The 72089-nt window shown below is 39.0% G+C and overlaps 2 protein-coding genes and 3 pseudogenes across 2 annotated transcripts; 3 read left to right on the top strand and 2 right to left on the bottom strand.

Annotated features, from left to right (window-relative positions):
* Positions 1–9650: 9650 nt before the first annotated feature.
* On the top strand, positions 9651–10616 carry LOC138813675 (olfactory receptor 7E24-like; the record flags this gene model as incomplete). The annotated part of the gene is made up of 1 exon (XM_070002064.1): positions 9651–10616. A coding segment is annotated over one exon (966 nt), but the record flags the coding sequence as incomplete, so codon positions are not given.
* A 12160-nt stretch (positions 10617–22776) lies between these two features.
* On the bottom strand, positions 22777–23733 carry LOC138813427 (olfactory receptor 7D4-like). The gene has a single exon (XM_070001850.1). It carries the CDS (start codon positions 23731–23733, stop codon positions 22777–22779), a length of 957 nt encoding a protein of 318 aa, XP_069857951.1.
* Positions 23734–36508: 12775 nt separating this feature from the next.
* Positions 36509–44393, top strand: LOC138813674 (olfactory receptor 7D4-like; annotated as a pseudogene).
* Positions 44394–53013: 8620 nt separating this feature from the next.
* LOC138813426 (olfactory receptor 7D4-like) lies at positions 53014–53948 on the top strand (annotated as a pseudogene).
* A 17656-nt stretch (positions 53949–71604) lies between these two features.
* Positions 71605–72089, bottom strand: part of LOC138813673 (olfactory receptor 7E178-like) — a 3601-nt pseudogene continuing 3116 nt past the window's right edge.

Genomic DNA, 72089 nt, shown 5'->3' with positions numbered 1-72089 from the left:
TATAATAATGTGCAATATAATTAACATATTACATACAAATATTATATTTTAATATTTCACACTATATATTAATATAAAATAGCAATGTGCAAAATATGTATTATTTATATTCATATAGTAATACATAAATTACATGTCAACATAATCATATATTAATATAAACTTTATATAAATATATAAATATATATTAATATTTATGTAATAACATATATTAATACATATGTTATATGTTTTATATAATATATAGTATATAGCTATTTTATACTTCATAATTTATATTATTATAATATATGTTTTATATTATATCATATTATATTAGTAATATCACATATAACATAATAATATAATATAATATATAACACATGCATTCTATGATATTACCAATATTATATGAAATATAATATATTATATGTGCAATATATTATATTATAGTATCATATAATGTATATGTATTATACAATATAAAATAATGATATAATAATATCAAATACATTATGTATACATATTATACATGATATTATTTTTACTATATACTAAGAATATTATATATTACTATATAGATGTAAAATATAGTATTATATTATACATATGATCGAATGTAACACAATATATAGCAATGTAATTATAATATTTAATAACTAATAATATAATTTGTAACAATTATAAAACAATATATACAAACATTATATATACATATATACATACAAAATAAAGGGTTCATGATAATGCTGGAAGGCATAGAATATCAACAGCACACAAATCAGTTTTTGGCAATTTCTGTTAGCACTAAATCTCACACACACACCTGTGTATATATGTATATACATACCTATATGTATATATGTATATATGTGTATATATATGTCTATATACATACACATAAAAGACAAAAATACAACTGTGTCAAGCAGCACACATAAATGTTTCTGCTGTGGGTTTGTACAAACACAGTAATTTGGGGGATCATGGTAGAAATGAAAGAGATTTCACCTGAGAATAGATCTACAGATAAGTTTATTCTAGGAGAATTTTATTTCTCCTTCAATCATGAAGGATAGTTTTGGTGTTTAGTTAGTGTCTTCTATATTGGCAGATTTTTTTCCCCATTCTATACCCTCTTTGATTTCAAGATTTTTGCTGAAAAATCTGCTACTGTTCTGATGCATTTGCTCTCTCTTGTAGGAGGCAATATTCTTACTTAGTTTCTGCACTTCATGTTTTAAGTAATTTTCCTTGGGGAGATCCTGTACTGACCTTGTCTGGAATCCTAACAGCTCTTTTCACTGGGTGTGCATCTCTTCCTCAAGTGGTGCCTTATAATTTCCCATAATTGTAATAACTTACAATCTATCTACTTCGAGGATTTTCTTTTTCTTTCTTTCTTTTTTTTTCCATTCCTGGGGCTTGATCTCAGAGCCTGGTGGTCCTGTCCCTGAGCTTTTTCTCTCAATTCTAGCACTCTACTACTTTAAGCCACAGCTTCACTTCTGGTTCTTTGGTGGTTAATTGGAAATAAGCATCTCACACACCTCTTGCCTGGGCTGCCTTTGAACCTTGATCCTCAGATCTCAGCCTCCTGAATAGCTACTATAACAGTGATGAGACACCATTGCCAGCAACTGGAGTCTTGTAAAATTCAAGCAAAAAGGCTGAGTAAATGAAATTTTTCTTGGATGAAAACATTGACAGTTGTACAAAATGTGGCTAATTATTGGCATTAAATTATGCACCTTAGACATGGAAGCTATGTGCACATGATCATATAAAATGATATTACTTTAATGAACTCCAAGAAATGGAAACAAGGTTTTATATTTTACTTTTTTGTATTTGCTTCTTTTTCCTTTTTGTTGCTGTTTTTGATTTCTGTACTTTTTGTCTTCTATGTAAGTTTCTCTCTTTTGGGAAGGGGAAGGGGGAAACATAGAAATGTTAGGATCACTATGTTGAAAATGAAATATACAACTTGCAGGGGAAGTGGGTGAGGAGGGAAAAGCCAGGAAGAAATTAGGGAAGAGATGACACTGTTCAAAAGGAAATGTACCCGGGCGCCGGTAGCTCACGCCTGTAATCGTAGCTACTCAGGAGGCTGAGATCTGAGGATCGCGGTTCAAAGCCAGCCTGGGCAGGAAAGTCCGTGAAACTCTCCAATAAACCACCAGAAAACTGGAAGTGGCACTGTGGCTCAAGTGGTAGAGCGCTCGCCTTGAGCTGAAGAGCTGAGGGACAGGCTCAGGCCCAGAGTTCAAGCCCCACGACGGACCAAAAAAGAAAAAAAAGGAAATGTACCAATTACCTGACTTAAGTAACTGTAACCCCTCTGTATGTCACCTTTACAATAAAAAAGAAATGGTGACAATGATAGATGAATTTTAGTAAACATGGGCTTTAAAATCTCTAAAAGGAAGAAATGAAGAAAATTAATTGTATATTTGACTTGATTCCTGGCTACTCAAAAAGTCATTTTTTCTGTGTGATTACTCATTGTCTGTTCTGTTCCTTCCTCCAGTAATACAGCCTTAGAAAGTGGGATCTTAGGGCTGGGAAGATGACTCAATGGTAGAGTGTTTGCCTTGCATGCATGAAGCCCTGGGTTGATTCCTCAGCACCATATAAAGAGAAAAAGCCGGAAGTGGCGCTGTGCCTCAAGTGTTAGAGCGCTAGCCTTGAGCTGAAGAGCTGAGGGACAGAGCCCAGACCAAGAGTTCAGGCTCCATGGCGGAAGGAAGGAAGGAAGGAAGGAAGGAAGGAAGGAAGGAAGGAAGGAAGGAAGGAAGGAAGGAAGGAAGGAAGGAAGGAAGGAAGGGGAATCTCAGACATCTGGTTAGGTATTTGTGTCTGTCTCTCTCACTATTTGTTTGCGTGTGCACCTGCACGCGTGTGTGTGCATGTGTGCGTGTGTGTGTGTGTGTGTGTGTATATAAGTTCCATTCCTGTTAAAATAAACAACAGACTTCCACACTTTTTTGTGTTCCAGTCCTGGAGCTTGAACTTGGAGCCAGGTCACTGTCCTTGATCTTTGCCACTCAGGGCTCGCACTCTACCACTTGACTAACAGCTCACTTCCAGCTTTTTGGTGGATAATGAAGATAGGAGTCTCATGGACTTTCCTGTTTGGGCTGATATCATTTTTATGACTCCTGTTTCATTGGCAGTGTGGCTTTATCTTTTCTGTTTATCCTGTGCGTGCCCAGAAACTCTGACTATTTTTAAAACAATCCTGGGTCTCAGATATGGGAGGGGGGTTGGATCCATAACACTGGGTTAATAATATTAATGTTGCTATTAATGCTAACAATACTTGGTTATAATACATTGAAGGAGTGTGGGAGATAATAGATGGAGGAAATAATATTGAAAACATCAAAGTTGGGTATGGAGATGGGGCAATGACATAGGCAAAGTTGTAGACCGGGTGGCTGGGACTTCACGGAACGTGTTGTCATCCAATTCCCCAAATTTTTGTCCAAACTTGTGCCACACTTCCACAGTGGTCCCACTTCCCATACCAATCTCATTTATGATAAGAAAAAAGAAAGGTCTGGAAACAGTTTCCTCAAATGTGGAGGATTACAGTGAGGAGAAGTGAAGAAAGAATGGGAAAAAAAATCAAAATTGTATGTCTTACAATTGAGAGATTTCTAAATGCATGGATCTGAGTTGCATTTGTAGAGGGAGGAAAGAAGTCTGAGGGCCTGGGCACTGTCCCTGAGCACTCTACCACTTGAGCCATACCTCCACTTCTGGTTTTTGGGTAGTTAATTGGAGTTAAGTCTCACAGATTTTCCTGCCTGAGCTGGTTTTGAACTGCAATCCTCAGATCTCAGCCTCCAGAGTAGCTAGGATTACAGGCATGAGCAGCCAACACCTGGCTTTTTTATCACAGTATCAAAGATCTGATGGCTTCCATTACACATAGCAAATCCTTTTATCTATGTTCCAAGGAATAGGGATCTTAAAGGGGTTCCATGGAGGTGCTACAGAAGATCAATCTTATTTCAGGACCTGTGACAACCAACGAATTGAAAGATGGAAAAACAACAAAATAAAACATCCATAGCTGTAAATTCTGCCTCTTTGATCGAGTGTGTGTGTGTGTGTGTGTGTGTGTGTGTGTGTGTGTGTGTGTGTGTGTGTGTGTGTGTGTGTTCTATATTTGTTTTTAGTTTGCTTTGTTTTTTGTATGTGGGTCAGTTCTGGGGCTTTTCCTCAGGGCCTGGGTGCTGACCTTTAGCTTTTTCACAAAAGGCTAGCACTCTATCACTTGAATCACAGGTCCAGTTCCATCTTTTGGTGGTTAATTGGAGATAACAGTCTCATGGACCTTTCTGCCCAGCCTCAAGCTGCAATCTACAGATATCAGCCTCCTCACTAGCTGGGATAACAAGTGTAAGATACCACCATCCAGCTGCATAATTATTATTATTTTTTAGTTTTATGGCTGTCATTTATCATTCAATTTCTTAATAGTAGGTAGATGTAGCCAGATTTAGGAGAGAAATGAGATGGAAGTCATTTTTATATGCAGACTTAAGTGTTTCAAGAGGCAAATTTAGTTGAAATGGATACTTTTAAATTCTAGTTTTCATTATCTTTAGGTACTGATACAAAGGAGTTCAACTCAATGTGTGAGTTTTATGAGTATGATGAGTATTGATCAATGTCACCCTTTATATTGTTATCCCCCATGTTCACTGTACAGATAGATTTCTTTTTATTTTATTGGTGCTGGTCCTAGAGCTTGAACTGAAGGCCAGAGCACTGACCCTGAGCTTTTGTGCTCAAGGCTAGTAATCTACCACTTGAGCAACAGTTCAATAGACAGCTTTTTGGTGGTTAATTGGAGATAAGAATCTCATAGACTTTTTTTTTTACCTGAGCTGCATTTGAGCCATGATCCTCAACTCTCAATCTCTTAAGTAGTTATGATGAGCCACCAGCACTAGGTTGAAATGGATATTTTAATGGAGGCCACACATGTCAGTGTATTCAATGCCACAGAAATACATGGTGAAAAATCATACTTTTTAAATTGGAATTTTACCACAATAATTTTATCATGTTAAGTGAATTAAGTGGAAACCAGGAAGACATGTATTTGCTGTTTTCTCTCACATATGAAACTATCAAACAATTGACATAGATAAAGAAGGTGGCTCTTGAGAAACAGGAAGGAGCTGGGTGCCAGTGGCTTAGGCCTGTAATCCCAGCTGCTTAGGAGGTTGAGATCTGAGGATGGCAGTTCAAAGCCAGCCTTGGCAGGAAAGAGTATGAGACTCTTAACTTCAGGTAAACACCAGAAAACTGAAAGTGGAGCTGTGACTCAAGTAGTAGCACACTGGTTATGAGCAGAAAACTCACAGACGGCTCCTAGGCTCTGAGTTCAAGCCCCAGGGCACAGAGAGAAAGAGAGAGAGAGAGAGAGAGAGAGACAGAGACAGAGACAGAGACAGAGACAGAGACAGAGACAGAGACAGAGACAGAGACAGACAGAGAGAGACAGAGAGAGACAGAGAGAGAGACAGAGAGAGAGACAGAGAGAGAGAAAGGAAAGGAAGGAAGGAAGGAGGGAAGAAAGGAAGGAAAGAAGGAAGGAAGGAAGGAAGGAAGGAAAAGGAAGAGGAAGAAACTGAGTGTTTGGTAGGGGGTGAATATGAGTAAATGGGTATTAAACATAATCAGAGCACCATATTCAAAATAAAACTCTTTTATACAATGCATAGATACGAATTTCTGCAAAGGAAAATACAAGGTTTTTTAAAAAAAAATATAATACACACAATTGATTTCTAAGGATAAGAAAAATCACCATAATTCAAATATAAAAAAGTGGAAATTTTCATCACTGAGGACAGATCTTTGTCCTTTATTTGATTCACAAGATTATTGTGGGCATTAATTTGCTCCTGTTTTCCACCCTCTACATTAATGTTAAAAAGTCCTTAGAGAGTGCGATATCCTGAATCAAATCTAGGCAATTATGACCTTTGTGCTTTGAGTATCCAAAGCCATATAATAATCAATAGTCAACCTGTCCCTCTCCCGCTGTTTCTTTGGTTCTACATCTTCTGGAGAATTGACTGCTTAACTGCCTCTTCTTCCTTGAGTAGTCTGAATTCTAAATCCATAGCCAGCCCTGCTTCCATATTAACCCTACTGATGGAAACTAAGGCTTCTTTAGTCTTCGAGATGTAAGTGAATATCAGATTCTCATTCTTTAAACCATAGTCTAAATCAGTCCATGCTGTGAAGCTAAAAATGCAGGACAGACTACGAGAAGTGTTCTTTCCTCTTCATCAAGACACACAGGTCGTTTGCAAAGATAGATGGGAGAAAAATAAGGTATCAGTCGCAGCCAGCATAAGGATTTTAAAAGTTTATGGTTTATTTTTCCTTAGAAAGGCAAAGTCAAAGTTCAGCAAAATAAAACACCATGAGGTTGGTACTTGAAAGGGGTAGGGTCAAAAGGAAAGTGGTAGACAAATTAAGAGGAGAATGGGGAGAATGTAGTCAAGAATCCAATGTATATTGTATAAAATTGAGAAGGGTGAGGGAAGGAGTAGGTAAGGAAGGGACAGGGGAAAATGTTGAAAGGGGTGACATCAATATATTGTATCCATAAACCTCTTTGTTAAATGCCAACTCCTTTTTACAGCTACTTAAAGATAATTTTAACAAGCTAAAAAACAATAAAAATAAACCTATCTAACCACAAAAAATTATGTTTGTTATTTTTTGTTGATGGTGGTCATAGTAGTGGTTAATATGCAAGAAATCTAATTTGAGATTTTATTTTTATTTCCTCCAACTATAGTTCCACTTCCCATACACATTTGATCCAAATAGAAAATAGTTATCACCAGACAGTTTCCTGAGCACCCTCAAAAGGGGTCTATAGATGATGGTGATAGGAGGAAGAAAGAGCAAGGGAAGGATAGGAAGAAAGAGGAAGTTATACCGTGGGGGAGGGACATACAAAGCAACAAAAAAAATCACCTTATAAATATGTTAGAAACAATAGCAAGAAAGAAAAAAACTACTATAACCCCTCTTTTCACTGCATTTGATGTTGGTATAATTTGGGGAGGGGAAGGGGAAAAAATAAATTGTTTAAATAGGGATACTGGTGGACCCATTGCAACAATGAGATGTATAAGATGCTATGTCAAAAAACAAACTTTACAACTTTGGCAGTGGGGGGGTGGGGTGGTGAGTGTAGTTGTAGAGATGGGAGGGCTCAGATGGTAGGGGAAAACAAAGGAGGAGGCAACAATGCTTGATAAGCAATGTACTCATTACCTTGCTCATGTAATTGTAACCCCTCTGTGTGTTATTTTCACAATAAAAAACTTATTAAAAAGACAAAAGAAGAGGAAGGCATCCAGAATCACTTTAGAGTTGGGGTATGAGTTGTGTGTAATGTATAGATTATTTTTAACCCAGATGTTTGTACAAGTTGTAGCTGATGATTTTATATGAAAAAATTCCCAGCACAGCATTGTAATGAAAGAATGCCATGTTTAGATAAAAAATACTAAAGTTAGAATAGAATTGAGCTGTCCAATTAAGGCTACTGAGAAAGACGTTCTTCCAGGTAGTTTTTTTTTTCCCACAATGAATTCAACTACTCATTTCATATCTCTGTTACTGTGGGATGAGAACCCTATCACACAGGTGTGTTTCTGTTTGAAGGAATTCCTGGAAGTTCCACAAAAGTTTTGTGGGTGTCATCTGCTGCAATCATGTCAGAAAGAATGGATGAGTTTTTTTTTGGGGGGTGCACATTTTTGGAGCTAGGTATATGCTCTGCCCATTTTTATTAACAACCCTCTCATTCTCAAAGGACTGGGATCAGACTTTCACCTCCTAATATAGTCACTGAAAATAGTTTTCATATGTCCCAGTAGTGAGTAGAACTGTATTGCTTTTCTGTATCTTATTTTAATTTATATTGTTATTATTATTATTATTATTATTATTATTATTATTAAGTCATTGTACAAAAGGGTTTCAATTTAACATGTCAGTTGGTGAATCGACATATCTGTATCAATGACATTCCTTCCATCATTCTCCCCACCATCTGTCTACATCCTACTGATAATTAGGAAATAATAGAAATAATATCCTCTAGAGATGGTAGTTTTTAAAAAATTGTTTGCCATTGTGTTATTATTTCTATTTTAAAGTTTCTAAACTTCAAAAAGGAGGTACAAGAGAGTACCAATTTAGCATATCTATCTAAGTGTCCAATACTTCCTGTTCAGTCACCCTTTCTCATCTGTCTTTTCCTTTCAATTTGCATTTCCCACTGTCTTTAATCACATGTACATTGAATATTCTTCCTGTATTTGTCCCTTGTTCCATTTGACATTCATCCATTCCCTTGCCCCCACACACACATTATCCCCCTCATTTTGAATCTGTTGGCCAAACTTTTCTATTCAAATAAGAAATGTGGGCAACTGGAAGTTATAGTTACAAATGGGATCATTTGAAGATTACTTCTAAATTTGCTTAACACATACTTTGGAGTAATTGTTAGGCCCCAGTTATGCTTTGTTGTTTTAAACACTTTTTGCATGATGATTGGTGTGTATGTGTGTGTGTGTGTTGCTTTCTTTTTTTTTTATTGTGAGAATACTATATAGAGGAGTTACAATTACATGGACAAGTTAATGAGTACATTTCTTATCAAGCACTGTTGCCTCCTCTTTGTTTCCCCTTCCTATCCCTTCCCATACTCCCCCCCTCCCTCTACCCAATCCAGCCCCCTATCCTTCCCCCCCCACCAAAGTTGAAAATGTGGTATATATACACAATGGAATTCTATGACTCTGTCAGAAAGAATGACATTGCCCCGTTTGTTAGGAAATGGAAAGACTTGGAAAAAATTATATTAAGTGAAGTAAGCCAGGCCCAAAGAAACATAGGTCCCATGGTTTCCCTTATTTGCAATAACTAGTATATGTCTGAGTCAACCAAAAAAGGTCAGGTAAGTTTATGTTAGGGGAATGAACCCTAAGATAAGTATTCAAATGTTTTTTTTTCCTTTTATGCAATTGTTTCTAACATATTTATAAGATGATTTCTATGTTGCTTTTTATGTTGCTTTTTTTTGGGGGGGGTCCGGTCGTAGAGCCTGAACTCTGGGCCTGGGCACTGTCCCTCAGCTCTTCAGCTCAAGGCTAGAACTCTACCACTTGAGCCACAGCGCCAGTTCCGGCTTATTTCTTTTTGCTTATGTGGGCTGAGGAATCAAACCCAGGGCCTTATGCATGCAAGGCAAGCGCTCTACCACTGAGCCACCTTCCCAGCCCCTGTATGTTGCTTTCTTATTCAAGTCTTTTGTCTTCAGAGATCACCAGGAGGATGTTTTCCACAATATTTACTATGTTTAAACAAAGATTGAATTATTTTATTCAGTTATGTACTATTTGATTCCTTGGTGTAATTTTACAGCACAGTTACAATTTTTACGACTTTTACAACTACAATGATAACTCTGTTTTGTACTAAAAGCCAAAATAAGCTAAGTATTTTAAAATGTGGGTGATTCATAGTAAAATGGAGTAGATATCAATTATTGGAAATGAAACAAGTTGATTCACTAATTTCGTTTTTCTTCTTTCTCTATCCTTTTAATTCTGTTTCTGAAAAGGTGTCCAAGCAAGATAGAATCACAGAATGGAACACATGTCTCAGAATTCCATCTCCTTGGCCTCTCTGAGAATCCAGACCTGCAGCCCTGTCTCTTTGGGCTATTCCTGTCCATGTACCTGATCACTGTATTTGGGAACCTGGTCATCATCCTGGCCATCTGCTCTGACCCTCCCCTCCACACTCCCATGTACTTCTTCCTCTCCGTCTTGTCCTTTGTGGATATCTGTTTCATCTCTACCACAGTCCCAAACCTGATTGTGAACATCTGGCTTCACAGCTGGGTCATCACTCATGCAGGTTGCCTGACACAGATGTCCATTTATATCCTTTTCGCAACAATGGATGACATGCTTCTGACCGTCATGGCCTATGATCGCTTTGTGGCCATCTGTCACCCTTTACATTATTCAGTCCTCATGAGCCCTCACCTGTGCAGGTTCTTAGTCTGCACATGTCTGTCTGTCAGCATCGTGAACTCCCAGCTACATACTTTGTTTGTCTTACAATTTACCAACTTTCAAGAGGTCCAAGTCGCCAATTTCTTCTGTGACCCTTCCCATGTGGTGAATCTGGTCTGTTCCAACACCTTCTCTAAGGACATGGTGAAATATTTTGCTGTTGGCATCTTTGGTTTTTTCCCTGTAGTAGCCATTACTTTGTCTTACTATAAAATCATAGCATCCATTCTCAAAATAGCATCCTCAAGTGGGAGGTACAAAGCTTTCTCCACCTGTGGCTCTCACCTGTCAGCTGTTTCCTTATTTTATGGAACAAGCATTGGTGTGTATCTTGGTTCAGGTATAACAGAATCCCCTAGAAAGGTTGTAGTTGCCTCTGTGGTTTACACTGTGATCAACCCCATGCTGAATCCCTTCATTTACAGCCTGAGGAACAGAGATATGAAACAGGCTTTCAATAGAATCCACAGAAGAAAATTCTTCTTTAGGACTTAAAACAATTTGTTTCATTTGTACCAAGGTAAAGCTAGAAAAATAAGTGCCGAGGCTGCTAATTTCAGCTTTTGGGGTCATATTAATTTCTGGTTTAATGGCTTTAATTTCTAACAGTACAGCATAGTAAAAAGTTGGTAGCCAATATTGGCTATGTAAAGAATGGTTAGAGTTGAGATGATTTTTTTCTTTCTTTCAAGAATAGGTAGAAAGTTTAGTTTGGGATAATTAAACATTTTGGAGACGTATCTTATTGATAGATGCACTATAATATGAGTGCTTTAATGTATTAAGTTGCGCATTTGAAAATTATTCATAACAAAAATGTTTCAAAATTTATTTTATTTTTTAAATTTATTATTGTTTTAAAGGGGTTGTATGGAGGGGTTAGTTACATAAGTCATATAAAGAGTGAATTCCTCTTTAAACAACATTACTCCTTCCCTCCCTCTCCCCACCCATAAGTTGTATTGTTTATTTTCCACATAGTGGGTATTACTGCTGCATTTGTTCACCTTTTGTTCCACCATTTTTGTGTCCCCTCCTCCTCTTAATCTCCTAAAGCAAGATAAAGAAACAAACAAGACAAAAGGAAAAGAAAACAAAAACAGTAACAAATTAAAAAAACCCTCTTGTTTCCATTTCCTGGAGTTCATTTCGATAGATATTATTTTATATGATCAGACACACATAGCTATTGTACCTTTGTGATCCTCTCCTAAGAATATTCTCCTTTGTTCTGAGTGAATGCCTAGAAACCTATGTAATTCAAGCATTCTTTTTCTTTTACGATACAGTGTATTTACTTGACAATTTATTGTTGCAAAAATATGAATGGGAGTAAAAGGAGATTTGGAAAAAATACAGGAGACACAGAAATGATTGGTACACACAATAAGGTCCTCCCAAGAAGAGGAATAATTAAGAAACTTTTGTGGGCTTTATTTCCTTTCTTCTCCTCCCTCCAATGAATCTGGGCAGGTCATTCCTGTCTGTAGTTAATTATGAGCTTTGTGTTGCATCTCTGTGGTCCCATGTGGGTTACACAGATGTCAATAATCAGCCTGTACATCCAGTTTGAGTCATATGAAGTCCAGGAGCCACCATATGTGTGTCTCTTTTATTAATGTCTGTGTCGGTAAGCTCCTAGCTAAGACCACATTCATATCAACCCTGAGGACAGAGCCTAAACTTTCACTGGGAACCAGACAGTAGACAGATACACATCAGTTCCCCATTGCTTCTTTGTAAACTTTCAGAGGCACTGTCTACAAGACCTAGTGCTGAAGAATATGAAGATAGAGGAAGAAGATGGAGATGGAGGAGGAGCAATCAAGACCTTTGTATCCTCATTACCACTACAACTATGTGCTTCATGTAGTCAGATGGGAGTGAGTTACTATCAATGCTTGATAAGAAATGTACTCATTATCTTGCCCATGTAATTGTAACCCCTCTGTACAGTATTTTCACAATAAAAATATAAAAATAAATAAATTTAAGTTACAAATATGGTGATGTGAGCCAGTAGATATGTGAGTAATATCCAACCTAGATCAAAACTAGCTGCCCACAGAAAAAATAAATTCTGGAGAGGATAGTGGAATACTCTTACCCACTGTTGATGGGAAGTCAAATAAGACCAATCTTTGTAGAAATCAGTATGGATATTTCTACAAAAATATTAAAAATTAAACATAGTATTTACTATATACCATTTCTGATTATATTTTCCCCCAAATAAAAGTCAATTTTAGCCTGGTGTCTGTGGCTCATGCCTGTAATCCTAGTTACTCTGGAGTCTGAAATGTAAAGATTGAGGTTCAAAGCCACTTTGGTTAGGAAAGTTCATGAGATTCTTATCTCCAATTACCCACCAGGAAACTGGAAGTGGTACTGTGGCTCACGTGGTAGAGTGCTTGCCTCGAGCTGAAGAGCTCAGGGACAGCACCCAGGCCCAGAGTTAAAGCCCCATGACCCAAAAAAGTCACCTTACCATAGAGGCACCCCTATGTACCTGTTTATCATCATGCAATTCAAATGCCAAGGCATGGAACTAGCCTAAGTTTCTGACAAAGGATGAAGAGATGACGGATATATATATCAGAAAATGTGGTGAGGCCTAGATAAGGCCTAGATAATTTTATGTAATTTGTTTTCAAGTCCTTAATAAATATTAAAGAATATGTTGTGTGTTTTTGTGTCTCTGTGTGTGTGTGTGTGTGTGTGTGTGTGTGTATGTGTGTGTGTGTGTGTGTGTGTGCTAGTACCAGGGCTTGAACTCAGAGTCTGGGCACTCTTTGTTATCTTTTTTGTTGAAGGCTAACACTCTCCCACTTGGGCCACACCTCCATTTGTGGCTTTCTGCAGGTTAATTGGAGATAAGGGTATTGTAGACTTTCTTGCTCAGGCTAGCTTTGAATCTTCATCCTCAGCCTCCTGCGTAGTTAGGATTACAGGCATAATCCACCAGCACCCGACTTTTCCCATTATATTGAAGTAACTCTCTTGTAGTTGTTTAGGAAGGAAAGAATGAAGCCATCTCTTCCATGAGCTGATTTTAGACAGTCATGGAAGCTTATTTATGGCCTCTTGCAAACCCAGACAGTCATTTCTTTTCCCTTTCACTCCAGGAGTGGACTCCCTTGCTACAGAGTATCATGAACTACAGCCCATTCTCTTTGGTTGTTGTTGTCCATGTACCTGGCCACTATGTTTAGGAACCTGCTTGTCGACCTGGCAATCAGATCTGACCCCCCCCACACACACACACCACATTCCTATGTACTTCTTCCTCTCCAACCTGTCCTTCATGGACATCTGCTTCATCTCCACCACCATCTCCAAGATGCTGGTGGACATCCAGATCCAGAATAAAGCCAGAGCTGCCTGACTCAGGAATATTTTAAAGGTATATTTATTGGAATGGGTTATTTTCTACTGACTGTTATTGCCTACAATTGCATTGTGGCCACTTGTCATCTGAATTACACTGTGATCATGAGCTCCTTTCTGTGTGACCTCTTGCTTCTGCTATCTTGGCTCATCACGATCTAGGTCTCTCTGACACATATTTTGTTAATGAAGCAGCTGAATTTCTCCAAAAGCACCAAAATCCCCCCATTTCTTCTGTGACCTCTCCCAGACCTCTCACTCAGAATAGGCACAATCTTTTAAGTAATGTCTCCAACCATTTTTCAATGGCTGTTTTTGAGTAAAGGCCTGATGTATTGCCAGGGACTTTGCAAATCCATGATCCTCTTCCTTATGTTTCCCCCATAGCTGTGCTGACAATTGCTTGCCACCATACCCACTCTCTATCATGGGGATGAGTTCACATTCACTTTAGTTTGCTTTTGCCCAGGCTGACCTCACAGGCCCTCTCAATCCTCACTTCCTGAGTAGCTGATATTATAAGTATGAGCACCACATATTTCCCTCATTTATCCCTTGCATTGCATTTCCATATAACTTGAGAATTGTTAGGTAAATGCAATAGGTGGCTGAGGAATGAGAATATCACATGGTATTCAAGCCAGGGAGACAGGTTTATTTTCCAAACTGCTGGCTGACCTGCAGTCAAGTTGGAATCACACATGGTCAGAAAAAAGGGTGGAGCCAACCCCAGGCCAGGACTTATCAAGGCCAGGGCCAGGGAGGGCAGGATATGGATGTGACCTCAGGGAGGGGGGAGGTGGCTATCTCCAGTTGTGCCAGTTACTTAGGTGACACAGGTACTAGGTAGAGATTTAGCCAAGAGGAGGGAGGAGTTTGCTCCACCTTCCCAGGGCCAACCTTACATTCCAACCTTCTAATAATTATGATAAAGGATGCAGATTCTCTCTGATACTTCCTGCTGGCAAGGTGTGTCAACATTAGGTGTAAAAATTGAAATATGCCCCCCACCCAGAAGGCAGCAAGCAGCAGTTGTGCTTTGGTAGATGCAAGTCCTTGAATGGTAGAAGTCTCCTAAGGCAGGGGCTGGACAACAATAAGAGGAAAAATATAACTGAAAAGAAAAACTTGGGTGCCTATGGCTTAGAGATGACAACAGGGATGAGGTAGAGGGGTGTCAGGGATGTGAGACAGCATTACCTTTGTAGGTTCAAGGGGTGGAACAAGTTTACCTCGAAATCAATGATGGTGTAGAAGGGGCAGGAACAGGAGCCCTTTTTATACTTTTTTTTTGGTTGGTCCTGGGACCTGAACTCTGGGCCTGGGCACTGTCCCTCAGCTCTTCAGCTCAAGGATAGAACTCTACTACTTGAGCCACAGCACCACTTCTGCCTTTTTCTGCTTATGTGTTGCTTAGGAATTGAACCCAGAGCCTCATGCATGCAAGGCAAGCGCTCTACCACTGAGCCACCTTCCCAGCCCCCGCTTTTTATTCTTAACAGATGAATCCAGTGGCTGTCCTTGAACTTGACTGCCGTGGGGTGGTCAGCAGAACCTGGTGAGGGCCTGTCCACTTAGAACATAAACCAGACAGATTAAGGGTCTTGAGAAACACTTGAACCCCAGGCAAAATTGGGGGAGTGGGAAAGGGACCTTGATGAGGCTGAGGGAGACATTGGTCAGAATATTGGCATAACATGTGCCTAAGAAAAGTTAGGACAGGAAGGTAGTCTATTGGTGGAGTCTTTGTATTGTTGGTAGGGAAATTACCTAGAAGGAAAGGTCTCCCATGCATTAATTCAAAGGGACTGAGAAAAGTAGGGCTGCGGGGAGAGGCATGTAAGCAGGTGAGGGCCAGAGGTAAAAGTTCTGGCCAGGATAGCTAAAGCTCTAAAGAGCATTTAGTAGGTTGTTTTTTGTAGCTCGCCTCTCAGCTCTTCAGCTCAAGGCAAATACTCTGTCGCTTGAGCCACAGTGCCACTTCCAGTTTTCTGGTGTTTATTGGAGATAAGAGTCTCATGAACTTTCCGGCATGGGCTGGTTTTGAACCACTATCCTTAGATCTCAGACTCTTAAGTAGCTAGAATTACAGGCATGAGCCACTGGCACCCAACGTAAGTTGTGCTTTAAGTAGGGCATTAGCACTTTCAACCTTTCCAGAAGACTGAGGTCTATAAGGAATGTGAAGATTCCACTGGATATTTAAAGAGCCTGCCAACTGTTGTGTCACTTTAGAGATGAAGGCAGGTCCCTTGTCAGATTGAAGTAACTTGGGTAAGCCAAACCTAGAAATAATTTCTTTTATTAAGACAGGGGCAACAGTGTCAGCAGTCTCTGACATTGTGGGACAGGCCTCAATCCATCCTGAAAAGGTATGTCAGCCTTACATCCAGGCATGTGAGTGAAGTCTATTTGCCAGTCTTCCCCCGTGCTTGGTGCATGAGGAATGCAGCCGGTCAGTGACCTCCCTGTGAGGAGGTAAGGGAACAAGTGGGGCAGGCTTGGGTAATAGCCTTTAGTCGGGCTGTTACACTAGAGCAATGGAGTAAAGGTTTGAGAAGATGGAAGAGAGGCTTGTATTTGATGTGCAGTGTCTGGTACACCTGGAAAAGAAAGCTGCCTGCTTGTATCTCTGGAAGAATGACTTGTCCTCCTAGGGGCTGTCATCCCTGTGCTTCCTGGGAGGCTGCCTGGTGGGAAAGTTCCTCGAACTCCTGTATAAGAGGGTTAAATTGAAGGCAATACCAGAAGCAAGGGAACTGGAAGTTGTTTCTGGCTGCTAGCTTGGCCTCCTGGTCTGCTTTTGAATTGCCAACCATGATGGCATCCAGTCCCATCTGGTGTCCCTGGCAGTGAATGATGGCTGCCTGTTGGGGAAGGGAAGCCACTTCTAGGAGCTTAAGAATAAATGAGGTATTAGTAGTGGGGGTCCTTTTCGTGGACAGGTAGCCATGCTGCTTCCAGATGGCAGCATGTGAGTGGAGAATAGGATTGTTGTAATTTGGGGAGGGAAAGGGGTATAGCAGAATGCTCAAATGGGGATGCAGGTTGACCCATTGTGATGACGAGATGTACATGACACTATGTTGAAAACAAACTACAATGACATGGGTGGGAGGGGGCAAGAGGAGTTGGGGAGATGGGAAGGTTAATGATGGTAGGGAAAAACAAAGGAGGAGGTAACAGTGGTAGATATGAAGAAATGTATTCATTACCCTACTCATGTAACTGTAACTCCTCTGTACAATATTGTTACATATATATATATATATATATATATATATATATATATATATATATATATATATATATAAAGCTATAAGTTCTGTGTTTTGTTAGGTAATGCCAGGGAGCAGAGGGCTTCCATTGATGTACCAGATGTCTTCTGGGTCAGGTGTGAATTCCTGGTCTCTCCTCCAAGGTCTCTGTATAGGAGGGGGAAAGAGTGGTAGAACTAGATGGAAGCAAAGTAGCTGGACTGGGAGGCTAGCAGTCAGGGAAAAGTCAGGGTTTTTAATAAAAGTATCATGAAGTAGCTGTAGGCCAAAAGGGGAAAGGGAAGACAGGGCTTTGTTAGATAAAAAGGTCCTTAAATCTATGGGGAGAGCAAAGGATGACTATTTCCAGGTGTGCCAGTTGCCTAGGTGACATAGGTACTGGGTAGAGGCTTAGCTAAGAGGAGGAAGGAGTCTACTCTGCCTTTCTAGGGTATACATTACAAGAATCATCTGCAGTTAATAAATCTTCTGTTGAAGAAATGCCTTACCTGTCTTGGTGCATTTTAGAATTCATGTAGATTTTGCTTATATTACTAACTTGTTAAAAGCTATGATGTATTATGTAATGTTGAACTTTTTCGGATCTGTTTTGCAAATCATTCCCCATTCTCTGTGATATTTTTCATTTTCCTCTAGTCTACCATTTTTATTATTTTATTTATTTTTATTGGAAAGGTGATACACAGAGGGGTTACAGTTACACAAGTCAGATATTGAGTATATTCCTTTTTGAGCAAGGTCACCTCTTCCCTTGTTTTCTCCCAGTCTTTTCCCTCCTGACTTCCTTCCCCATATGTAATTTAGTTCATTTTCAACATAATATCTATTGATATCGCTACTAAATTTGTTGACCCTTTGTCTCACCATTTTTGTGCTTCCCTTTACCCTTCACCAAACAGATAAACTTATATACAAGACAAAAAGTACAGACATCAAAAACAGTGACTAAAGTGGAAAACAAAACAAAAACACAAAAAGTAAAATTAAAAGCCTTTTGTTTCCATTTCTTGGAGTTCATCTTTATACAGATCATTTTATATGATCATATGCTATTGAACCTTCATGATCCTCTCCTAAAAATATTCTCCTTTGGTCTTACTGTGTGAATGTTTATGGTCCCGTTTATTTATCACGTCTAATTGTAATATTTTTGTCTTTTGCCATCCATTGTGTTTATTTGTAGATTTATAGGCACATTCTAATTATTACAAATGAGGAGAACCATGCAACCTATGTTTCTTTGGGTCTGGCTTACTTTGCTTAATATAATTTTTTCTCAAGTCTTTACATGGAGTAATCCCATTCTTCCTGATGGATGCATAGAATTCCATTGTGTATATACACCATATTTTCATGATCCATTCATCCACTGAGAGAAATCTTGGTTTATTCCATAGCTTGGGTATGAAAAGCGGTGCTGGTAGCTTTAGTGTGGTCTTCTTTGTAGTTTATTAGATAAATGCCTGGGAATGAGATTGCTGGATCATAGAGAAGCTCTAATTTTAGTTTTTTGAGGAGCCTCCATATCAGAGTAGTTGAACAAGTCTGCATTCCCAACAGTGTAGTAGCATTCTCCTTTGGACACATCTCCACCAGCATCTGTTATTGCTAGTTTTCTTGATAATTGCCATTCTAACTAGAGTATGGTGGAATCTCAATGTTGTTTTATTCACATTTCTTTTTTAGCCAGAGATTTTGAACATCTCTTCATGTGTCTATTCTTACTTCATGTGCCAATCTTATGGCTTCTTCTGATATGTCTACTTTTAAGTCTGTAGCCTATTTATTAATTGGGTTGTTGGTTCTTTGAAGGTTTGTGTTTGAGTGTGTATGAGGCTCTTGTCTGTTGCATAGCTAGTAAAGGTCTTTTTCCATTTTGTAGGCTTTCTATTGGTCTTGCTAGCTATGTCCTTTGCCATGCAGAAACTCTTCAGTTTGATGCAATCCCATATATCCAAACTTTCTTTGATTCATTGTGATTCTGGATCTTTATTTAGGAAAATTTGGCCCATGCATCTATTGTGGTGATCATGTAGTTCTTGGCCTTGCTTCTCTTGGTGTGTTTTTATTAACTGTATCTGTCATGACCTACAGGAGTCTTCTTAAATTCACTCAAGTCAAGATGAGTTTCTAAAGTCTCTAACTAATATCTACATGGTATTCTTCCTAGCATCTTCTGTTGGTACCTGATATATTCTCTTTCTTTGAATTTTACAACATTTAGATCCATGCATCTGTTGAGATACTGCCATTTTTCTCATGCCTAGCTTGTTTCACTTAATATAATGTCATTCAAGTTGATCTCTATCACAGCAAAATTCAAGATCATAATAATTGTTATACCTGAATACAGTCTTATTTTGTATAAGTACCACATTTCTCTACCTGTTTACATGATTCTTAATATTCATTGATTATTTCCATAAACTTATTATTGGAACTAATTCACTAATTCATCATGGACAATGGGAATGTACATAAATTTCACCTTAGCAATTTCCTGCCTTTTGGGTAGACATGAAGTAATGGATAGCTTGAAGATACAGTAGCTCTATTTTCATTTTTATTTTCCCCCAAACATCAAAGTCCCACAATAACTGCACTAGTAAAAATAATGAACAATACCATTATATTATCTAAACTTATATTTTTCTTTATTGGTCTAAGCCTGGGACTTGAACTCTATAGCTGATGATTTTGCTCATTGGCTGGCACACTTCTAACTGAGCCATGTCTCCAATTCCCGTCTAATTTTTTTCCTATATCATTAGTGGCTTTTATTATCTTCCAATTTTTTAACTTTTAGGGTTTTTCTTGCTGTTGTCACCTTTTGAAAATACATATTTGTTATCTTAGTTAATTGAGCAAAGGATTTACCACTCAACAAATAACTTTTCAAATACAATGCATCTTGACTGATGTCATCCCTTTCTTGAATATCTCCCAGACCTCCAACACAAACTTTCTTCTCAAGTTTCCTCATTTCATAGAATATGCACTGAATATTATGAGTGAAGTTCCCCCCTAACTCCTCTCTTCATTTGTCTATACTCGTCCTTTGACCTTCCTTTAACACACACCATTTAATATCATGTTGTTATTCCTGGTATTAATTTTTCTGGGGAATCACACCAAATTCTGCAAATACAATACTTGGAAAATATATTTATGAATATTTGCATAGAATGCTGTATGTGTTTACTTATGCATGTATAAATTAGTATAACTCCTTCCAAGGTATGTTTGCCTCAATTTAAGTAGGGACCCTAGACTAGTGGTGAATTCATGACTTTCCGACCCCAGTCTCTTGGAACTCTGGAATTACAGGTATATGACACCACACCTATCTTCCCTTGTGTTTGTGTGTGTGTGTGTGTGTGTGTGATAGCTCATCTACCAATTGTGAAGGCACACATCTTATTCATTTTCATTATTATTATTATTATTATTATTGTGGAAATAGCATACAGAGGGGTTACAATTACATGGGCAAGACAGTGAGTACATTTCTTATCAAGCATTGTTACCTCCTCCTTTGTTTCCCCATACCATCCCTTCCCCTCTCCACACCCCTCTACCACCACCCCACCACCATCCCCATCCTCCATCCCGCCAAAGTTGTAAAGTTCGTTTTTCGACATAACATCTTGTATATCTCATTGTTGTAATGGGTCCACCTGTAACCCTATTTAAACAGTTTGTTTTTTCCCTTCCCCTTCACAAATTATATCAACATCAAATACAATGAAAGCAGGGATAATACCCTGGGGAGGTACATACAAAGCAACAAAGAAATCATCTTATAAATATGTTGGAAACAATTGCAAGAAACAAAAAAAATTTGAATCCTTATCTTGGGGTTCATTTTGCCTAACATCAACTTGTCTGACAGTTTCTGTTTGTCTCAGACATATACTAGTTTTTGCAAATAAGCGAAACCATGGGATCTATATTTCTTTGGGCCTGGCTTACTTCACTTAATATAATTTTTTCCAAGTCTTTCCATTTCCTAACAATGTCATTCTTTCTGATGGAGGCATAGAATACCATTGTGTATATATACAACATTTTCTTGATCCATTCATCTACTGAGGGGCATCTGGGTTGGTTCCATATCTTAGATATGGTAAATAATGCTGTAATAAATATAGTTGTGCTGGTAGCTGTAGTATGTTCTTGTTTGTGATCATTCGGGTAAATGCCCAAAAGTGGGATTGCTGGTTCATAGGGCAGTTCTATGTGGAGTCTTTTGAGGAACCTCCATACTACTTTCCAAAGTGGTTGAACAAGTTTACACTCCCACCAACAATGCAGTAAGGTTCCTTTCTGTCCACATCCCCTCCAGCATCTGTTGTTATTAGAGTTCTTGATTATAGCCATTCTGACTGGGGTGAGGTGGTATCTCAATGTTGTTTTGATTTGCATTTCTTTTATGCCTAGGGAGTTTGAGCATTTCTTCATGTGTCTATTGGTCATCCTTCTTTCCTTTTCAGAGAAGTTTCTCATTATAAATAAAATACCGGGCTGGGAAGGTAGCTCAGTGGTAGAGCACTTGCCTTGCATGCCTGAGGCCCTGGGTTCGATTCCTCAGCACCACATAAACAAAAAGAAAAAAAACCTGGAAGTGGCGCTGTGGCTCAAGTGGTATAGCGCTAGCCTTGAGCTGAAGAGCTGAGGGACAGCGCCCAGGCCCAGAGTTCAGGCCCCATGACTGGACCCCCCCCCCAAAAAGAAATTAAAATGAAATTGGATGCAGGTAGTTCATACTTGTAATCCTAGATAATCAGGAATCTGAGATTTGAAGATCTAAATTCAAAGTTAGTCTGGGCTAGAAAGTCTGTAAGACTCTTATTTCCAATAAATTACCAAAAATCCTGAAATGGAGCCATGGGTCAATGGTAGAGTACTAGTTAGAGTACAAAAACTCAGAAATGATGTCCAAACTCAGTTCAAACTCCAGCATTGGCACACACACAAAAATATTGTCATTCCATTTCCTAGCAAATGGGGCTATGTCATTCTTTCTGATGGAAGCCCCATTTGTTAGAAAATGGAAAGACTTGGAAAAATCATACTAAGTGAAGTATGCCAGACACAAAGAAATATAGGTCCCATGCAATAATTAGTATGTCTAGGATAATCTTATCAGATGAGTAAAAAAGCTCAAAAGCTATATACATAAGACCATATAAAATGATAATAAGCAAAATGAACTCCAAGATATAGACACAAGAGGTTTTTCTTTGCTGTTGTTGTTTTTAACGTACTATGAGATTATTTTTGCTTCTTCTGTATGTTCTTCCCCCTATGGTATATATCCCCTGTTGTCAATGTATCTGATATTGGTACCCTGCATCTTGTATATACATTTATCTAATTTGGGGAGGGAAAGGGGAATAACAAAATGCTGAAACAACGACACAGGATGACCCATTGCAACAATGATACAAAACATTATATTGGAAATGAACTTTACAAATTTGGGGAGAAGGAGTTGGGGAGGTGGGAGAGGGAAGGGATATCAGGAGACAAACAAAGGAGAGGGTAACAATGCTTGACAAGAAATGTACTCATTACCTTACTCGTGTAACTGTAACCCTACTGTATAGCATCTTTATAATAAAATAACATTTAAAATATATATTGTCAAAAGGTGTGGAAATATAAACTACAAATAAAAATGGTGTACTATTCTATATAACTAATAGAAGTTAATGTCCACAAGGAGTCCACAAATAATTTGGCAATTCCTTAACTCTTACATAGTTAAATATTTGAAAGAAATAGAGTTAGGGATGGCTCCATGATGAATGCTGATGTTTTCTTGTAAAGTTTTCATAATATCATTATGTCTGGTAGAACACAGTTGAATGGATTTACCAAACTAAGGGGACACATGATTGCCAAGAAATAGCTTTTTTATTGGGGAAAAAGAAGAACATGTAGAAATTTACAAAATGTGTTTTAGGGCCCCCAATTTCCACTCCATTCTAAAGATCACAGATACAGGAAGGAAAGGAGATGGCTCTGCTGAGGAGTCTCCCCAGGGCCCCTTTCACATCCTTGTTTCTCAGGCTGTAGATGAAGGGGTTCAGCATGGGGGTGACCACTGTGTACATCACTGAGGCCATCATGCTTCTATCAGCAGAATAGGAAACAGCAGAACTGAGATAAACCCCCAGTCCTGTCCCATAGAACAAGCAGACAACACAGAGGTGAGAACCACAGGTGGAGAAAGCTTTGTGCTTGCTAGTGGTGGAGGACATCTTCATTAAAGAGGAGAGAATCTGATAGTAAGAGAACAGGATCCCTGTGGCAGGAAAAACCCCAAATAAAGCAGCTGACAGGTACAAGCAGATTGTATTGACCAGAGTGTCAGAACTGGCTGCCTTGAGAAGTTGAACTAATTCACAGAAGAAATGGGGAATCTTGGTGCCCACGGAGAATGTCAGTAGCTTTATCAGCAGGACATGGAGCATGGCAACACAGAACATGATAATCCAAGACACAAGGACCAGGAGACTACAGAAATGAGTGTTCATAGTAACTGAGTAGTTTAATGGATGACAGATGGCCACAAATCTATCAAAGGCCATGACTGTCAATAGGAAATTATCCATTCCACCAAAAATCATGAAGAAATACAACTGAGTGAGGCACTCTGAGTAGGAGAAGTCCTTCCTCTGTGTCTGGATATTCACCAGCATCTTGGGAATGGTGGTGGAGGTGAAGCATATGTCCACAAAAGAGAGTTTGGAGAGGAAGAAATACATAGGGGTATGGAGATGGGGGTCAGAGGTGATGGCCAATATGATGAGAAGATTTCCAAGCACAGTGATCAGGTACATGGACAGGAACAGCCCAAAGAGGATGGGTTGCAGGCTTGGGTCCTCTGAGAAGCCAATGAGGATGAATTGTGCCATGGATGTGTGATTTTCCCCTTCCATGTCACTAGCATTCTCTTTCAGAGATAAGCAAACACTCAAAGTCATCTGCCTGCAATTCAGACCACTATTTAACATTACCAGCCCAGGGTTAGTATCTGTGTATGTGTGTGCATGTGTGTGTTTGTGTGTCTATGTGTACATCTGTGTCAGTATCTGTGTTTGTATGTATGTATGTGTGTGTGTATGCCACTCCAAGTTCTTAAACTCAGGGACTGAATTCTCTCATTTTGCTTTTGTACCCAAGGCTATCACTCCACCACTTGAACACCACCTGCATCCTGCCTAGGCTGGCTTTGAACTGTGATCTTGAGATCTCAGCTTCCTGAGTAGCTAGCATTATATGCATAAATAACCTGCACCATGGCTATTTTTTTTATACCATGTCATCTTACACTGAATTCTTTTCATTGAAGTATGCCTGCTGCATCTTTTGAATGCCTGTATCATTTCTTATCAAGTGACTCAGAAAAAAAATGCTTTCTGGGTGAATTCCTTCCAATACAAACCAAAATAATGGCAGGCACACAGATAAGAGAACAAATGAATTCCCAATCATCTGTAAAAGTAACCACATGGATGGTCTGGGAAGGTGGCTCAGTGGTAGAGCACTTGCCTTGCATTCATGACGCCCTGGGTTTGATTCCTCAGCACCACATAAGCAGAAAAAAAGCCAGAAGTGGCACTGTGGCTCAAGCGGTAGAGTTCAAGCCTTGAGCTGAAGAGCTGAGGCACAGCACCCAGGCCCAGAGTTCAGGCCCACGACTGGATCCCCCCCCCAAAAAAAAGTAACCACATGGAATAGGTTTGTCAATGTTCTTCAGCTGCTATGGACTGAGTAAGTTTCACAGAGTTCATGGATAAAAGATATATTTGATGAAATTAATTAATATTTGGAGGTAGAAGCTCATGCCTATAATCCTAGATATTCAGGAGAAAAAGATTGGGAAAATTGAATTTATAAGCCAGAGTGGTGAAAAACAAATAATAATAAATAAATCAGTGATAACCCTATGTCAATTAAAATAAGCTGGGAGTGGTGGCGTTGCTCCTATAATCACAGCCAAATGAAAGTTATAACTAGGAGGTTCATGGTCTGAGACTGGACTGGGTGAAAAATATAGGAAAGAGCCTATCTGAATAATAACCTAAAGACTAAAGGGTTGGAAATGTGCCCTGAATGCTTAAGTGCTTCCCTAGCAAGCACAGAACTAAGAGTTTAAACTCCAGCCAATCAAATAACAAAAAAGTCAAGGCTTGTATGAACTCCAAATCATCTTAAAGTATTAAAAAGTGGAGAGTCCATGTGGAAAGAAGCAATGTCATATACATACACTTGACCACACACACACACACACACACACACACACACACACACACACACACACACACACACAAAACAATAAGAAATCATGTTATTTTTCAGGACAATGGATGGACCTGAATGTCCTTGGGTGAGTTGAAACATACAGCCTCAAAAAGAAAGCTATCACATGTGTAATCTAGAAGACTGTGCAACAAATAAACAAATTTATAGAATTGGGAGAGCTGTTGGAGGAAAAGCAGGTGACTAGTGGGAGGGTTACATATGAATAAAGCTCCTGCTATGCATCTATGAAAATATGACATAATCAAGCTTAAAGAAGACACAAATGTAAGTTTGTAAGTTACGTTTACAATGACAGTGATTCAAGGAAGTCAAGGTTCTCGATGTCTGTTGAGTGGAAATTAAGGAAATAGACTAATGACTCATGCCCTGCCAAGTACATGAGAAAGGGACTAGGAGTTGGTCCTCTAGGCAAGAAATGGTTGTGCTCTGAATGCAAAGATGGGTCACCTGTGGTCCCTCCTAGCACCAAGAGGCATTCCAAATGCAGGAAACAGACTCTTCAGCTGGTAGATGGATGGGGAGGTGAACCCCCAGAAGGATTTGAAAAGATGGTGTGATGGGGAGTAGAGGCTGAGGGCTGGGAGAGATCAAATCTAAGCCCATACAGTAAAATTTCTGGCAGTCTACCCCGATGTTCCTCTTACACTGGAAAAACCAGGTTCATGTGTGAATCTGAGATTTTGTGTTGCTTTCATCTTTTGCTTTTTTTCAGTGACTATAGGAATCCCATTACCTGGTAAGCAGTGACAAATATAAATGTCAGCAGAATCTAGAGGTTTGGAGGCTGTGATGCTGGTTACTAATCCTTGTAATTCTAGATATTTGGGTGGCCAGTCCAAGCAGGAAAGCCTATGAGACTCTTCTCTTCAAGTATTCAGAAAAAAAAGTCCAGCTTAAGTGGTGAAGAACTAGCCTTGAGCTCAAAGAGGTCAAGGCTAGTGCATAAGCCCCAGTGCTGGCAGACAGACAGACAGACAGACACACACACACACACACCTGTTACACCTCTATCCTGAAAGCTAACATTATGATAATACAAGTTTATCTTGTTTTTCTTTATTATAGGGAGAAGAAAGTGTCATTATATAGATAATAGTACAACACCTGAAATGCATCCTTATTTCACTGTATCACCCCTCTTATGTGTGTGTATGGTGTGTGTGTGTGTGTGTGTGTGTGTGTGTGTGTGTGTGTGTGTGTGTGTGTGTGTGTGATTCTTAGAACTTGAATGCAGGGATGGGGTGTTTTCCCTGAGCTTTTTCGCTCAAAGCTTGTACTCTGCCACTTGAGCTACAGCTCCACCTATAGTTAATTTCTGATTATTTGGAGTTAAGAATGTCATGGACTTTTCTACCTAGTCTGGCTTCAAATTGTGATCCTCTGGTCTCAGCATCCTGAGTAACTAGGCTTACAAGCATGAACTACAAGCACCTAGCCATGTAATTTTTTTCTACAAAATTATAGGAATTATTATCAAAACAAAAGGAAACAGCAATTAATCTAGTTCATAAACAGACAATTGACAACAGGAAATACAAAGAAAGATAACAATGTATAAGCAAGAGTGAAGATTTGTAGACTCGGCAGAACATACCTTGTGGTTAAAGGCAATCTAGATTTCACAGCATGATGAAGGAAGCAAAATAAAAAGCTGAAGAGGATGCAAAGTAATAGATTTGTTCATGTTAATAATGATAAATGTTACTGGAAGTCTGTTTTTGTGAAATCTGTCCTGAGGAACTCTTCTGGGGTTTTAAAGGACCCTTGAAACAGACAATTCCAGGGGATGGTCAACAGGGACCTGGTTAATGTTTATAGTGTTAATGGTTGCATCATCAGAACTTCTCATTAAATAAATTGTTCAATTATGTTTCCATTCTCCAAATATTGTAGCTCTCTTGAGGTCTCAAGAGGATTACAGTATGGAAAAAGTTCAGGCAAATTCATGTCAGTTAAGACAGCAATAGAAACTAACAAGTTAATTTCATTCCAAGGGCATGTAAATCTTTTATTTTGTTTGATTCAAAAGTCACAAGAAGGGGACCAAGATGGCGATGGGGCAGTAGGGAAACCACAGCTCTCTCCAACCAAAAGGAGAGTTCGAATTCCAATGCTCAATTTCTCCAGGAGACCACCAACAACAAAAAGAGAAACACCCAGAGAAAAACAAGTGGCGGAAAAAGACAAAAAAAAAAAAAAAGAAAGAAAAGGAAGAATTTCAGAACAGATAAGTGCAAAGACCCCTCTCCCAAACTTTACTGGCTGCGAGGCAACATGCCAAGCCATGGCCATCCTGGCTCGGTGGGGGCTGCTGGAGCCCCCAGAGACACAGGGGGTCATCTGCAGATCACCCACGCAGAAGACACCTGTGGTACCAGTGTAGGACCCACTGATTGTGGTGAACAGAGAAACATCCGAGCCAGGAGCCTGCACAAAGAGCCCTCCCTAACCCCTCAATCTCCAAGAAGAGGGGCTCAGAACCCTAGAACTACACAGGTCACCCACAGAACACCAGAGCAGAAGCCCTGGAAGGTACTGGTGCTGATCCGAAGAGCACAGAGACAAACCTCAGCACTCAGTACCTGCATGGAAACCCCTGCCCTACCCATCGGACAGAGGCTGGCACGCAGCCCACCCAAGGCACAGCCCATCCCACTGTGCCAACCCGAACAGCATCAACAGAGGAAAAGACAGGAGGAGAAACATGCAGAGCCACCACTGCCCAGGCAAGCCCACAAGGATCTCAACTGAACACTGACTGCAGCAGCAACCAGTGACCTACATTGCACAGAAACAACAACTAGCTCCAGGGTGAGTACCCCTCAGGGACAGTGTATCCCTCCTTAAGGGAGATCAGAGCTGGCAGGAACCCCCAAATCTTGACCCAGACCCCCTACCCCAACACCTGGACCACAGGACCCACTAAAACTAGGCACTGTGAGAGTGTTCCAACAGCCCATGGAGCATATCCAGCTGGCCAGGCTAGATCAAGAGCACCCCTGGAAGGGACCTTCAACACCCAAGCCAGGAACAGCACCCATGGGTCACAACAGTGAAGTGGAAGAAACCTGAACAGTGTACTCCAGGCTGCATAACCCAGATGGGATATACAGCAGCACAGGTCCAACTGGCATGCCCTAGGCTGGGAGAGTACACCCAGCACACCAGATCCTGCCAAGAGCACCTGTAGGAGTAAACAGGAGCAGTCTAGGCTGCTGAGTCCTTCTAAAGGCAGGAACTGCAAGTAATCTACAGCAGACAGCCGAGAGCCCTACAGGGTCACACCAGTAGCTGGAGGTTGGCTCCCAACAGAATTGAGACCAGGTACAGACTCTCTATGCCAACCCAGAAACAACAACCAAGCAAAGACAGACACCTATTGACCAAAACAAAATTTCAGATTAGTCTCCAATAATATCTGAATCTCCATGAAAAAAATCACAGAGAAAAATTACAAGGTTTATCAACACCCAGGATAGCAAGCTACCCTCAAAAGCCAGCAGCCACCCAGGGAAGAGCTCCAATGGAAGCAAAGCAGGAATGGAAGACAAAAGCTACATCCAAGAGATGCTGGGGGCAATGACTCAAGAATTAAAGTGAGAAATAGATCAGAAATTTAAAGAACAAAGGAACAAACTATCAAAAGAGATGCAGGAGTTCAAACAGGAGATGCACACAAAGATAGAGGCAGTACACACCCCACTAAGAGGTGAGATTGGTACTTTGAGAACCAACATCAAATCCATAAATGAGTCAATTTCCTCCATGCAAACTACAATGGAAGCAATAGTTAACAGAGTGAACGAAATGGAATTTAGAGTATTAGATACAGAAGAGAGAGTGCACCAACTGGACCAAAAAGTAACAGATATGGAAAAATCACTTAAATTATGCCAAAGAGAAATCCAAGAGCAAGCAGGTAGTGCCAAGAAATTTAACCTTCGTATAATTGGAGTGGACAAAGGTGAGGAATATAAAAGCAAGGGAATGCAACACCTATTCAACAAGATTATCAATGAAAATTTCCCCCATCTTAAAAGAGAACATCTTACCTACATAACAGAAGCATATAGAACACCTAACAAGCAGGATCCCAGGAGAAACACTTCTAGGCACATTACAGTAAAAATGATAGATCTGAATAATAAGAAAACAATCTTGCATGCAGCAAAAATGAAGAAGGAGCTATACTACAATGGGGGAAAAATTAGAATAACTGAAGATCTCCCCACACAGACATTGAATACAAGACAGGCCTGGGAAAGTACAATCAGAGCCCTGAGAACCAATAACTGCCAGTGCAGACATAAATCCAGCAAAGCTAGCATTCACATTCGATGGAGAAACTAAAATTTTAATAGTAAAGAAAAACTAAACAAATCCATAAACAATAAGCCAGCATTACAAAAAATACTAAGAGGGGGAACACAACCTGAAGAAAGTAACCAGGAACAGGGACCCACACCAGACTGGAATTACTAGAAGTCTAACAGTAAGCACAGGAGGAAAGGAAAGAAAACTTAGGAAAACAGGAAATGACAGTAACCACAATGCATCTCTCTATAATAACGTTATATTAATGGACTTAATTCACCAATCAAAAGAAAAAGAACTGCAGATTGGATAAGAAAACATGACCCATCCATCTGTTGCCTTCAGGAGACCCACCTCTCAGCCAAACATGCAAACAAACTCAGAGTGAAGGGTTGGAAAAAGAATCTGCCAATCAAGTGCCCCAAGTAAGAAAGCAGGAGTAGCTATCCCGATATTTGACAAAATAAGCTTTTCATTAAAATCAATACAAAAAGACAAGGAAGGACACTACATATTAATACAGAGAAAAATCCAAGTGGAGCACATTATCATTATCAACTTATTCTCCCCAAACATTGGAGCACCCAAATATGTTAAGCAAATACTCTCAAACTTACAGAATAAAATAGATCCAAATATGATACTACTAGGAGACTTTAATACCTGACTCTCACCAACCAGAGGATTAGCAAAGAAGCTACTAAATTATGTGAGGCCATACTTCAAGCAGAACTAATTGACATCTACCAAGTATTTCACCCTAAAATGACACAGTACACATTCTCAGTAGTTCATGGACTTTCTCCAAAATAGACCATATCATAGTTCATGCAAGGAACTTAAGCAAATACAAGGGGATTGATATAATCTCCAGTATCCTATCTGACCACAGTGGAATCAAGCTAGTTCTCAATAACAAAGCATACCGCAGAAATTACTCAAATACATGAAAATTGAACATCACACTTCTAAGCAACATCTGGGTAACAGAAGAAATTAAAAAAGAAATTAATTAAGAAGTTCCTACAATTCAATGAAAATGAATACATATCACAAAGAAACTTGTGGGACACAGAAAAATCAGTCCTGAGGGGCAAATTTATCACCCTTAGTGTCCATGTCAAGAAAATGGAGACAGACCAAGTTAATAATCTCATGTTGCAATTAAAACAGCTAGAAAAACATGAAAAAATGGAACCTAAAGTTACTAGATGGAGCCAGATAATCAAATTAAGAGAGGAAATGAATGAGATAGAGAATAGGAAACTTATAAATAAAATTAATAAAACAAAAAGATTGTTCTTTGAAAAAATAAATAAAATTGATGACCTTTGGCAAGATTAATTAAGAAAAGAAGAGAGGAAACCCAAATTAACAAAATCAGGGATGCCATGGGAAAAATCACAACAAATACCCAAGACATCCAAACAATTATAAAGAACTATTCTCAAAACTTATACTCTCTAAAGAAAGAAAACCTAGCAGAAATGGATGCTTTTTTAGAGAAATACAAGTTACCCAAAGGGAGCAAACTAGAAATAAATCAATTAAATAAACTAATGTCTTACAACAATACAGGAAATAATCAGAATTCTTCCAACAAGGAAAAGCCCAGAACCAGATGGATTCACAACGGAATTCTATAAGACCTCTAAAGAAGAACTAATACCCGTACTTTTCAAGCTCTTCAGAGCAGTAGAAAAAGAGGGAGCTATCCCAAACTCATTCTATGATGCCAATATCACACTCATCTCCAAACCAGGCAAAGAACCAACAAAAAAAGAGAACTACAGACCCATATTCTTGAGAAACACAGATGCAAAGATCCTTAACAAAATTCTAGCTAACCGAATTCAGAAACACATAAAAAAAATCATACACAACCACCAGGTAGGCTTCATTCCAGAGATGTAGGAATGTTTAACATAAGTAAATCAATAAATCTAATCCACACATCAACAGATCCAAGGTCAAGAACCACATGATTATCTCCATTGATGTAGATTTGCCCCATGAAAGTTACAATATGTTTATGCCTTTAACTAAGCATCACTATCCCACAATACCGTGAAATTTGGCAAATTATGTAATCACTTAATCACAATAAAGAATTTGAAAAAATATCACAAGAAATGTCAGTAAGGAATACTTATTTCTAGAAGAGACAAAAATCTAGGTATCATTTGTTTATAATAAATGTCTCTAGAGGAATCTCTGGAGATATAGAGAATTATTTGTCATCCTCCTAAATATAATAAAGAGGAAATTTATTTTGAATTTTTGTTGGAAAGGTGATATACAGAGGGGATACAGTTAAATAAGTCAGGTATTGAGTGCATTTATTTTTTGAACAGTGTCATTTCTTTGCTCATTTTCTCCCTGTTTTTGTCCCCTCCTGACCCCTTCTACCACAGTTGTTTAGTTTATTTACAATATACTATCTAGTAAGTAGCACTGTTGAATAAGTTCACCCTTTGACCCACTATTGCTGTGTTTTCCCGTAAACTCCCCAAATCACATAAACTTACATAAAAGTCCATAGGTACAGAAAACAAAAACAGCAACAGAAGACAAAAGAGGAAAGAAGACCACAAAAAGTAAAAAGACTCTTTTTCCATTTCTAGAAACTCATCTCATTAGGTATAATTTTGTATCATCATATATACTATTAATCCCTTGTGATCTTCTGCTAAGACTATTCTCCTTTGGTCTCACTGTTTTACTAACCATTGTGTTTACTTGTAGATTTACTGGCACATTCTGATTACTACAAATAAGGGAAAGCATGCAACCTCTGCTTCTTTGGATCTGGCTTAATTTGCTTACTATAATTTTTTCCATGCCTTTCCATTTCCTTACAAATGAGGCCAATGTCATTATTTCTCATGGAAGCATTGAATTGCATTGTGTATATATACCACATTTTCTTGATCCATCCCTCCACTGTGGGGAAACTGGGCTGATTCTGTATCTTGGTTATGGTAAGCAATGCTGAAATTAACATGGTTGTGCTGGTAGCTTTAGTGTGGTCTTCTTTGTGGGCTATTGAATAAATGCCTAGGAGTGGGTTTCGCTGTATCATAGGGAGCTCTATGTTTAGTCTTTTGAGGACTCTCCATAGTGCTTTCCAAAGAGGTTGAACAAGTTTCCCTTCCTACCAACAGTGTAGTAGCATTTCCTTTTAGTCACCTCCTCACCAGCATTGGTTATTGTTAGTTTTCTTGATAATGGACATTCTACTGGGGTGAAGTAGAATCTCAATGTTGTTTGATTTGCATATTTTTTGGCCAAGGATGTAGAATATTTTTCATGTTTCCATTGGCCATTCTTATTTCTTCTTCTGCTAAGATACTTTTAAGTCTACACCATTTAACGATTGGGCTGATGTTTCTTTGAGGATTTCTTTGTTGGGGATGTAATTTATTGACTCTGTATGAGGCCCATGTTTGTTGTATAGCTAGTAAAAGTATTCTCCCATTCTGTGTAATTACTTTTTTAATTATTTTTCTTATTGTGAAAATACCATACAGAGGGGTTAGAATAACATGGGGAAGGTAATGAGTAAATTTTTTATCAAGCATTGTTGCCTCCTCCTTTGTTTCCCCTTCCCACTTTTCCCATCTCCCCCCCTTTAACCCCACCCCCATCCCTGCCAAAGTTTTAAAGTTCGTTTTTCAACATAACATCTTGTACATCTCATTGTTGCAATGGGTCCACATGTATCCCTATTTAAACAATTTGTTTTTTCCCTTCACCTCCACAAATTATAAGAACATCATATACAGTGAAAACAGGGGTTATACCGTCGGGGAGGAACATACAAACCAACAAAAAAATCACCTTATAAATATGTTAGAAACAATAGCAGGACTTGAGTTCTAATCTTGGGGTTCATTTCACCTAGCATCAACTTAGCTGACCATTTCTGCTTGTCTCAGACATACACTAGTTATTGCAAATAAGGGAAACCATGGGACATATGGCTCTTTGGGTCTGGCTTACTGCACTTAATATAATTTTTTCCAAGTCTTTCCATTTCCTAACAAATGGGGCAATGCTATTCTTTCTGATGGAGGCATAGAATTCCATTGTGTATATCTACCACATTTTCTTGATCCATTTATCTAGTGAGGGCATCTGGGTTGGTTCCATATCTTAGCTATGGTAAATAAGGCTGCAATAAACATAGTCGTGCTGGTAGCTTTTGTGTGGTCTTGTTTGTGAACATTTGGGTAAATGTCCAAAAGTGGGGTTGCTGGGTCATAGGGGAGCTCTATGTGGAGTCTATTGAGGAACCTCCATACTACTTTGCAAAGTGGTTGAACAAGTTTACACTCCCACCAACAATGCAGTAAGGTTCCCTTCTGTCCATATAACCTCCATCATTTGTTGTTATTAGAGCTATTGATTATAGCCATTCTTACTGTTGTGAGATAGTATCTCAGTGTAGTTTTGCTTTGCATTTCTTTTATGGCTAGAGAGGTTGAGCATTTCCTCATATGTCTATTGGGCATTCTTATTTCCTCTTCAGAGAAATTTCTCTATAATACTTTAGCCCACTTATTTACCAGGCAGTTGTTTCTTTGAGGATTTGTTATTGGGGGATTTAATATTTTGAGTTCCAGGTATATTTTAGATATGAGACCCTTGTCCATTGTATGGCTAGTGAAGATGTTCTCCCAATCTGCAGGCTTTCTATTGACCTCCCTAGCTATGTCCTTTGCCAAGCAGAAGCTTTGCAGTTTCATGCAATCCCATTTGTCCAACCTTTCTTGGGTTTGTTATGTTTCTGGGTCTCTATTAAGAGATCCTTCAGATCTCAACCAAGAGCTAGGCTTTTGGGTGTGATCCACCAGTGCCTGGAAATATATATATATATCATTTTGATAATGTTAAGGCTACTATGGAAACATATTTAATTTGTACACCACTTAATGTCATTTAAGTTAATGATGATTGGCTATATTGTTATATAAGATTATATTACAAGTCATATCCAAACTGAAATTACTAAAAATATGAGCTATTTTGCCCACACAGCAATGAAATCTGCTGTCATTGCCTTTTTCACAAGAAAGTACTATCTTGCCAGGTGCCAGAGGCTCATGCTTGTAATCCTAGCTATTCAGAAGGCTAAGATCTGAGATTTCTAGTTGAAAGATAGTCTGGGCACAAAAGCCCTCAAGACTCTTATCTCCAATTAATCACCAAAAATGCTGGATGAGGGGCTGTGGCTTAAATGGTAGAGCACCAGCTTTGAACAAAAAAAAAAAATCAGGGACAATGCCCGGATCCAGAGTTCAAGCCCCAAGACCAGCACCCAAAAAAAAGACAGTACTGTCATTAAACACTGCTTGCCTGATTATATTCATTATATTCATCATTCATATGTATGCATATAAATGAAATTGATGGGTTATTCCTTATCTATTTAATTGTTTCAGGAAAAGCCATCTATTTTTTCCAGAGTCACTTTCCCATTATACATCCTATTACATGAAGATACATAAATTCTCTCAAATTGATTCTTTTCATTTTAACAAACATAAAACCTGCCATTGGATAGAAGTTTGTGTCCCTTGGGCTTCTGGTTTGCATTCTTGACTAATGTATGCTCTTTTATAACTTACATATTTTCTAGGGATAATAATCTTGCACATTTCGCCTATTTTGTCATTCTATGGCTTGTCCTTCATTCACGGGCTATGAAAGAATGTCTATATTCTCTATATATGTTTTGCAAATATTTTCCCCATCTTTGCACTTTAAAGTGTGAAATTTATTGTTTTTACCTATGCTTATACCTCAGTTCAAGAGATCTCTTGAAGTTATCCTGTCTACTGGCATTTTAGGTTCTATGAAAAGCCTGTGCTCCACCAAGCATCTCTTCTGTGCCTCATTTTATTCTCTTTTAATGATTATTATTGGTTTATTCAGTCATTGTAACTATTTTATATTGTACCTACATGTGGATGGGACATTTGCTTTTCTACACCTGCCCCATGGCTCTTAGTTGAATGGCATAGAGCTTACTTCACATTCCTTTTCTTTGTTATGGCTGAGTCATTTTCTACTGTCTGTGTGCTCTGTTGTTTTAATTTTGCACTTTATGATAAAGAAGTTGATAAGTTGTTTGATTCCTATGTTTTGTGACTAATGCTGACATAAAGATAGGGAAGCTCATATATCTATGTCATATTCTTTCTATAAAAGAAAAAAGTGTCAGTGCCAAATTGTTACACACATAAATTTTGACTTATTTGTCCAACTATTTTTGTGAAGTGAGTTCTCATTACATTGAATCATACTGTGACATTTGACTGGGTGAGGAGATGGAAGAATTGGGAGTTTTGGAAATGAGTGCAAATTTAAAGTTTGGAAAGTTGAATAAATTCTGGGGATCATGGGCAATGATATTTGTCATCTATATTTCAGAACTGTGCACATAAGAAGTATGAAATTGCTTATATGTACTTTCCCCAAATACCCAGTGTTCAGTGGTAATGTTCAATGTACATCTGTGAACATGAAGTGGATAACTTGCAGACAGGGGTAGAATAGACAGAGACAGGGTCAAGAAATGATAGAAGGAGGGACATTCCTTGAGATGATGCATTGTACTCAGAAATAGACAAATTGAATTGAAATCCCTGTATATAACTACTGGAAGATAACTTTTTAAGCACCGATGAGAATTTTAAATATGTGAAGCAAATCAAGTAATGGCTCCAGAGCCTTCTGCCACAGAGGAAGAGACTTGAAAACTTTAGAGGACACTCACATCATCTTTTCTTTTCCTTAGTAATTCTCAGAAGTCATAAGAGACTGGGATGATAATGAACCAATCAAGCTAATTATGAGCTCTGGGTGTTAACCCTGTAAACTCCTCTAATAGTCGTCAATAACCAAATTATGTTCCCAGCCTTCTGGTTGGGTAATGCACTCCACTCATGTTTGTGCTCTCCTTGTGCTTTTCTTCCACCAGGAAGATCTTCTCTGACACTGCTACTAAGTATATCAGAGACAGAGACAGAGAAGGAGTGAGAAGACTGCTTTCCATCAGAGGCCTTGGCCATGTCACAGCAACGAAGAAACCTCACCCAGTAAGTACTGGGGTTGGGGGACCATGGACAGATGGAGGACCCAGCAGGAGTAGTGTTTTCTCATCATGGGGAATAACAAGACAAGTTGCATAGCGATATAGGAAGCTTTCAGTTAGAAAGACTGTAATTGTGTGCTTGTGGTTGTGATGAGGGTATGAGAAATCTTGTTCAGATGGAAGCTTTTCTTGCCCAAGGCTTCAGTTTCCAATAGACCAATTCAGGCATGTTGGAAAGATGGAGACACTCACTCAAAACTCATTTTTTTTGTTGGTTGTGGGACTTGAACTCTGGGCCTGGGCATAGTCCCTGAGCTCTTCAGCTCAAGGCAAATTTTCTACCACTTGACCTACAGCACCACTTCTGGCTTTTTCTGCTTATATGGTGCTGAAGAATCAAACCCAGGGCCTCATGCATGCAAGGCAAGCACTGTACCACTGAGCCACCTTCCCCACTGCCTAATGCCTCCATGCTCATTTTAACTAGTAGCCAAGTAAAGATGAAGGAAAAATAATGTACTCCTGTGTGTGCTGTGAAAGAAAAACAATGTGGGCCTTGATAATTAGAGGAAGGCTATGGGGATGTGTGAGTAAACTGCTTAAAACACAGACCTCACAGCATGATCTTGAGCACCAGATTGCTTGAGTTCGAAGCTCACTTTTGCCATATACCCAGCTCTTCAGTCTTAGAACACTTAACCACTGGGCATCATGACTTGAGAGGAGTGAGGCCACCTGTGTTATAGAAGTGCTTTGAGTGCAATCATGTGTTGTTGCAAGATGGTGTGGTCCAGAGTTTGCACTGGATGATTGTTAGCTCTTAATATTATTCGTTCCTACAGGAAGATTGTATATTGTCAATTTCTTACTTGGAAAGTATGTTTTATGGAGTAAATTACTCTCTCAGTGACTTTCACTGTTTAAATTTAAAGCTGACAATCCATCCCCACTCAGCTAGTCTGCCTCACTTGCTACCTGCCCTTGGAAGAATAAGTGAGTATTTACTCAATCTCTTCCCTGAGCAGGGACATGGACAAGAGTGATTATAACTTACTGCATTTATGTGACAGGATTGACTTCACTCATTGTTTATTGGATTGAGTTAGTATTTCTAAATAATTACAGTCTATCATTAAATGCATGTACAATAAATAATTGATCACGTTTGAAAAAACACCCAGAAACTAAAAATAAAGCACAGCACTCAGCACCTGTGATTTAGGAAGCCTTGAATAGCCCTTCATGATACAATTTACTGGGTTATATTTCCTCTTTCTAGGCCATGCTCCAATTCTTAAAATTTACTTGTCTGAGCTAGACATCAGTGGCTCAGACTTGTATCCTTGCTACTCAGAAGGCTGACATTATGAGGATTGGGATTAAAACTCAGCCTGGGAATGAAGTCCATGAGACTCTTATCTTCAAAGAACCACCAAAAAGCCAGAAGTGGAACAACTATGCAAGTGGTACAGTGTTAGCCTGGAGTGAAAGAATCTGCCCAGGCTCTGAGTTCAAGCCCCAATACCAGCACACATGCACACACACATACACACACACACACACACACACACACACACACACACACACACACACACACACACACAAACACAGAGTTCTTGTCTGTAAAGTAGATTTGGAATTTGTCAGAATATTTACATTATTTCTGATTATTCATTTCAACCATTATTTTCCCTAACTAATACAAAGGTCTAGCTGACAAAATAAGGAACCTATCAATTGCTGGTAACTGCAGAGAATTGTAGTTGATGTGTCAGTGAAAATGACAGGAATCAGAACCTACTAAACAGGCACAAGAATGTTGACACTCAAAATATATTTTAGAGCCAGGCACTGATGACTCACACCTATAATCCTAGCTGCTCAGGAGTTTGAGATCCAAAGGATGATGGTTCAAAGTCAGCCCTAACAGGAAAGTCTATGAGATTCAATCTCCAAAATAACCCAAAGACAAGCTGAAGGGAAGGCTCAAGAGGTTAAATGCCAGCTAAGCAATCACATAGCAAAGGACAATGAGTTTGTCACCCATGACAATGAAAATCAAAAGTATGTTTGGTGATACTCTTTATGGCTAAAGTTCTCTAGGTTAAATAACTTTTACATTAATAAAAACATGAAGATTATTAGTGGTTTGTAATGAATAGCCCATTATAGAATACAGAGTGAAATGGAGAAGAGAAAAGAACTGGCTGTACCTGATGATAATTAGTAATATTTAGTTGTTTTCATACAAATTAGTCCCAACAAAACAGACAAAACTAATTCTTGCCTATTTTTTGTGCAATATTAGGGCTAGAACTCAGGACTCTCCCTTACCCTTTTAGCATACGGTTAGCTCTCTACAACTTGAGCCAAACCTCGACTTCAGGGGGTTTTTTTTGGTTGGTTCATTGGAAATAAGTCTCAGAGACTTTCCAGCCTAGACTTATTTAGAACCTTGATCCTCAGATCTCAGCTTTCTGCATACTAGGATTACAGGTATGAGACAACCAGCATATAGAAAATTGAAACATTGGGCTGGGAAGGTGGCTCAATGGTAGAGCGCTTGCCTTCCATACATGAGGCCCTGGGTTCAATTCCCCAGCACCACATAAGCAAAAAGAAAAAAAGCCGACAGTGGTGCTGTGGCTCAAGTGGTAGAGTGCTAGCCTTGAGCTGAAGAGCTGAGGGACAGCCCCAGTCCCAGAGTTCAGGTCCCACGACTGGACGCCCTCCCAAAAAAAAGAAAACTGAAACATTTTTGTACAAGCAATTAAAGATATTTTTTTGCAAACGACTTTGTTTGGACTTTCAAAATTATAGAGACCTGCTCCATACTATTTTGTTTTTTCAAACTTTTGTTTTCCATTTAAACAGTTGTCCAAGCCGTATAGAAGCACAAATCCTAACATGTGTCACTAAATTCCATCTCCTGGGCCTCTTGGAGGACCCAGACTTACAGCCCATCCTTTTTGGTCTGTTCCTGTCCCTGTACCTGGTCTCCATGCTTGGAAATCTGCTCATCATCCTGGTCATCACCTCTAACCCCCACCTCCACATCCCCATATACTTCTTCCTCTCCATCCTCTCCTTGGCTGACATTGGCTTCCCCTCCACCACCATCCCCAAGATGCTGGTGGACATCCAGACTCACCACAGAGCCATCTCTTACACAGGCTACCTCACACAGTTGTCCTTTTTTTAATTTTTTGCCATTTTTGCATGCATGGGTGACATGCTTCTGAATGTGATGGCTTATGACCGGTGTGTGGCCATTTGTGACCCCCTGAAATACACAGTCATCATGAATGCCCATGTCTGTGGAGTATTACTTAGTCTTATAGAAAACTAGCATTATCTCATTTCTAGAGAAAAATAGATTTAACTATAGACCACTAGGTTAAATGAAATAATTCAGGTTCAGAAAAATAAATACCATATGTCTTCCCTCCTATGGATGAAATCTAGATTTATAGAAAAATGGAGCTCATTATTTTTACAGTGAATAAAAAAAAGAATTGCTTCTTTCCTCCATAGAATTTAGGATGACAAATAATTTTCTCTTGTTTTTTAGAAATAATTAGTCCTCAATGAGATTTTTTTTGATTTTAAAATTTAAAAATATATAAATTCCCTTTGGACACAATAAATCTATTAATTCCTATTGTTTCCTAAACTGACATTAATTTGGCTAAATTTTTCCATACTCCAATGCTCTTGGTACCCAAAGAGAACTGAAGTATTTGGAGAATGGAAAACACCTGAACAATTTATTTAATGAGAAATTCTGATAATGCAACCATTAACACACTAGAAACAGTAAACAAGTCCCTGTTGACTATACCTTGGAATTGTCTAATTTAAGGTTCCTTTGAAATCCCAGCAGGATTTCTGAGGACAGATTTCATGAAAACAAAGTTTCAGTTACTCTTATCAGAGAAATCAGGGATATCTTGATGAAAAAATCAAGTGGATAAAAGGGAAAAGCAAAAAAAAGTGAGATCTTGATTTTAGTTCTGAAACAGTAAGAATGGGAATGAATTAAGTTTATGTAGTATTTGAACATGAAGTCTTTTTCTTTAGGAAAAAAAAAGAGTTCCAATTTCACAAAATCTATTCTTTTCCCCTCAGCTTTTAATTTTGTTTTCTTCCTCATGCTCTGGAATCTAGATGGGCTTTCCCCATGAGGTATGTTCTGCAGAGTTTTCAACTCATATTCACTCTGTCTTATACATTGTCGTCTTCATTTGTATTTCTTATCATCAATGATCTGTTTTTTAATTATACTCATTGCAATTTCCTTGATCTTGTTAACACAGCATCCGGCTATGAGTTCAAGTACCAGGACTTCCATAAAAATAAATAAATAAATAAACAAACAAATAAATAAATAAATAAAAGAATTACATGGTTAGAGTTAAAAGAGACTGCACTGATGTGTCACCTGCTACATTTCTTCTCCCCTTTGTTCCTCTCTCCCAATACAAGTATTCTAGTGATTTAATTATCCGTTCTTCTTGACTGCAGTTTTCAAACACCCTTTTTTTTATTTGTTTAGGATGTTGTCATAGTTAACTCACAGACTCAGATCTAGCAGCTAGCCACAGGAGGATTGTAAATAAACTTCAAACGTTTTTTCTATTGTGATCATGTTTACAATGTATATTTGTTGACTTAACATTGGTGATGAATGAGGTTAAAAAAATCCTCATGTTTATTGGCCTTCTGTTCTCAGAAAATAGAAAGGATGGCATTTAAAAATTTTTTTCCCTGTCAGCTTTGTGTCTGGCTCCAGGAAAACAGTATAGATAGTATTTTTTTTTGTTCTATCATTGCTCTTTTGGTCTCAATCATGTGTGTGTGTGCATGTGTGTGTGTGGTGGGGAGGGGGTTGCTTAAAGCTATAGCACTCTACCACTTGAGCCGCAGCTCCCCATCTATCTACCAGCTGCAGGTTTTACTCTCTGAATTTGGAATGCCTTAGGTGTTAGGAGAGACCACAGGTGACCCATCTTTGCTCTCAGAGCACAAGCATTCCTTACTCAGAGAACCATCTCCCATTCCCTTCTCATCCACTTGGCAGGCCATGAGTCTCTAATCTATTTCCTTAATTTCCACTCAACAGACATTAAGAATTTTGACTTGCTTGAATCACAGTCATAGTAAACACATACAAACTTCCATCTGTGTCCTCTTTAATATAGATTACTCATCTATATTAATCGTGCCTAGTAACAAATTTCATTGTCACATTTTTAAAGTTGCATAATTATTCACATTCAGCCCTCCCACTGGTTGCCTGCTTCTTCCTCAAAATGTCCTCCTAATTCTGCATTTTTGTTTGGTGTCTGTTTATTGCACAATCTTCTAGCTTACATGTGTGATCACTTCCTGTCTTTGGCTATCTGTTTCAACTCACCTAAGGATTTCCAAGCCCATCCATTGTCCTGAAGAACAACGTGATTTCTTGGAATTTTGTCTCTGTATGTCTCATCAAGTGTTTGTCCATCTGTATAATACATCATCATACATGTATACCACAGCGTATTGATCTGCATGGACTTTCTGTAAGCATTATGCCCATTTTTGGTCCTCAACTCCATCCAGATCTGAGCTCCTCCCAGCCCTGGAGTTCCCATACAGCTAGCCACTCCCTCTCTCCATCCAGACCCACCTGAGCACCCACCTACCTCACTTCCTGCCGGCGACCCTCCTGTTACCTGAATAGGGAAAGACACCATGTGCTCTCTCTCCCCCATGGAAATATGACTCCTCTAATAAACCTTGTAATCTTTCTCCTGTGCCGGCCTGCCTCCACATGGTCCCCTGGGATGGATGTAAAGCCTTCCTTTCATTTTCTTTTTTTTATTTTTTAGCACTTTAAGACAATTAGGGGTTTATAGAAACCTTGAAATTTGTAACTTTTGATCGACTGGGGTTTGAACTCTTAGCCCATTGTTGTTAGGCAAGTGCTTAAGCATTCCCAGCACATCTGCAAGCTTTTTGGCATTACTCTATTATTTAGAAAGGGCTGGTCAGACCATGAATCTCCTAGCTGTGATTATGGGAGCACTTGTCACCACTTCCAGCTTATTAATTGATGTAGGGTTTTATTTATTTATTTATTTATTTATTTATTTATTTATTTATTTATTTATTGCTGCCCAAGATCAACTGAAACTTCAATTATCCCAATCTCATCCTCCTGAATGTTTGTCATTTATAGAAATGAGCTACTGCACCATGTAAGCATTCAATACTTTAATTGATTCTTTCCTATATGTGCTTTTTCCATGAACTCTGCTGATACTCAGTCCTAAGCCACTGGAAAAAACTGAAACATGAGCAGTAAGTCCCACATATATTCCTTGCAATTGCTTTTAGAGATGGTTTGGAATTGGCGCTTTCTCTTATCTGTGTGCCTGTCATTATTTTGCCTCATATTGGAAAGAATTTACCTGAATTGCATTTTTTTCTGAAAGATTCATCTGATGAGAAACGGTACAGTTGGTAAAAAGATGTAATGGACATGTTTGAATGAGGAGAATTCTATCTTGGTCAGCTGCCCAGTATAAGATGACATGGTTAAAAAATAACCTTTTAAGGTTGATGCAAAGGACTTCTACCTGCGATCCTGGATACTCAGGAGGCTGAAATCTGAGGATCACAGTCCATAGCCCAACTGGGCAGAAAAATCTATGAGACTCTTATCTCCAAGAAACCACCAAAAGAGCCAGAAATGTAGGTGTGGCTCCAGAGATGGAGAACTAGCCTTGAGCACACAAGCTCAGGGACTTCCAGGTCAGTTCAAGCCCCAGGGCTAGAGACTAAACCAGGTATGAGAATGTAAAATAACTGACTTCCAGGTGAATGAGGTTGAATGTGTATTCATCTTTGAAAGAATAAAGCTAGCAACATGGTAGGGGAAAATGATACATCAATACCACAGTTTCTCCTCTTGGGCCTCTCAGAGGATCCAGAATTGCAATTTCTCCTCTTGGGCCTCTCAGAGGATCCAGAATTGCAATTTGTCCTCTTTGGGCTGTTCCTGCTCATATATCTGATCACTGAGTTTATAAATCTGCTCATCATCCTGGTCTCCACCTCTGACCCTTACCTCTATACCCCCCCCATGTACTTCTTCCTCTCCAGCCTCTCCTTCATGGATATCTGTTTTGTCTCTAACACCATCCTCAAGGTGCTGGTGAACATCCAGACACAGAAAAAAGACATCTCCTACACAGGCTGCCTCACTCAGATGTATTTATCATTTTTGCTGGAATGGATATTTTGACCGCTTTGCGGCTGTCACCCATTAAACTACCTGGTCATCATGAACCTTCATTTCTGTGGTCCCCTGGTCCTTGTGTGTTGGCTTCTCATTTTCTGCATTGCACTATTCAGTATTCTACTGATGAAGCAATTAACCTTCTCTGCGGGCACTGAGATCTCCCATTTTGCGAACTAGCTCAGGTCTCAAGGTGGCCAGCTCTGATGCCCTCATCAACACCATCTGCTTATACATATCAACTGCTTTGGTGGGGGTCTTTCCTGTCATGGGGATCCTGTTCTCTTACTCTCAGATTGTTTCCACTTTAATGAAGATGTCCTCTACCACTAGCAAGCACAGAACTTTCTCTACCTGTGGTTCTCACCTCTGTGTGGTCTCCTTGTTCTATAGGACAGGACTTGGGGTATACCTGAGTGCTGCCGTGTCCTGATATTCTTACAAAAGTATGATGTCCTCAGTGATGTACACATGTCACCCCTATGTTGAACCCCTTCATCTACAGCCTGAGAAACAAGGATGTGAAGGGGGCTCTGGTGAGACTTCTCAGCAGAGCCGTCTCCTTTCCTTCTTAGATTCCTAATCTAAGAATTAAATAGTACTTGTGGCCCTTAAAGAACATTTTGTAAATATCTACATGCTCATTATTTTCTCAAATAAAAGGATATACTTTTCCTTTTTTTAATTCTGAAAATATCCTTGAATTTGCATATATGTGTGTATGTGTGTGGGCTTATATTTGTTTTTCTTCAACCTCTCCTTTTCTCTCCTTTCCCAATTTTCCTTCCCTATATATGATCCTTAATGATTTATGTACAGTAAAGCATTTTTAATGTTTTTACTTTGTGTGTAATCCTGGGGCTTGAACTCAGAGCCTGGGTGCAGTCACAGAGCATTTTTTTTTTACTTAAGACTAGTGCCCTTCCATTTGAGCCACAGATCCACTTCCAGCTTTTTGGTGATGAATTGGAGATAAGAGTCTCACTAAATTTCTGCTGGGTCTGACTTTAAACCATGATCCTCAGGACTAGATGTCTGCTACCACCACCTGCTGAAATCACCTTTCAGTAGTTGTTCAAAGAGGCTTCATTTCAATAGGTCTGTTTATGTGTACAATGCTTCTTGATCAGTGTCACCCCTCCCATCCTTTTCCATCTCTCCCATCCCCACCACCGCTTCAATTTTCCTATATGTACATTGAGTATTATGCGTCTCCATCTGTCTGGCCCCCTTCCCTTAATCTCCCCTACAATAACTTGTACATGTGTTCTGATATCTCTGATTGGAAATTCACAGCACAAATCACATCAAATGCTCCCAGGAACTGCTCAAAACTTATCCTGTTGAATCTTAAACATTTTTTTTCTTCAGGATAAGATGGGTTAGCTTCATGTTTTTACAGAGAGAACAGGAATGAAATTAAGCATTAAATAGTGAACAAAAATTTTTTTCTCTCAAATTCAGATTCTACTGACTCTCTTAAATGTATGTTTTTATTGTGTGGTGAGAACTTTTTATTGCAATTATTTCTCTTATTCACAGGTTTCTGAAAAGGAGAGATTGTAAGGAAACTGAGTCATGGTTGTATCGGGATAAAAAAAGGGCAGAAAGTGAACTCAACACACCAACAGGTTTTATTCAGGAATGAAACCTGGGAAGAACAACTAAGTCTCCTTTAGGATGTCTGAAGGCAAAATGGCATTTCTCTCCACCCCCTTACATCTAGGGCATTTTAAAGATGAGGCAGAAAGAATAAAGTCAGGTAGAGAGATGGCAATGAGATGAGATGGAGGCAGCATGGGTGAGCAATGTTATTTTGACTGAGTTTCAAGGTTTCAAAAACATTCATCAGGGGGCATTGTCATTAGATGTGGCCTTGGTCTCAGTCTCTCTTTCAAGACTGCTGGTGCATTTGTTCAAAGGGAAAGGGAAGGGAAATGATTCTACGTGGTCTGCAGCTGAAATAAGGATACTGGGTCTAAATAACAATGTCTTGTCCCCACTGCCATCCTGGCATTTTAGTTGGAAGCTGGGGGCATTTCATCCAGTTCTGAATTTCAGATGCCTTGTGTTGTTTGGTCCCAAGAAATTGTGGCTCCAGAGAATATGCAAATGTGTCATGCTGTTTAGCCCCAAGGACAGTTTTGGTGCTGAGATTGTTCCCCTAAATGGTTTGCTTTGCTTACCCCTGATTGTTCTCCACACCGATCAGGTGGCTATTACCTTTATAAGCTTTGTGCTAGTTACACTCAGTGCTGCAGGTCTTTGGGACAGGAGGCCACCTTCAGTCTCCGGCTTTCTCATAAAGACTCCCAATGTGACCCCCTCAAAATGTGCCTTCTCTGTATTTTGCGATTCAATTCCCATATAGCATAAAGAGGACAGTCCTAAGATATGGCTGGTTGGTGGTGGGGGAGATGAGTTCTTAAGGTTAAATCATCCTTCATTAGAGATTTGGATTCAGATTCAGAATTGTCTGGCCCTTGGTACTGAACACAAGCTTTGAAAATCCCATGTAGATTTGCAAATGAAGTCAAGAGCCCCATTGCACCTCATGACAACAGTAAATGAAGATATATTGACTTCCTGAAAGATATTGATCTGGTGTGATATGTATTTATACATAATTATGTAACATATAATATATTATATATAATATGTGTACATAATATATAAGATAATATATATTATATGTAGAATATATTATATATTACATATGTAGTGTATAATATAATCATTATATATAGTATATAATCATTATATAATATGTAATAATATAATATATACAACTGGGATGGCAGGGCAGACTCCTCCCTCCTCTTGGCTTTCTGCCCAGTACCTGCATTACCTAGGTAACTGGCACACCTGGAAGCAGATACCTCCCCCTCCTTCAAGGTTATATCCTAGACCACCCCTGGTCAAGCCTCCCATTGGATCGGGGGAGGGTCCCAGGCTCTGAGGTTACATCTGGATAGAGTGTGTCCACACCTTTCCCCAACCAGGCCAGACCTCTTCCTGTCCCTGGCCTAGATAAGTCCTACCCTGAGAGTAGCTTAGCTCTTTCTGCCTTGTGCAACATCCATCATGTAGGACAGGCAGTTCAGAAATAGAACTTCTCTTCCTACCTGAATACTGCATGGTGTCTTTTTATCTGCAACCTAATTAAACCTATTTAATTTACCTTACAGATATAACTTGAGAATAAAAGCTCAAAATACTCTGAAAATGGACCTGGGAGGGGGAATTCAATGGGAACTTGGTGGCAGGAGCAAATCTGTTCAAAGTGCACTGTGTACATGTATGGAAATATCACAGTATCACCACTGCATATTAAAAAGGTAAGAAGACTGAAAAATAAAAAGTAGAAATTTTTTTTAAGTTTGTGTGACTCTTGTTCCAGTTAACCATCACAAGGCTGCAAGTAGAGCTGTGTCTCATGTGGTAGAGTGCTAGACTTGAGGCAAAAAGCTCAGGAACAAGTACCTAGGCACTGAGTTCAAGCCAGAGGGCCCTCATACAAAAACAAAATTAAACTATCACTTCATTATGATACAGAATTTCCTGGGTGAAGATTCCAAGGATTTTAATTTTTAATATAAAAACCCAATGCATATACTCATGTTTATTGTGACAATGTTAGCAATAGCCAACTTGTAGAAAAAATTCAGATGTCTGTTAACAGATGCACACATAAAACCATGTGATATTATACACAATGAATTATTATTTATTCCAACAGAAAATAACATTGTGTCATGTATAGAAAACATGGATTGAATTATAGACCCTCAGATTAAGAGAAACAATACAGGTTCAGAAGGATTAACATAGGATGTCATCCCTCTTATGAGAAAACCTAGGTTTATACAAAAATGATAGCTCTTTTTTTTTTTTTTTTTTTTTGTCGGTCGTGGGGCTTGAACTCTGGGCCTGGGCGTTGTCCCTCAGCTCTTCAGCTCAAGGTGAGCGCTCTACCACTTGAGCTACAGCGCCACTTCTGGTTTTCTGGTGGTTTATTGGAGATAGGAGTCTTACAGTCTCTCCCGCCCGGGCTGGCTTTGAACCACGATCTTCAGATCTCAGCCTCCTGAGTAGCTAGAATTACAGGGGTGAGCCACCAGCGCCCGGCTTGAGAGCTCATTTTTTTGCAATGAATTAAAAAGAGAATTTCTTCTCTCCTCCATAACATTTAGGATGATGAATAGTTCTCTATATTTCCAAAGATTCTTCAGAAGACTTGCCATGGATCAATGAAAGCTGGATTTTATCTCTTTGAGAAACAATTATGCCTTCATGAGATTTCTTGTGAATAAAGAAAAAAGAACTAAATTCTCTTTTGACAGAATAATCTATTAATTCCTATTTCTGTTTAAATTAATCGGAATTTGGTTAATTTTTTTCCATTCTGAAATCTTCCTTTTAACTCCAGAGATAAAAAATATTTGGAGAATAGATAAACAATTGTATAATTAATTTAATGAAGAACTCTAGTAATCCAATCATTAACACACTAGAAACATTTAACAAGTCCTTGCGGACCACACTCTGTAATTGTCTGATTCAAGGTTTCTTTAAAATCCCAGCAGGGTTTCTGAGGAGAGATTTCACAAAAACAGAGTTTCAGTTACATTTATCAGAGAGATCTGGGATATCTTTGACAAACACAAGATCAAGTAAATTAAAAAAATAAAGGAAAAAAATGAATTCTTGGCTTCAGTTCTGAAACAGAGAGAATGGGAACGAATCTAGTTTATATAGATTTTAATGTGTAGTCACTTTCTTTCTTTTTTTTTTTTTTGCCAGTCATGGTGCCTGAACTCTGGGCCTGGGCACTGTCCCTCAGCTCTTCAGCTCAAGGCTAGTGCTCTACCACTTCAGTCACAGCACCACTTCCAGCTTTTTCTGCTTATGTGGTGCTGAAGAATCAAACCCATGGCCTCATGCATGCAAGGCAAGCACTCTACCACTGAGCCACCTTCCCAGCCCCTGTAGTCACTTTCTTTAGAATAAAAAGTATTAATTTTACAAATCTGTGTGTTTTTTCTTCTCAGCCTTTTGTTTTGCTTTAATCATCACACTCTGGAATCTAGACCAGCTTTCCTCACATGGTATATTCTGTACTCTTCAAATCTAATTCACTTTTTCTTATACATTGACATTTTCCTTTGTTTCCTGTTTTCAATTATCTTCTTAACTATACACATTGCTATTTCCTTTTCTTCTTGTTAGCAGCCCTTATAAATTTTCTGGACCAAAAAAAGAAAATCACATGGCCATGTACCTGTGGCTCATACCTATAATCCTAGCTACTTAGTAGACTGTTATCTAAGGATCACAGTTAACCACCTAAAAGACAGAGACAGAACTGTGGCTCAAGTGGTAGAGCACTAGCCTTCAGTGAAAACTTTCAAGGACAACACCTAGGTCCTGAGTTGAGGCCCAAGACTAGCAGAAAATATAATCATCAACATCACATAATTTTTAGAGGAGACTGAATTGATCTGCTTATGAAATTTACCTTATTTGTGTATATTAACTTCTACAAAATGAGGGGTTTGGTCCTGAGCCTTCTTTTTTGGTCAGTTGTGGGGCTTGAGCTGTGGGCCTGCACATTCTCCCTGAACTCTTCAGCTCAAGGCTAGAGTTCTACCACTTGAGCCACAGCACCACTTCCAGTTTTCTGGTGGTTAATTGGAGATCAAAGGCTCACAGACTTTCCTGCCTCAGTTGGTGGCTTCAAATTTAGACCCTCAGATCTAAGCCTCCTACCAGCACCCTGCTGTCCTGACTTTTCTATATATAGATTTTAATGTATACACCTTACTCCTATTCATATCTGCAACCCTTTCTGCTCCTCCTTTCTCTCTCCTAACACAAATACTGTAGTGATTTGATTCATCTATACTGTAGATTTGGGTTTCAAGCACCTATTCTTTATTTGTTTAGGGTATTTTCATTGTTAACTCACAAGCTCAGATAGAGCTGCTAACTACAGGATTGTTAATACCCTCTTTCAACTATTTTCCTATTGTGATCATGTTTCTAATTCCTATATATTGATTTAACATTGGTGGTAAATGAGGTTAATATCCTAATGTTATTTGTCTGCTGTTTCCAGAAAGAACAGAAGAATGAATTTTATTTAACTTACCCCAGTCAGTTTTGTGTCTTCAATCAGTAAACATGATGTTTGAATTTTTTGTTATATCATTGGCCACTTAGTCTCAATCTTCTGTGTGTGTGTGTGTGTGTGTGTGTGTGTGTGTGTGTGTGCACCAACACTGGGGCTTGAACTCTGGGCCTCTAGCTCTTGTTTGGCTTTTTAGTTGAAGGCTAGTGCTCTACCACTTGAGCCACAGCTGCACATCTGGCTATTTAGTGGTGACTTTGAGGTCCGAATCTCGTGAACATTACTGCCTGGGCTTGCTTTGCAACTCAAGTCTTAGATCTCAGCCTCCTGAATAACTAGGATTGCAGGCATTAGCCACCAATGCCCCCATTTTTAATCCTTTTGATACTACTGACATTTGTATTTTTCACCTCTTACCAGGTGATAGGACTCAGGTGAGTCACTGATGAAAGCAAAAGATGAGAGAAACACAAAATCTCAGACCCACACATGAGTTCAGCTTTTCTAGTTCAAGAGGCATATCCAGGTAGTGTGCCAGAAGTTTTACTGTAGGGGTTTAGATTCCATCCCTCTGGCCGTGAGCTTCTACTCCCCATCACACCATTGTTTCAAAACCCTTCTGGAATCCAGCTCCCCATCTGTCAGCCAGCAGCCAATTCTGATCTCTCTTCACTTGGAATGTCTCTGGGTGCTAGGTGGGCCCACAAGTGACCCTTCTTTGCTCTCATAGCACAAGCATTCCTCGCCTAGAGAACCATCTCCCATTCCCTTTCTCACCTACTTGATTACCTCTCAACAAACATTAAGACTCTTAACTTGCTTCAATCACGGCCAGTGTAAACACATAGCTTATGATCTTGCATTTGTGTCTTTTTAACTTGCTTATCAATGTATATTAATTGTGCTTAATAATAGTTTTCATTGTCACATTTTCACAGATGCCTAGTCCTTATTTTATTCATATTCAACCCTGACTAGTTGTTATTTTATTCATATTCAGCCCTCCCACTAGTTATCTGCTTCTTCCTCCTAATTCTGCATTTTTATTTTTATTATCCATTGGTTGCACAATCTTCTAGCTCACACATGTGATCACTTACTTTCTGTGACTATAGACTTCAACTCACATAAGGATCTCCAGACCCATCCATTGTCTTGAAGAACGACATGATTTCTTGTCATTTGGTGCTGCCTTGTCAGGTTTGTATCTGCCTGCAACATCAGGTATATATACCACATTTTATCAATTCACATGGACGTTCATTTTTTAATAATGTAAGATGATTTGAGATTTATAGAAGCCTTGAAATTTTTTTCATACTTTGTCTTAGTATAATGTAATAAAGTAACACCTTATTTCCAATAGATAGAGCAAAATTAATATAGTTCATTGGGCAGTTATATAGTGATAGGGGGTGTTACATCCATTTTTCATCATTCTGCTCTTCCATGATATTTTCTATTTGAGCACTGAATTTAGGTGTGACTTCTCACACATAATAAAAACAAGACCCTTGACTTTATAAATATCAGTCAACCCTTCAAGTCTTCTAATTGAAGTTGGAACAGAAGAGACATTACCATTCCTTCTAAAAATTGTGCAGTTCAGGACAATAAGCATATTTTGAACTCTTTCTCTGTGAGTCCTTGTGTTAAATATTGTCATTTGATTGGACTATCTGTATTACTTATATCCCTCACATTCAACTGCTGGTATTTTGACAATAATCAAACAATGGTCACAGTTCTAATCCCTTCCATACAGGCCTGAGACATATGCAAGGTGTTCAAAAAATAATTGTTGGTCATTTGCTCATTTCTTTGTTGTAAGTTGGAGCTTTTTCAGAGCTGTGCAAGAAGGGCTAACTTCAGACTGCAGCTGACCTCAGACTTCCTCCCATGTGCGGTCATCGAACTCATTTTTCTGAAGAACAGAACAAAAAAAGACAGATTACAATAGAAGGTAAAGGAAGAGAAAGTCAGGTGAATAAAAATGCTCACTCAAAGAATAGACTTTGATTTCTGAATTTGGAGATCAATCAATACATATTAAAATCTAAAGATAAATTCCTAATACTAAAAAAATCCTAAAAATGACCAATATTAAGCCTTGGAATTTTTAGTCTAGGGTTTGAACTCTTACTTCATTCTTGCTAGGCAAGTGTGTAAGCATTCAAGGCACATATCCAAACCTTTTGCTTTTAGGTTACTATTCAACTAAGGACTTGCACTTTACCTCCAGGCTAGCCTCACACCATGAACCTCCTAGCTATAACACCACTCCCAGCTTATTAATTGAGAGGGTCTCACTATGTGTGTATTTATTTATTTATTTATTTATTTATTTATTTATTTATTTATTCCCAGGCTGGCCTAGAGCTTCAATTTCCCCTACTTCTTTCTCCTGAATATCAGAGATAATAGGCATGAGCTAACTCATCAAGTAAGCCTTTGATGCTTAAATTGATTCTATCAAACATATCTTTTATCCACAAACCCTGCTGATTTAACTCAGTTCATAGACACTGAAGAACACTGACAAATGAGCATAAGTCTCACATACATTCTCTGTGATTGCTTTTAGGAATGTTTGGGAATTGGTTCTATCTCTTATCAGTGTGCTTGTTATTATTTTAGATCCTATTAGTAGGAATTCACCAGGATGACATTTTCCTGAAAAATTCATCTGATGAGAAATGGTGCAGTTGTTTGAAAGATGTTTGAATGAGGCGAGTTCTATCTTGGATAAGTGCTAGTGTAAGATGACACAGTTAAAAAACAACATTTTAAGCAAGTCACAACGGACCCAGGCCTGTAATACTATATACTCAAGAGGCTGATATCTGAGGAGAGCAATCCAAAGCCCACCTGGAAAGGAAGTCTGTTAGACTCTCATCTCCAAGTAACCACCAAAAGAGCCAAAAAAATCTCAGGATCAGCACCCAGTCTCTGAGGTCAAGCCCCAGAAGCAATGCACGCACACAGATACTAACCCAGGGGTAAGAATGTGAAATTCTTGTCTGAGTAGCTGGAGATTGAGTCACAATGTGTGTTTGTCTCTCTGAAGAAGAAAAGCCAGTGCCATGGAAGAAGAAAATCACACATCAGTAGTACAATTCCTGTTTATGGGCTTCTCAAATGACCCTAAACTACAGCCAGTCCTCTTTGGGCTGTTCCTGTCCATGTACCTGGTTACTGTGCTTGGAAATCTGCTCATCATCCTGGCCATCAGCTCTGACCCACACCTCCACACCCCTATGTACTTCTTCCTCTCCATCCTCTCCTTAGCTGACATTGGCTTCACCTCCACCACTATCCCCAAGTTGCTGGTGAATATCCAGACACAGAAAAAAGACATCTCCTACTCAGGTTGCCTTACTCAGATGTATTTCTATATGATTTTTGGTGGGATGGATAATTTCTTATTAGCAGTGATGGCCTTTGACCTTTTTGTGTCCATCTGTCACCCGTTAAACTACCAGGTCATCATGAACCCTCACTTCTATGGCCTCCTGGTCCTCATGTCTTTGATCATCATGTTCCATGTCCATGTTCCATGTCCTACTGATGAATCGACTGACCTTCTCCATAGGCACCATCACCCCCCATTTCTTCTGTGAATTAGCTCAGGTTCTCAAGTTGGCCAGCTCTGCTAACCTCATTGACACCATCTGTATGTATCTGACAGCTGCTTTAGTCAGGGGGCCTTTTGTAATTGGGATTATCTTCTCTTACTGTCAGATTCTCTCTTTAATGAGGGTGTCCTCTGCTGCTAGCACCATGGCTCTCACCTCTGTGTGGTCTCCTTGTTCTACAGGACAGGGTTTGGGGTGTACCTCAGTTCTGCTGTGTCTCATTCATCTCAACAAAGATCTGTGGTCTTGTAATGTACATGGTGATCATTCCCATGCTGAACCCCTTCATATACAGCCTGAGGAACAAGAATGTGAAAGGGGCCCTGAAGAGACTCCTCAGCAGATCCGTTTCTTGTCCTTTCTAGACTCCTGATTTCAGAATTCAGTGGAAATTGGGCCCTTAATTCACATTTGGAAATTACTCTAAGTTTTCTCTTTTGTGTCAAGAAGGGCATACGTCTGCATTTTTTCCTACTCTAAAAACACCTTTGAATTTGTTTATATATGTAATTCTGTTTCTCTTCAGTCTCTCTTCCTCTCTCCTTCTTTCTCTATTTTTCTTTCCTGTCCATAGCACTGGATGTTTTATGGGCGGTGAGGTATTTTAAAAAACTTTTTAAATTATCTTTTTGTGTATGTGCCATCCTTGAGCTTTAATTCAGGGCTTCAGTGGTGTACCTGAGTTCTTTTTGCTCAAGGCTCTAACACTGGAGCCACAGCTCCAGTTCCAGCTTTTGGTGATTCACTAGAGATAAGAGTCTCACAGGCATTCCTGCTTGGGCTGGATTTGAACCATGATTTTCAGATCTCAACCCCACCAATTAGCTAGTTTGACAGATGTGAGGCACAGTGGAGAAATGTCTCATCATCCTTTTATGCAATTTGTTTACTTACTGAGTTTTTCAGCTTCCATATATTCTAGATATGCACCAATCATCCTATGTATACTACTCTGGTATATTGCTTATTCTGTTGTATGGTGCCTCTTTCTGTACTGGTGCCTTCTTTCTGTACATTTTTTTGGCCAATAAAATCATATCTCAAATGAATATCATGATGTTTTCTCCTGTTTCTTTCTTTCTCTCTCTCTCTCTGTGTGTGTGTGTGTGTGTGTGTGTGTGTGTGTGTGTGTGTGTGTGTGTGTGTGTGTGTGTCCTGAGCTTCTTTTGTTTCAAGGTAGTGCTCTACTACTTGAGCCACAGCTCCACTTCTGGCTTTTTTTGGTAACTTATTGAAGATAACAGTCTCACAGATGTTCCTTTCCTCAAATCTCAGCCTCCTGAGTAGTTAGGATTACAGGCATGAGCCATGTGCCTGTCTTCCTTCTACTATTTTACAAGGTTAGAACTTACATTTAAGTTTTTAAAGGTCAACTTTGAGCTGATGTATGTGTATGGTGTGAAATAAAGATCTAGTTCCATTCTTCAGATGTAGATAAGTATTCTTACAGTGCTATTTTGTGAAACAGTTGCATTTTAATTGTGCTAATTTTTTGGCATCTTTATCAAAACTCAATTGGACAAAAAAAACACTGCAAAATGAAGAGCCATGAAACTAGAAGAAGGAAATGTAGAGGGGGAACCAATCCCTAGAGGAAAGGGAACAAGGAGAGTGACAGAGGGGTGAAATTGATGGGAATGTAGTGGAAACATGAAATCAAGTGTTGCTAAATCTTCTGGGATTGAAATTTGGGAATCAAAATTCCAGTTAATTGATTCCACAGGCAAAATGATTGTGTCCACTGAACTCTGCTGGCCATCACAGCATCCTGGGAGCCATCACCCTCTGTGTTCACTGCTGACATGATCATCCCTTGCTTTTCACTCTTAGCTTTTCCCTCACATCAACTTCAAGCACAACTCTCTATGATCTGTCATGTCATGTCTAGGGCCTGTCATCTGTGGATGTACCTGACTTCATATCTCAGGAATCCCATTCAAAATTCTCAGAAAAGAGAACCTCATTGGCCCTAATGGGTCTTTGGTATTTGATCGGTAGATTGGCTGATGGGTATTAAAACTGCAGGTGTCCAGGCACCAGTAGCTCATGCCTGTAATCCTATCTACTCAGAGGCTGAGATAGGAAGACTGTAAACCTGGGTAGAAAAGTCTGTGAGATTCTTATGTCCAATGAACGAACAAAAAAGCCAAACGTGGAGCTGTAGCCTAAATGGTAGAACACCAGCCATGAGCAAATTGAAGCTCTGGGACAGCACACAGGCCCTGAGTTCCATTCTCCTCCTCCCCCCAAAAAATGCAATCATATACCGCTTGATAAAATGTAAAATAACTATTGAAGGAATCTCAGAAAATGTCCAAAAAAATTGGAGAGAAGGCCAGGCACAGAGGCTTATGCCTGCACTATCTATATCTCTTGTTAATTAATGATACCTCTGGAGAGCATTTTTAGTTCATTAGATTCATTCCCATATATTTCATAAAAAATGACCTACCTCATAACCCTGTACTTCCTTCCTGATAAATCCCAGTTTTAAAAGAGTTGACCTAAACTTGATATTTTTTGTTCATACAAGGAATTTCTGCTTTTACTGCAATATTCCCCCTTCAAACTGCAAAGAGTTTATTCATACCCAAACTGTTTTTTTTTATGTTTTTAAAAAATGTTTTTATTGTAAAAATAGTGTACAGAGGGGTTACAGTTACATAAGCAAGGTAATGAGTACATTTCTTATCAAGCATGGTTACCTCCTCCTTTGTTTTTCCCCTACCATCCCTTCCCTCCCCACTTCCCCACCTCCCCAACTCCCCCCCCACCGCCTGCCTGCCTGCTTTCCTTCTTTCCTTCCTTCCTTCTTTCCTTCCTTCCTTCCTTCCTTCCTTCCTTCCTTCCTTCCTTCCTTCCTTCCTTCCTTCCTTCCTTCCTTCTTTCCTCTCTCTGTCTCTCTCTGTCTCTCTGTCTCTCTCCCTCTCTCCCTCTCCCCCTCTCTCCCTCTCTCCTTCTCTCCCTCTCTCTCACTCTCCCTCTCTCCCTCTCTCCCTCTCTCCCTCTCTTTCTTTTACCAGTACTGGGTGCTATCCCTGAGCTTCTTTGTGCTCAAGGCTAGCGAGCTATCCCTTGAGCCATAACGCTACTTGTAGCCTTTTCTGAGTAGTTTATTGGAGATGAAAGTCTCACTGACTTTTCTGCCCAGAAAAGTCAGTGAGACTTTGAACTGTGATCCTTAGAACTCAGCCTCCTGAGTAGCTTGGATTACAGGTGTGAGTTCAGAGTTTTTCTTAAAAGATTGTTGCATATTGAGTCTATCATGTGGTTGGTTCTCTGTTCCAGAAGCATGATGAATTAATTTGATAATTTTTTATACTTTGAACCAATCAAATATTCTTGGTATAAATCTTACTTGTTCATAATATATAATTCTTTTTATACATTTCTGGATTTGGTTTGTTAGTATATTAAAGGAATTTTGTGCTGGTATTAACAAATGATACTGGTATATAGCTTTCTTCTCTGGTTATATCTTACCTGTTTTGATATCCTGGTAATACTGGCCTTCTATACTTATACTGGCTTTCTTTTTTTTTTTTTAAATATTATTTTATTTTATTTGAGAACATACTGTACAGAGGGGCTACAATTACATGGGCAGGATAATGCATACATTTCTTACCAAGCATTGCAGCCTCCTCCTTTGTTTACCCTTCACCTGCCTTCCCAGCCTCCCCCCTCCCCCCCACCCAATCACACCCCCCTCCTCCCCCACACCGGCATTGTAAAGCTGGTTTTGACATGACATTTTGTACTTCTCATTGTTGCAACAGGTCCACCTGAATCCTTAAACGACTTGTTTGCCCCCATCTCCTCCACATGTTATACTGACATCAAATATAGTGAAAGCGGGGGTTACACTGTGGGGGAGGGACATACAAAGCAACAAAGAAATAATCTTATAAATGCGTTAGAAACATATGCATGAAAGAAACGAAAACATTAAAATACATATTTAAGGGTTCATTTTCCTAACATCTGTCCTTTTCTGCTTGACTCATGCCTATACAAGATATTGCAAATAAGGGAAACCATGGGACCTATGTTTCTTTGGGCCTGGCTTACTTCACTTAATATAATTTTTTCCAAGCCTTTCCATTTCCTAACAAATGGGGAAATGTCATTCTTTCTGATGGAGGCATAGAATTCCATTGTGTATATATACCACATTTTCTTGATCCATTCATCTACTGAGGGGCATCTGGGTTGGTTCCATATCTTGGCTATGGTAAATAATGCTGCAATAAACATAGTTGTGCTGGTAGCTTTAGTGTGGTCTTGTTTGTAAACATTTGGGTAAATGCCCAAAAGTGGGATTGCTGGATCATAGGGGAGATCTATGTGAAGACTTTTGAGGAACCTCCATACTGCTTTCCAAAGTGGTTGAACAAGTTTACATTCCCACCAACAATGAAGTAAGGTTCCTTTCTGTCCACATCCCCTCCAGCATCTGTTGTTGTTAGAGTTCTTGATTTTTGCTGTTCTAACTGGAGTGAGGTGATATCTCAATGTTGTTTTGATTTGCATTTCTTTTATGGCTAGGGATGTTGAACATTTCTTCATGTGTCTATTGGCCATCCTTCTTTTTTCTTCAGAGAAGCTTCTCTTTAAGTCTTTCGCCCACTTATTTATTGGGCAGTTGTTTCTTTGAGGATTTGTTGTTGGGTGGTTTAATTTTTTGAGTTCCAAGTATATTTTAGATATGAGACCCTTGTCCGTTGTATGGCTAGTAAAGATCTTCTCCCAATCGGTGGGCTTTCTATTGATCTTGCTAGCTATGTCATTTGCCCTGCAGAAGCTCTGCAACCTTATGCAATCCCATTTGTCCAACCTTTCTTTGATTTGTTGTGCTTCCGGGTCTCTATTCAGAAAATTTCGACCTGAGCCAAGGAGACCTAAGGTTTCTCCTATTCCATCCTGTAATGTTTTCAGAGTGTCTGCTTTGAGTTCAAGGTCTTTGATCTATTTGGAGTTGATTCTGGTGCAGGGTGATATATAAGGATCTAGCTTTAGTTTTCTACATGTAGTTAACCAATTTTGCCAGCACCATTTACTGAAGAGGCTGTCTTTCTTCCATTCTATTGTTTTAGCTTCCTTATCGAAGATTAGATGGCTATAGGTCTGTAGGTTCATTTCTGGGTTTTCAATTCTATTGCATTGGTCCTGAGGTCTGTTCTTATGCCAATACCAAGCTCTTTTGATTACTATGCCTTTATAGTAGAGTTTGAAATTTGGTATTGATATTCCTCCAGCAGTGTTCTTTCCGTTAAGGCGCGTTTTTGCTATTCGGGGTCTTTTATTGTTCCATATGAATTTTTGGATTGCCTCCTCTATTTCCTTGAAGAATGAGGTTGGAATTTTGATAGGTATCGCGTTGAATTTGTAGATAGCCTTGGGAAGTATTGCCATTTTCACGATGTTAATCTTGCCAATCCAGGAGCATGGGAGGTTTTGCCATTTTTTAAGTTCTGTGTTGATTTCCTTTTTCAAGATTTTAAAGTTTTCATCATAGAGGTCCTTCACTTCTTTAGTTAAGTTAATTCCTAGGTATTTTATATTTTGTGGGGCTATTACAAATGGAGTTGCTTTCCTAATGTCAGCTACACTTTTCTCATTGTTGGCATATAGAAAAGCCATTGATTTTTGGGGGTTAATTTTATAACCTGCTACTTTGCCAAAGTTTTGAATCATCTTGAGTAATTTGGGAGTAGAGTCCATGGGATTCTTTAAATACAAGATCATGTCATCTGCAAAGAGGGAGAGTTTTATTTCTTCTTTCCCTATTTGGATCCCCTTTATGTCTGCATCTTGTCTTATTGCTGTAGCTAGGCATTCTAATACTAGATTGAAGAGAAGTGGAGAGAGTGGGCATCCTTGTCTCATTCCTGAGTTAAGAGGAAATGGCTTTAGTTTTTCACCATTGAGTATAATGCTGGTTGTAGGTTTGTCATATACAGCCTTTATTGTATTGAGGAATGTTCCATGGATTCCTAATTTTTCCAGAACCTTCATCATAAAGGGGTGTTGGATCTTGTCAAATCTTTTTCTGCATCTATTGAGATAACCATGTGGTTCTTATTCTTGCTCCTGTTGATGTGATGAATAATATTAATTGATTTGCGTATATTGAACCAGCTTTGCATCCCTGAGATGAATCCTGTTTGATCATGGTGTATGATTTCTTGGATGAATTGTTGAAGTCGATTGGCCAAAATTTTGTTGAGAAGTTTTGCATCAATGTTCATCAAAGAAATGGGTCTATAGTTCTCTTTCTTTGATGAGTCCTTGCCTGGTTTTGGGATGAGGGTTATGATGGCTTCATAGAATGTGTTCGGTAGTGAGCTTTCTCTTTCAATTTCATTGAAGAGTTGGAGGAATATTGGTGTGAGCTCTGCTTTGAAGGCCTTGTAAAATTCCTCTGTAAAACCATCTGGTCCTGGACTTTTCTTAGCTGGGAGGTCTCTTATTGCTGTTTCTATTTCAATGCTTGATATGGACCTGTTAAGCTGGTTTAACTCATCTTGGTTTAGTTTTGGCATGTCAATATTTGCTAGGAAAAGGTCCATTTCTGTCAAGTTCTCAAACTTATTAGCATAAAGTTTTGAGAAGTATTCCCTTATAATGTTCTGAATCTTGGTTGTTTCTGTGGTGATGTTTCCATTCTCATCTCTGAGTTTATTAATTTGGGTGTGTTCTCTCCTTTTTCTGATTAGATTTGCTAAGGGTCTGTCAATTTTGTTAAGTTTTTCGAAGAACCAACTCTTTGTTTTGTTGATTCTTTCTCTTGTTTTTTTGGATTCTAATTCATTTAATTCTGATTTAATTTTGATTATTTCTTTCCGTCTACTGGATTGGGGTTTATCTTGCTGCTCTTTTTCTAGGAGGTTTAGATGTGTCATTAAATAGTTAATTTCAGATCTCTCCAATTTGTTGATGTAGGAGCTCAGAGCTATAAACTTGCCTCTGAGTACTGCCTTTGCTGTGTCCCAGAGGAGCTGGTAATTTGTGTGTTCATTTTTGTTGAATAGCATGAACATTTGAATTTCCTTTCTAATCTCTTCCCTGACCCACTCATGATTCAGCAGTGTGTTGTTCAGCCTCCATTTGATACCGGACTTTCTTTGGTGGCTTTTGGTGTTGAGTTCTAATTTTATTCCCTTGTGGTCAGAGAGAATGCAAGGTATAACTTCAATGTTTCTGAATTTAGACAAGTTTGCTTTGTGGCCTAAAATGTGGTCTATTTTAGAAAACGTTCCATGTGCTGCTGAGAAGAACGTGTATTCTGATGCTGCTGGGTGAAATGTTCGGTAGATATCTGTTAAGTCTAGTTGATCTATGCAGCTGTTTAGATCTGCGGTTTCTCTGTTGAGTTTTTGCCGAGTTGAACTATCTAGTGGGGAGAGTGGTGTGTTAAAATCCCCAACAATTAATGTCTTTGGATCTATATGGGATTTGAGGGAAACTAGTGTTTCTTTGATAAATTTGGGTGCTCCATTGTTTGGCGAATAGATATTTAGAATTGTAATATCCTCCTGAAGGAGAGATCCTTTAATTAGTATGTAGCAACCTTCTTTATCTCTTCTCACGAATTTTAGTTTGAAGTCTATTTTATCTGATATTAGGATTGCAACTCCCGCCTGTTTATGAGGGCCGTTTGCTTGGTAGATTTTGTTCCAGCCTTTAACATTGAAAATGTGTTTGTTTTTACGGGCAAGATGTGACTCCTGCAGGCAGCAGATAGAAGGGTCTTGTTTTTTAATCCAACTAGACAGTCTATGTCGCTTAATTGGAGAGTTCAGTCCGTTAACGTTAAGAGATAGTACTGAGAGATATTTGGGAGTTCCTGCCATGTTATCCACCTTCTTGGGGGCTGCGAAAACTGGGTTCTTTCTAAGGTTCTTGGATTCTCATTTTGGGTGCAGTTTCTTGGCCTTTGTTGCGTTCTTGTTGGTTTTCTATGTGTAGGACATCTTTAAGAATCTTTTGTAGGGCTGGTTTGGTGGAGATGTATTGTTTCAATTTTTCTTTGCTATGGAAGGTTTTTATTTGGCCTTCAGTTATGAAGGAGAGTTTAGCTGGGTACAGTATTCTTGGTTGATAATTATTTGTTTTTAGGGCATGGCATACGTCATTCCAGGCTCTTCTTGCTTTGATTGTCTCTGCTGAGAAATCTGAGGTAATTCTAATTGGTTTCCCTTTGTAGGTGATTACCCTTTTCTCCCTGACAGCTTTAAGGATCTTTTCCTTGGTCTGGGTTGATCCTGTGTGGATTATAATGTGACGGTGGGATGTCCTATTCTGGTCTGGTCTATTTGGGGTTCTAAAAGCTTCTTGTATCTGAATAGGCCTATCTTTTTGTATGTTTGGGAAGTTCTCTGCTAGGATCCTGTTAAACAAATTTCCTAGACCATTAACTTCTGTTTCTAGGTGCTCCTCTACACCCATTATCCTTAGATTGGGCCTTCTGATGGTGTCTTCCAGGTGTTGGATAGACCTATCATATTTCTTGGACTTGTCTTGGATGGTTGTATGTTCTTTCTCTATAATATCTAGGCTGTCTTCAATCCCTGAGATTCGATCTTCTGCATGGTCTAACCTGCTGTCAAGACTCTCTACTTTGTTTTTTATCTCTTTTCCTTCTAATTGGTCAGCTTTGATGGCTTCAAGTTCTTTGTTGAAGCTCTGTTTTAGGTCTTGTATGAATTTCTTTACTTCCTTAATTTGGTGTTCAGTGTTTGTTCTCAAATCACTTAGTTGATTGGTTCTTTGTGTATTCTCTACCTGGTCTCTCAATTCCTGAATTACTCTTTGATTAGCTTCTTCCCGTCTGTGGGATTCCTGCAGTTCTCTTTCTTCCCGTTCGTGGGAATCCTGCAGTTCTCTTTGAGTGTTCTCTGCCTGCTCACGCCATTCCTCCCTTTTTCTTTGAGCATTCTCAAGTTGTTCACGCAAATCCTGTATCAGTTTTTGAGTAGCTTCCTCACGCTTATGATATTCCTGTATAAACTTCTGGGATGCCTCCTCTCTCTCCCTATCACGCTCATACAGAGTCCTTTGTACATTGTCAAACTTCTCATTTATCATGTTTGCTATTAGTGTTTGTAGAGCTATTTGGGAACTCTCCTCTGGATTATTCTTTATCTGTTCTAATCCCTGATTATCAAGATTGGGAATTGAGATACCCGAATTTGCCATTTTTCTTGTGTTTTTCCGGCTTACTCGGCCCATTTGAGATGAAGATTGCACCAGTTTTATGCTAGAACACTATCTTAAGGCAACCATCAACCAAAGTTTGCGTTTGTACAGTCAATAGTCTACAGATACAATCTAGTTCAACAGATACATCTATTCAACATCAAACAACTATATGTTAAAGTACTTCGAACCGCAGAAAAGAATTTGGAAAACCAGAAATTATTAGGATTACGGAGAGATGTGGGTAAAAAATAGGAATAGATTGGTGTGGGGAGGCACAGGGAGAGTTAACTATGTCCTAATCACAATGCAGGAAATGGGTTGGGTAGGATGCAAGTAGAGAGAGAGAGAGACCAGAAAAAAATAGAAACGTAAAAATTATTGTTATTATAGAAGTTAAAAGACCGTCTATTTAGAGAGGAATGTGAATATGTTCCGAGAAGGGGAGGGACATAGAGGAGATGTGATAAACTTTAGGGATGGGAAAGGGAGAAGAAAAGATCAGAAGTTCAGTAGAGCTAGACAAAAAACAAAAGATAATTAAGAAAGAAAGAAAAAGAGAAAGAAGACAAGAAAAGAAAGGAAAACGCTCATTCACATATTCCTAAAATAAAAATTATAAGATGAGAAAAAAAAAAGTTACTGGAAAACAATTATTTTTTCAGAAGAGGCAAAAATTAAAGATTAATAAAAGTTTTAGAAGGGGAAAATATATATATATATAAGGTACCAAAAAACAAAAACAAGCAAAAAAAGAAAAGAAGAAGAAGAAAAAAAAAGAAAAAAGAAAAAAAAAGTCTTTTGATTTTTTTTTTTTGGGGGGGAGGAATGGGAAGAATCCTGTATCTCCCTTTTGTCTCTAACCAGTCTCTTGTTGGAGTCTCTGGTCAGCTTGAGGTCCTGTGGCTTGATTGGTTTCTTAAGTCGGTTGGTTGGAAGAGGCCGAAAAATGCTCTGCTTTACCCAAGATTTTGAGATCCCCCTCCCAGGTTAGTTTTCTGGGAGGGTGATCTGCTTTGAGAATCACAAAAGTGGGGGATGTGGTGATGGGGCTAGGTTCTGGGTAGAGTTGAGGCCTTTCAACAAACAGTAGCTTTTCCCTGGGGCTATTTTGTGATAAAGCTCACAGCGCCCAGCCTGGAGCCATTCTCAGGGTTTCTGTTTTTCAATTGATTGTGGTGGCTGCTAGAGGGAGGGGCAGCCTCTGGCTCTGGTTACCCAGTGAGGCAAGGCACTCCAATGGCTGGCGCCTGAGCTGGGTGACTTTTCCCTGGATGGTGCTGAGTCTGGCAGGTCACTTCGCCGTTAAGTTCTTGTGACCTGCTAAATGACTCGTTTTATTCCAAGGCCTGAGCTGGAGCTAGCAGCTCCTCCGAGCTTTGTCGGCATCCAAGATGGAGATCACTGGTGCTGGGGGGGGAGGGGTAGCCTTCCCTCCTCTGCTTCCTGAGAAGGAGTGAGGATGTCGGGCTTGTACTCACGCCGAGTCTTGGATCCTGGGTCGTCTCTGGTCTGCAAACAGCAGGATGAAGATTTCCGCTCCTTGTCGGTTCTTGTTGGTGTTGAGTAGAATCCGCTCGTCCGCTGCGTCTGGCTCCTTCGTCCCGGACTCTCTGTGTCTCAGGTATGACCCCGCGGCGGTGGTCGCCGCCGCGACCCTCCCACCGTAGCGGCAGCTGATGTGTTTCCTTGGCTTCCCCTCTCTTGTCTAACTCTCTGTCCTGTGATGGCACACTTGGTGTGATTCTCTGGCTTAGGACTGTTCACTAGAACTCTAAAATTGCTTTCTATGCGAGAGCTTGTTCAGATTCCAGCTTCTCCTCCGCCATCTTCCCCTGAGGCCTGTTTTTTTTTTTTTGGTCCGGTTGTGGGGCCTGAACTCTGGGCCTAGGCGCTGTCCCTCAGCTCTTCAGCTCAAGGTTAGCACTCTACCACTTGAGCCACAGCACCACTTCTGGTTTTTTTCTTTTTGCTTATGTGTTGTTGAGGAATTGAACCCAGGGCCTCAGGCATGCAAGGCAAGCACTCTACCACTGAGCCACCTTCCCAGCCCAGAATCCTGTATTTTTAAAGCACTTAATTGTTCTGTAACTAAACCAATGGGCACATCACGCTTTTCTTTCCCCCTTTATGTTGTTTGTGGAGCTTCAACTCTGCACCTGGATGTTCTCCCTGAGCTCTTCAGCTCAAGGCAAGAGAGTGCCCTACCACTTGAGCCAAAGCACCACTTCTGTTTTTTTTTCTGGTGGATAATTGGAGAGAAGAGTCTCATGGACTTGTTTTTCTTAATATATATATATATATATATTTTATTGTAAAGATACTGTACAGAGGGCTTACAGTTATATGAGCAAGGTAATGAATCGATTTCCTATCGAGCATTGTACACTCTCCTTTATTTTTCCCATACCATCCCTTTCCTCCCCACCTCCCCAACTCCTCCCTCCCCTCTCCCACCCCCAACCCCACCCCATCCTCATCCCTGCAAAGTTGTAAAGTTTGTTTTCAACATACTGTCATGGACTTTCCTGTTGGGGCTGGCTTTAAACCGTGATCCTCAGATCTCAGCCTCCTAAGTACCTAGGATTATAGGCATGAGCCACGGGTACTGGGCTGACATCATGCTTTTCTATGCATTCAATTTTGGATATGATTAAATGATATGACTTCCAGAACTAATGCGGTTGGAAAATTCGGTAGCAGAAAATCACCCCCAGGGACAAATTTCTATCTTTAGAAATAAATATATATACTCACACATATGTATAAATGTGTGTGTATATATATATATATATATTCTCTCCATATTTAGAGACTATATATAGAAATGGTAATAACTCTGTACAACACCTTAATAATAACAATAATATATATATAGGTAGAATATAGATATATACATAAGAAAAGAACAAATTTTATGTTGTAAAATTATATATAAAGGTAAGTAACAATCACAATAATATATAGTTTAATATGGACTATATAAATATGTTTATGTATATATTTATATATTTATATATTATATAAACATATATAGCATATATAAACATATATTTATATTATACATATAATATATTTCTATAAACATAATATATATAAATATTTATATATACTTATATTTATATATATGCTTTCTATATTAGAGAACTTATATATATATATATATAAATGGTAACCCCTCTGTACAAAACTTTAATAATAAAAATAAAATTGTATTCTAGATATAGTATATATTTTATAATATATGTTATATATATAATAAATTTAAAAATATATAAAATAAAAAATATAAAATAAATAAATATACAAATACAATGAGAATATATATTCTCTATATAACAGAGAAGATATATTCTCTATATAACATAGAGAATATGTATTCTCTATATTACATAGAGAATACATATTCTCTATATAACTTAGAGAATATAGAGAGAATAAAATTGCAAGGTCTATATAGTATATAGAGAATATAGAGACTATATAATTTTATATGCATTGCTATTATTGTTATTGATTTCTCTATATTTTATTATGTGTTATTGTTTTATCATTGATATAATTCCATATATTCTACACATATTCTTAATATACATGTATAGAATAAATATAATTTTGTTATTATTATTAAGGTATTGTACAGAGGGGTTACCATTTTGTAAGTCAGATGAGTACATTTCTTTTATTTTCTTTTTTATGTTTAAAGTTTATTGTAACAATGATGTACAGAGGAGTTATAGTTATGTAAGTTAGGTAATGAGTACATTTCTTTTGTAACAATAACACTCCCTCTCTCTTCTTCTGGGCAATGTCACCTCTTCCCTTGCTTTCTCCAAGTTTCTACCTCCTGTCTGTGCCCACAAGTTGCATAGTTTATAGTCTAGTGAATACCATGCCTGCATTTGTTCACCCTTCCTACCTCCATTTCTGTGCTTTCCTTTTTCCTCTTTCAAAAGAGCAAAAACAACAAATAAAAAACCAAAAAGCAAAAAACACCACCGACAACAACAATAAAAAAAAAAGTCATGTTTCCATTTCCTGGAATTTGTGGCTCAAGTGGTACAGTGCTTGCCCAGACCCAGACTTCAAGCTCCTGGACCAAAAAAAAAGTATTTTAAAAGTTCAGAGGGATTATGCCTTTGGAGTTCTCCCCTAAGAATATTTTCCTTAACAAATTTCTGTGTTTTAAGTTTAACCATCATTAATGGAAAGCCAACAAGCACAGGCCACTATAAGGAGTCCTGTGAGACTAATTTAAAAAGAAATAATGAACAATTTTGAATCTCCAGGCAAATGATCTTGTTAAAAATTGCTTTTTATCAATGTTATCTTCCCAGAGGCAAAAGTAATTTTTTAATTTGTATTTTTACCTTAAGGGAGTATTACTGATTAGAGACCAGAATGATGATAGAACAATTTATTGAATCATGCAATTCTTTCCCACTTTTCTGGAAGACTTAAAGAAACTTCCAGTATCCTCAAGACAAAATGTTTTATAACCCCCAGAGATTTAAGTTAGGAAATCCCTAACTAAAATATTTCCCTGTGCTTTCTGGAGGAAAAAAAATGTAGGAGAAACAACAGAAGTAGGGTCTCATTTTTTTTTCTTTTTTTTTTTAATTTTATTTTATGAGGGAGTTCCATCTTGAAGTAGGGGTTTCCACAAATGGAAGAATTTGGGCAGAGCAGAGAAAAAGCAACTAATAAAGGGGGAACTTCTACCAGACTCAAAGAAGTGTCCCTCTGAAATGTTATCTCAGATCTGCAGGATCACATCCTTTCTCAAAGTTCATTAAACATGCAAATTCCAGGCCTGGGTTTCACAATGGTTAAATTAGAATTGTGAGGGATCTGGATTCAAAGTTGTCATTTAATTAACAATGCATTCTAATGATTCTTTCTTCTATGTGGTTAAAATTTGATTAGCAATTGTTTGTGAAAATGGATGATGAAGCTGAGCTAGGTGGTTGACTCCTACAATCCCAGCTACCCTCTGGATGGAGAGGCAAGAGGTTCATTAGTTCAAAGCCCTATCTTAAAACAAAAATATCAAGAAAGGATTAGGCAGGAAAGTATAGTATAAGCTGTAAACTGCCTGACCAGCAAGTACAAAGACCTGGGTTCAGTTCCAGTATGGTTTTGAAGTGAGGAGGCTGAGTCTAGTAACCTCTCACAGCCATCCCGGTGCCTTGCTGGGTGGAGGGTACTTTCTACCCAGCTCTGAAAAGCCTAGAGATAAGAGAGGCCATTCATCGAATTTCGGATGTCATGCTGAAGCTGGATAATGTAAGGTCCGCTCCTGGATGGCCAGCAGACTCCACCCTCCTCACAGCGAAGTCTCCACCCAGTACCTGCATTACCTAGGCAACTGGGACACCTGGAAGAGGTCACATCTGCATCTGCTGAGGTCACATCTGAATTTGATGTGGCCACACCTTTCCCCACCCATACCCTACATAAGGCCTAGCCCAGGCCCAGATGCGCTCTTGCTCTTGCTCTTGCTCTTGCTCTTGCTCTTGCTCTTGCTGCTCTTTTCTTGCTCTCTCTCTGTTCTTTTCTTGCTCTCTCTCTTTCCCAGCCACGTGGAGTGCCAACCTTGCCTGGTCCCAGCAGGTCTACCCCTTACCTGAATACCACGTGAGTGCTACTGTTCTTACCCCTCTCTCTGCTCTTTTCTGGCTCTTTTCTCTCTCTTTCCTCTCTTCCCAGCTCTCTCTCATTCCCAGGCCTTTCCCAGCCACGTGGAGTGCCAACCTTGCCTGGTCCCAGCAGATCTACTGAATAAACCTACCCCTTACCTGAATACCACGTGCGTGCTGGTGCTGTTCTTACTCGGCTACCTCTTTTTAAAAACCTAACAGATAAACCAGGGAAAAAATGAGGTATGGTCAGCTAACAGCAAATACAGGAGATATTCCTTCATATATTTAGGAAACAAAGTCATTTTAGGGAAAACGAAGCAAGATAACGTAAGGAAACTGAGGCCTGGTGAAGGCAAATTAGTAATATAGTATTTAGAAACTTAGAAACGCTATCTTTGCTTCAAAGAGAGACAACAGGATGTATTCCTTCCTGAGGGATGCATTTCTCACCCAAGGATTAACAACTGTCTGACATGATGCCCTAAAATACAGATTGCAGGGCATCTCCTTGTCTCAAGGATAAAAATCTTTTTTTTTATGGCAAGATACATTCTGACCTGGAAACTCAGAAATAGCACTAGGTGGGGCTGGGAAGGTGTCTCAGTGGTAGAGCGCTCGTCTTGCATGCATGAGGCCCTGGGTTCGATTCCTCAGCACCACATAAGCAAAAAGAAAAAAGCCAGAAGTGGTGCTGTGGCCCAAGTGGTAGAGTGCTAGCCTTGAGCTGAAGAGCTGAGGGACAGCACCCAGGCACAGAATTCAGGCCCATGACCGGACCCAAAAAAAAAAAAAGAAGAAATAGCACCAGGTATGGTTAGAGCAAAGACAAAGCACCTAGCTTCGTATAACTTGAAGCTAGACAACTCTGCCTTTATCCTATAAGTACCCTGACAGCCCAAGGAGCGGTGTGCCTCTCTCTGGGTCTTTCCGTGTGTGTGTGTGTGTGTGTGTGTGTGTGTGTGTCTGTGTGTGTGTGTCTGTATGTCTGTGTGTCTGTGTGTCTGTGTCTGTGTGTGTGTGTGTGTGTCTGTGTCTGTATCTGTGTCTGTGTGTACCTGTGTCTGTGTCTGTGTCAGTGTGTGTGTATCTACATGTTTGTGTCTCTGTGTCTCTTAACTCCCTATGAGGGCACCTGCACTCTCCTACAGTGTGCTCCTTCCTACCTTTCTGTTTGTCTGCTTTTTTGTTGTCTGCTTGCCTGCTTGTTTACTTATTCAATAAAGCTCTGCCAAGTTTTCTTACCATTGTGGCTTGTCCAGAAATTCTTATTCTGCAATCAAAGTCAAGGACCCTAGGTGAAAAGTTCCTCTTTTTAAAGGGAAGCTTCACTAAGCCTTACCTCTGTCCAGTGACAATGCTATTTAGCCCTAGGAAAGCTCGGCATAGAGAACGCTCTGATTCTGCCTTGATTACCTGCCTACATGGTTTTATTTGCTTGCCTCTGAGGAAACCTCTATATGGAAAGGTTAAGGCATATCCACCCTAGATGGGAAGTTGAAGCTGACCCCTGAGTTATTTCCTAAAATGGAAAAGATCTGCTGGTACCTGAGCTACTTTCCAAGATGGTCTTCTTTAGTTGGGCTTGGGGGCTCCACCCAAATATGTGGTTGTTGCCTTTAAAAGCTTTGTGATAACTTTGTTCTAGGCTGCAAGTCTTTGAAACAAAAGTCCACCTGCAAAAACAGCTTTTCTATAAAGACTCCCAATTCGACCTTTCAACATGTGGCTTCTCTGTTTCTCACTGAGTGAGTTACAAAAGTTTAACAATAAAAAAATAAAAGGATTATCATCAGATGCAGGTGAATATTAATGAATTTCCCTCTAAAACTGAGACTCTTCACTTAAGGTCCTTGACTTTTCTTCCCTGGCCACTTATGGCTTTTTTGATGAGGTTAAGTGGAGTCTCCTGGATTTTCCTGCTTGGGCTGCCTTTGAAGCACCATCCTCAGATCTCAGGCTCATGAGTGGCTAGGATTACAGGCTTGAGGCTCCAGCACTTGGATCACTAATAATTTATAAATATTTACATAAACACATATGCATTTTGGTCACCTGTAGAAAATGACATGTAACAGGAAAAATTCTTGGCTCTGATCTCTCAGATTTTTCTACGAATCCCAAATAGTCTAATTAAGCTAGAAAACTTCTACAATAGAACTAATCATTCATTCAAACTAAACAGAAGTAGCAACTTCTGGCACTCACAAAATATACAACAGTCACTCAAGAATATCAAGATTCTGCTTATATTAATTTTATAATTGGTATATATTTAGTGTCTTAGCCCAAAGGTTAGATCTTCCATATATGTATATATATATATATATATATATATATATATATATATATATGCACATATAAGTGTGTGTTTACCTAAAATTTTTAGAAACAATAAATGAGATGAAACAAAAAGGGATGATTATCTTCCACTGCTTGAAAGTAAGAAGAACCTGAACGGCAAAAAGACATGAAATACATACCAAAATTTGAATATAGTATTGTAAGTTGTAAACACATATATGCACACAAATCATTCTCTAATCAATGAGAGCAATTGGCAAGAGAAAAAAATGGATAAACACAAAGCAGAAGGTCATTTGGCTATACAGATATACACTGTGTCATGAGAGAGAATTTCTCATTAATATTATTATTACTTTTAATTATTATTATTAAGTAGCTGTAAAGAGAGGTTACAATGCCATAAGTCAGGTTATGAGTACAATGTTTCTTGGTCTCCTCCTTGTTCTCCATTTTCACCCTCCATCCCTTTATTCAAGTTACATAAACAGAATTTCTTTTGCCCATTTTTAATGTTTTTTTTATTGTAAAATTAGTGTACAGAGGGGTTCCAATTACGTGAGTAAGGTAATGAGTACATTTCCTCTAGAGCATTGTTATCTCCTCCTTTGTTTATCTCCTACCATCCCTCCCTCCTCATCTCCACAACTTCTCCCACTCCCCACCCCCTAAGTTGTAAAGCTCATTTTCAATATAGTGTCATATATATCTCATTATTACAATGGGTCAACCTGTATCCTTATTTCAGCATTTTGTTATTTCCCTTCCCCTCCCCAAATTGGGAAAATGTATATACAAGATGCAGGGCGCCAACATCAAATACAGTGAAAACAGGGGTTATACCATGGGGGAAGCATGTATGTGCAATAAAAAAAAATCACATAGTCTTTTGTGCATTTTTTATTTTGCTTAGAGGCAGAGAGATTATACCATTCTTGAGAATCCTCAAGAGGGTGTTCTTGATGTCCCTGTTCCTCAGACTATAGATGAAGGGGTTTAGCATGGGGGTAACCAGGGTGTACATCACTGCTACCACAGCCACCATTCTGGGGGAGAGTGAGATGGCTGAACTGAGGTAGACATCAGTGGCAGTGCCATAAAACAAACCAAACACTGACAGGTGAGATCCATAGGTAGAGAAAGCTTTGTACTTCCCTGCTCTTGAGGGGATTTTCATAATGGAGGAAATGATTTGTGTGTACGAATAAAAGATCCCTGACACTGGGATGCCACCCAAAACAGCACCTGTCATGTAGATCAATATGGAGTCCATGGAGATGTCAGAACAGGCAAGGGTGAAAAATTGAGAAGCCTCACAAAAGAAATGAGGGTTCTCCACCTCCTTGCAGAAGGTCAGATGGG

The sequence above is a fragment of the Dipodomys merriami genome, unplaced genomic scaffold (genome assembly GCF_024711535.1).
Source record: "Dipodomys merriami isolate MVZ:Mamm:240054 unplaced genomic scaffold, mDipMer1.0.p SCAF_6, whole genome shotgun sequence".
NCBI lineage: Eukaryota > Metazoa > Chordata > Mammalia > Rodentia > Heteromyidae > Dipodomys > Dipodomys merriami.
Note: the sequence above shows the minus strand (reverse complement) of the source record. Positions and strands in the feature narration are given on the sequence as shown.

Excerpts from the sequence above, each read along its gene's own strand:
- LOC138813427 (XM_070001850.1), bottom strand. The coding sequence starts at position 23,733 with ATGGAAGGGGAAAATCACACATCCATGGCACAATTCATCCTCATTGGC.